The following is a 72,089-nucleotide window of genomic DNA, read 5'->3' as shown; positions in this document are numbered from 1 at the left end:
AGCTAATGTGGTCGGAGAGATGCACTCAAACATGGGAAGAGGATGTAACAGATGTAGTGGCATCTGCTTGCACTTTCAGAACCTTAACTAAAAATGTTCTGAGGAACAATTTCCCGCATCCTTCTCAGTGAGCGCTGACTTAGCTACCCATTGATAATGCTTTAAATGTCAACACTCTTCTATCACTGCTTATCAGAGACAAAAGAGGAATGACTGCAATATATCATCAAATTTCCCCAACCCGCAGTCCAAAAAGAACCTTAAAATACTTACCAATGATATTCCACCTTTGCAAGCTGAGGTTGAGCCAAGGACACATGAAGCTCAAACAGGACTGGGCTCACAAACCTCAACATTAATTTGGAGGGTGGGAGACATATTCATGAGACCATACATGTATCATTCACATCATCTGATCATATCACACTACTGTGTCTTGGGAAATACTTTTTATGAAAGGTTTTTTTATGTCATAAATAACAAATGCTATCAATTATTAACATAGCTACTTCTCACATAAGGACAAATTCTCTTAAGCAGAGCTGTGGAATCAAATATTTAGCAACTATTGTTATGGGTGGAAGAAAAAATACTGAAGTTTGAGTTGTTATTTTTATTATTATTATTTTTTAATTCAGGGGTATTTTCTACTTTCCTTCCTTTTTTCTTCCTTCTTTCTTTCTCTCTCAGAACCTGGAATCCAATAAATTTGCAACCTCAGGATTTGTATGAAATACAAACAGAAGTCCTTTATTTCTATTCTACATGTCTGTTAACAGCTAAAGTACTGCCAGAAGTGTACTTCAAAGACTCTCTTGCAATAGTTTCTTTCAGAGCTTTTCCTTCCTACTCCAAGGACATTATCTAAATCAAGAAACTATGTTAGACAGGGGAGTTGTGGTGGTTAACCTAGTGATGAATTAGTTCTGTAAATCTTCCCTTGTGATGGCTTCAGGACTAAATACCTAACTTCTGGAAATCTATTTGGGAACATCATAAAGTGGCTCTTTTTTATTATCTTTATTATCTGTTTATTATCTGCAGAGAAAACTTGATGGTCACCAAGTCCTCACAATGCTTCCAGAAACCCCTAGATACATTCTGAAAGTGTAGTCTCCTCCAGAAAGGGCTCAGATTCACTATTATACATCTCACAAGGCACTGTAATATGGTCACTGCATCTTCACACTGAGCTCCACTGAAAGCATGAGATATTGTTCTTAAAAAACCCCACAGCTCACTTGGTATTGAGCCACATGTGCAGGAAGCCTTCAGCCTGCTACTCAGACTAAAATGCTCTAACAAGAGCCTCTTTCTAGAGGAGATTTTTGTAAGGCCCTAGCTTTGCCAAGGTAGACCTGAGTTGGTTCATTCCTAAGTTTATTGATGCATACCTGTTTTGCTGATTAGGGATACCAATTAAACTCAGACACCAGAGTGAAAAGAGTAGGCATATTTTACTAGAAATAACTAAATAATGTAACAGAATAATACAGAAAACATACAGTAAGAAAAGACAGAATAGTGCACTTAAACAAATAGGAAAATACAGGGTAATGCATCAAATCATTACTACCTGAGAGAGAGAATAGTGGTTAAGAAAGATACATCACCACTTGCATACTTTACCATCATCCAGATCCGCAGTCGCTGGGGAGCCCCGGTTACAGCGAGGATTTGGAGAGCCTGTCCCGGCAAGTGGGAAATCCTACGTGGTGCGTCCACCCATAGGTGAGGCACCCAAAGTTGCTGTGAGTGGGTCCAGCCTTATATACCACAAAATCAGCAAGCCAGAATAGCTGGCACCTTTGTTTTAAGCAGAAATATCTGGTTTCAATCTCACATTAGATTCCCCCAGAGCCTGGCCAGGGCTCAGGGGAGAAGCTAAGGGAGTTCCTCTGCTTATCTAATTGGATTAGGCGCAAGGTCTCGCATCAGGCCACAGTGCCAGACTACGGTCTCCATGACCCTGTTATTTTATCCACACGCAAAGAAAGATAAATATACACTCAAGATAGCTACATCTTCTATACATATTTCACTAATGATTACATACTGAGTTAGCAGCTTCGACTCAGGGCCTGTTGCTCAGGCTTCAATACTTCCACTTTTTACATCAGAATAGGTGGTTTGTTATAACTTAGTATAATACCTATTAGCACAATGGCTATCAGTTATAAAATATACAGGATTCATCTATAGGTCAACTCTGGCTTGGGCCTATGGTCCAAGCCTTAGCACTTCAATACCCAGTCAGGTATACTGTAGTAGTGCTCACAGAACAATAAAAAGTCTGTAATGAGACTAAGGACAAAAATAACTGCTCAGGGTAAGGGGGCTTCCCTACTTTAGATGAAGTGTTTCAAGAGATCCACAGCAGAGGGCAATTTGTGCAGCCTCTGTGCGAGCATGGGAGCAGGGAAGAAAAAAAACCAAGTCAGTTATAAACTCTGGGCTGGGTGGCAGAGAAAATAATTTAGAGTATCCACAAAGCAGTTATCATCCTCTTTAAACTTGTGCAGCAGAGACCTTCTGTAGCCATGGCCTTGACCACAGAAACCCTAAGATGACAACAGGGAGGAAGCAGTGAGATCCCTTTCCCCAGAGAGTCCAATCCTCCAAGCTCTTCTCCATGAGAGTCAGCAGGCAACACTGCCTCCTGCCACCAGCTGTCCTCCACCATCTCCTCTCACTTACCAGCCAGGCTCCATCACTTAGCAGTGAGTCACGGGCCATCTGGAAATTAACTCTTGTTGGTCATCACACAACATGTACTTCCAGGAGTGTCAAAGATGGTGAACCAAGTCTTCACAGCAAGGACTTGATTATACTCTTGTTATGTCAAAGCAGTTGACCTGAGATTATGACTGGCACCTGACAGGGTGACATGGACCTTGAAATGAGCTTAAGTAGTTTTGGTGTGAGTATACTGTTCCCTCCTTTGAGGTTTTTGAAATATTTTGTTCCTTTCTCACCTTTCCCACCATCATGTGCTACCACATATCATATTGGTGTGTTTGCTAGAAGATATTGATGCATTGAGATTGGAGTAGGTGCTGAGGAGCTGCATGAGAGGGTGGCATTGAATAGAGGGGTTACAGAGTGTGCATGGTAAAAGAAAAAAAGGGCTGAGGAAAGTCTTTCCAGACACATTGATAGAGCTCCTCTCTCAGGATACCCTGTACACTAAGTTACCTACTCATAAATTGTTTTATATCATCCCTTGGAGCTAGAGCAGGGACACAAGCAAGGTATTATGGCCTGTAGCCCCCTCATTTGGACACACCCCAGGAGCAATTTAGCAAAGCAGTCCAAATGTGTCAGCATTTTATCTGCTCATGATGTTATGGTATTAAGTAAAAGGAAACATAATTTGTAACGACCATATCACAACTACCCCTTTTTAATCATCAGCACAGTAAGGTAGGGATTTGAAAAAATGAATTAGTTCACATGGTTCCTTGGGCAAATTCTAACACAAAATATAATTTTCCAAATCTCCCGAAATAGAGAGAGGGAGGTTAGTGGAGTGGATAATCTTCATTAAACTTACTGGCTTTTCATCCTATCTTCTGACTCTGAGAAACTATAATAGTTTCTACCAGTAGTTCCCTTCTCTGTGATTTTTCAGCTGCAGACTTGGGGGGGGAACATCTATCGAATCTGGTTAGTAGCATCCAACTGGTGACTGCATTTTCTCTTTTTCTGGAATATTACTCAGCTACTTGTCTGTACTGTTTCAAGAATCGGCAGGGACAGAACAGTAGTTCTTCCTGTACTCCAGAATGCACACTGAACACTGAAACAGACTTCACCATGGCTAAAACCAGCACAATAATTAAAAAACCCAAGACTTCCCACTGAAAAAGCTTCAATCATATCTATCCACTTGCTGTGAAATATAGTCCCCTGAGAAAGTCACTTCAAAGCTTAGAGTAACAGCTTAAAATGAGACTGGACTTGTCTTCAGATGCAATGGAAGTCAATATTTTCTTCTCAAAAAGCACTGAGAAATGCGACTTGATGTTTTTCTTCTCTTGAAAAATGTCAGATTTTGGCATAAGTCTTTACCAATCTTTGGAAACTCCTTGAACATTAGACAATGTAGAGAATCTGCCAGTTGTCCAAAACACAGCAAGTGCATTGGGTGGATTCTCCTAACTGGTAAATTCACTAACTTCTCTTTTAAGTGCTGAATCTGAAAACACTTTTTTCCTTAGTTTTTTGCTAAACAAATCTGTAGCTACTTCTTTCCCACTCCTGGAATAGAAGGTAGGGAGATATAGCTTCATATGTTTACACTATGGTTCAAAAATATGGTACACAACATTGTGAAGGCTGCATATCAACACCTCAGGATATTTAATCATTGCCACTTAAAAATCTAAATTAAGGGACAGTATTAAATCCTGCTCTACTTCAGAACTCCATAAAGAGTAAAGTAGTGGAGAATTAGGCCATCAGGTTATGACAGAGTAACCTCAAGTTTTCATATGGTCCATGACAGATTATTAAATTCCTGAGCTGAAAAAAGATGTGAGATTTAGTTCTGTTATTTGCTTTTCATGTCAGAACTAGAGCTTTTGGGTTTTGCTATATTTTGCTTTTAAAACCTAGGCTCTTGGGATACTGAAGATATATTTAGAACTGTTAAAACTTTTGACATAAATACAGTAGTGGAAATAAGTACTCTGCTCTCAAAATAGGCTCGGCTATTTAAGTAAACTGCAGTGAAAGTAAGTAGTTTGGGAGTCACTCAGAATGTGTCCAGATTCTCAGTTGGTATAATTAGCTTAGGTGCTAAACCAGCTGTTTGCGTAGGCATTTTAGGCTTAAGTAAATCACAGTTGAAGAAAAGAAGAAAAAAGATGCTTGATAGAAGCTAGCTAAAGCTTAGAGTTTAAGAATTTTCATTCTCAGGCCCTGAACCAGCTTTCTCTGCATCTCTCATCAAATCAATGCATCTTTTTGACTTGCCTCATTTCTTCAGGCAGGAAGTATCATGGAAAACCTAAAATACAGAAGTAACTGCCTACCAGGAGACTTCGGAATTTGTGATGCTGGGAAGAGTGAGAGACCCCACTTGGGGCTGGAGATACGAAAGAATCAGGCTAGATTTAGAGTTGGGGTATATGTCAAACACAATTAGTCACAGCGTCTCAGCTATGATCTTGCTAAAGCAGACTGCTTCCTTGTCATTCCTTCTGGTCATTTTAGAGGGCAACCCTTCTATTATACAGTCTTATGCTATTACATTTAATATTTCTCTTTTCTTATGCTATTACATTTAATATTTCTCTTTTTCTTAGCTTTCAGCCTAATGGACACTACATATCATTGTAATATCATATAAGTACTCAGCAGATCTGACTCTACCGTATTGCTCTTCCCTTTGGAGAACAATGGTCTCCACTGTCTTCTCACTGGTGAAGCTACCTGTGGCACTTCCTATGCACCTACCCATCTGATATTTGCCCAGAACTGCATTCTGATGGATGTGCCAAGGGACCCACTGACCTGCACAGAAACCGAGAAGAGACTGAGGAGATGAGGATGGTGCATGAAGGAGACACTTTTCTTGCTCCAGTTGCACAGCCAAATCTGAAAACAGGAAAGTGCTATGGGGCCAGTAAGACAGATGTGGCCATGTCAGCCCTCAGACAGGCTTGTTAGTTATTTAACCTTCATATTCAATATGTCATGGGCTAAAACTGATTAAAAAGCAAATAAAACATCATGGACAATTTAATGGCGAATAAAAATGTACAGGAACTTTCTCTCTCTTTTTTTTTTCTTCTGCAAGAACCTAAAAACTCTGCTTTAGTTTGCTCCTCGATCACTTCGGTGCCAAGAAACATGCTTCAGCCTGACTTTCAAATATTTTGATCTCCCAGCCACCACCTGCATGAATGTGATATTCCTGAAGAAAACTGCTTATCAAGTGGGGTGAGGTGAGGAAACAGGAATCTTGGCAGAGAAGTGAGTGTACAGCCAGCACATCAACATCAGTGGCTACAGGAAAAATGATGGCAGAAAGGTGTGTAGAACTTGCTTCCTTTACTAAAGTCAGTATTGCTAGTAAAAGGACAAAATATGCACAGCATATACAATGCAGTATTTTCATCTGGGTACAATGTGATACATTATTACAGACAGCTACCAATAAATCACAGGTCCTAAAATGTGAAATTAATATGGATCCTAGAATGTAATATTAAGCCAGGTCAGTGGGGTAGAATAAGTATTCTGGCATTTGGGAGAGAAAACGATTTTCTTTTCTAGTGGCCTTCCTGAAAAAATTCATAGTTGCTTAAAAACTTCTAAATGACGAACTCTTTGACTAGATTTATAAGAAGTAACAAGAAAATCTTTTTTTGGGACCCATTTTGTAAATATGTTTTTGCTCACCTTTGCTTCTGTTCTTTGATGCTGAGGTTTGCTGTGCTGCAAAGAAATGTTGTGGTACATTGCACCTGTGACATATCCACAATAAGAACAGATGAGGAGAGAAGGAACATTCATGACTTTGCAATAATGAGCTTGCTGATTCACAGCCTGCTGGTAATTCCTGCCCAGTGGAAATAAAGCCAAAGAGAATTGCCAAGGATCTCATTTTCATGCTGACAACTGCACGTCTCCTCAGACACATCCATCCTCAGGTCACCCTTTTTGTTTTTTAACCTTGCACTGGTATGCCTAACCAAGTTGTGACCAGTCTTGTCCTCCAAGCAGTGAACTGTCTACAGACTCCAGAATTCTATTTATTTTGTCTGGTTTTATTCATTGGCAATTTATTCGTTGCCAAGACTCAATCAGATAGGAAATTGAAACTGATAGGTGCCAGTTATACAAGAAGTTTGCCCCTGGTTACCTTAAATTGTTTTCTAATTGATACAAATAACTATGTGAATGCTGCTTTATATCAGATTAGTCTCCAAAGACTAGAATCAGTTTAAATTGAAGATAACCTGTCACTGTCAAATTGAAATAGTGTTTATACAGTGCCTCACTACTGTATAAATTGGTTTTAAATATGATTTAAGACGAATTGGTGCATTTTTGTTATGCAGATACAGCTTTATTTTAATAACACTTCACATGGTACACCTGATATGCAAAAACGAGCACTGACAGGGTGTTTGCATAGATGGCTAGTGGCTCACTGGTTTTTGTTTGCTTGAGATATCAAGGGTTAATCAAGGAATTGGGAGGGAGAGTGAATCATGGAAGGACCAGAATGCCTTATCAGCTGTGACCTGAATCAGAGTTGCTCAGCCCCTGAGACAGAGAATAAATAAGGAGGTGATTTATATGTTGTAGCAGTTCAGGACTTGCTCTTTGGGAGCTGCTGGAGAACAGTGGTACTCTGCACACTGCTCATCTGTGTCCTGATATGCTCCTCCTCTGGGGATTTTCTACCAGCAGACTGTCTCCCACTATCAGGGTACAAGTTTCCTACTACTTACTGAAACAAAAACTTGTCTGTGTTTGTCCATACCAATTTCTGTAAATTAGACTGCTGCTAAGAACAGAAACATTTAACCCTAGCAATTTGTAAGCATACAGAGCTCTTAAAACACCATTTATAGGTTGAGGAGATGTGTCTGCTACATTACACAAGTTTACCTTCCACCCAACTTCAGTACTTAGCTCAGAAGTAGATAAGATAAAGCAAAGTACACCAGACACCACTAAGTCACAAGTACTGTGCTTGATATGGAGGTCTGTGGCTCTGCGAAATATATGGTGATGGATGGTTACTTTTTTAAACTATATTTTTTTGAATGTCATAACTCTTTGTCAGATTTCTTTTTAAAAGTTGTCTACCTTACTTTCTTCAGGCATTACCAGATACAGAGAATATCATTCGGTCATCTCACCAGAAGCTAGCATAATTTAAACTGATCTCTCTTTGCAAACAATGAACACTGGAAGACTGTATATTCTGGGCACTCAGCAGTCACCAAGAAACAGTATTTTAACTGCAAAAGCTAGTGAAAGCCATCTAAGTTCTTACAAAGGTGAACATATACCATTTTCTTTAGGTCTGTCAAAGTTTTCAATACAAATAGGAAAGATTAATATATACTATAGCCAGCATTGCAGATTTCTTCCAATCCACCTTCCTACTCCTAACAACTTCTAAAAAATAGGTTTTTAAAAGAAAATATTTGAATATTGATGATTATGTGCTTTAAAAACATTATGTGGCCATTTTTTTTAAAGACAAGCATTACAGCTATTGCATTATATCATGCCACTTTGCATAAAAACTGCATCTGTGTTTACATGCTGCACACCAAAGACAGACTTTTCCTGACCATTGGACTGCCAGGCACAAAACTGCACAGGGAACCAGTTTCAGGCAATTACAGAAGAGATTTAATGGGTGGATACAGCTGCCCCAGGCAGAATATACTACTGATGTATTATGTTTATACACATCACATAGAGGTGAAGACACTATACAGAGAAACGACAGGCATGTAAGATAACATACTGGCCTACCACTTAAACTGAAATCATTGCCATGTTTTACTATTTACATGAGCATTCAAGAGCAGGGCAAGTTCCCTTAGCTCCCAGACCAACAGTATCAACTATTGTATAGCATTAATACAAAACCACTATGAGTCTTAGCACTTTCCAGCAATGATTAAGGAAGAATATTCAGCAGTCTACCCTCTTGAAATTCAAAAGCAATTAGTAGATAGCAATATTACCAGTGCTTACTGCACAAATAAGCAAGGGAGAAAATCTGAACCTCACAGTTAATTTTCTATTTAGTTCTCTTTATCTATTTGTTCTTTAATGACTTTGATATCCTGCATAAAGTGTTTTCATTAGCAAGGTATCTGCATGATGAAACCTGTTTCCTTTTCAGGAAAGCAGCCCCAAAGCCCTATTTACTCTTATGCTTTCTAGAACTCTTGTAAGGTCTATGAATGTCTTGAGAAAACTACTTTTTCCATGTTAACTCTCTTCTGTGCAGTCAAGAGACTGCTAGCATTACTAGACAATAAGACAAGTCAATAGCATCATCTGTGACTTTCTACTTACATTTATGTATGTGTGATTGCAAGTTTGCACCTGTGAATGCTGCTAATAGGTAGCACCTGAAAATGCTTACTTTCACAGAGAAAAAAAGGGGGGAGGCAGACAAAGGAGGAGAAGTATGAGTATGGCTAGGATTAAAAAAAGGATCTGGGGTGGGGTAGGGAATTGGTTTGTGCATAATGGTATAAGGGATAACTACTCTATGAGGAGGTAAATGAATGAATAGATTTTTTTTTTTGTGTATGTCTAGGTTAAATTAATTTGGTTCTTTTGAGTGTATGGTCTGGAGTGAGGTAGTTTAAAAGGCTTTTTCTGGCTCCTGATAATGAGGAGGCTCATTAATTGTTACATAAACAACCTCCTTTGCTCTTTAAAGGTTTTTCTGGTTGTGGTTTTCATCTTTTTTTTTTTTTTTTTTTTTGTTAACTTGATTAGTTATTGAGTTCCGCTAAAGCAAACTGAGGTGGCTGTATGTACAGGAGTGTGTATAGGGTTGCACAGTTTGGGCAAGTAATGAGCTAGGTGATGGCAAGCTTTCTAGCTGTATCTTTCTGCTTCTAATTATGCAAGGAGAGAGAAGGAAGGTAATCTGGTCATGATTTCTGTAGTATGTGAGTAATTCCACTTTTCTATTACAGCTGATAGGAGGAAAAAAATTAGGTGCTACAAAGACTTCATTTGAGTCTTCTGTTTTAAAATATCTTAAGTCTGCTTGGCTTTTACCAGTAGGGTCCTCTGGATTTGAGAACGTTATCTTGATCACTTTTTGATAAGAAAAACAAAGGTTTAAACTTTTACCTACAGAGGATCTCTCCTTCACTCTTTGTATAAGTATTCACTGAGCTTTCACAATAGCTGTGTTTTAGGAGAGATATGTAAGAGATAGTAATACTTTCCATTGCAATGCTGGCTGTGAATGCTGAAGCTGAAAGTTACTCTTCTGCTTAGAAGATCCTTATTGCTCCTTTTTTTCATGTCACTTACTAAATAAACACTACGTAAGGTACAACATAAATACTGTATGAAAGAACAAGCTAATGTTTGTATAATGATGCAGAGAAAGGGTGAAATACCGCTAAAAGTTGTCCAGTAACAGCAACAAGCAATTATAGGAAGGTATAAAAATATCATGTCTGTATGTAGCTATGTATTAAAATGGAATAGTTGCTTTTCCTACAGATGCTCTGTTACTTTTTTCTGTCTCAGAATCGGCCTGGGACTCTAGTAGCTGATGTTCACGTGTGCTTACCATGGGGAGTGACTGCTCCAGTTTCTTCCATGTCATTAGCTTTAGCACAGAACGGCTGCCACGTTGCTTTCTTAACAAGCAGGTTTGAATGTATCTGCAGAACTTGCATTTCTAGAAGTGAGACTGGGCTAGGAATTCACCCTTGTATACATACCTTTGAAACTTAATATTTAAGCTTTACCGACCTGTTATATCTAATAGTGTCCTTACTGTAATCCTGAATTCAGTGAATGAATTCTCATCTCTTGGGCTAAAGGATAACTTCATATGCTTGTTTTCACTTGCTTGATTCAGGTATGAGTTACTATTCTAAGAGTTTCTCTAAACAAGAGCTACACTTACATAAATTGAGGTGCTAGAAGAACATGTATAGTCATTTTTACCCTGAAAGCAAAGCAGCTTCTCTTGATTTAGCCAATGTCACTTCACTTTCACTTGAACCAAAATAAGCTGTTTCTATATGAGGTTGAGTACCCATCTGAAACTAATTGTGTAACTCATCAATTATTAACTTTTTTTCTTTAGATAAAGTCCTTAAGAAGAAATTTGATAATATGTCACTGCTTGTGTTGAATTCCCTTCATGATGCAAGTAAAAGTATTTCTCACACTGAGATGGCTGATTTGTGCTGTTATATTGTTTGGATGTGAATGTTTATCAGGCAACTACAAAACACTGAGTAACTTCACAAACACATTGAATTTCAATGGTCAAAGTGTATAATACTTTATCTTGTATTAGGTAGCCAATGTATGGAGTTTCTGGAGTCCGAACTAACTCTGTTCAAGCAACAGCATTAAGCAGGCTAAGACTGAAAGTTACTGGTAAGTGAATAATATCATGCCTATTATAGCTTATAATGTCATATGGGTATTTTGCTGCAGTTTGCAGCAAGAAGCACATATCAGCTGTATGATAAGCTGTAGAAAAACTTTGTAATTTCTGAGAGAAATTTCCAAATGGAATATGGCAAATGCTTTTTAAATACGCTACACCACTTGGCTACATGACAAAATAGTATCTTTTTGTTACAACATGAAGAGGAGAAAATCCAGAACCCATTTTTATTTCAGCATATCCTAGGTTTATCCTCAGGGTGTTGTGTGTATATATGTGGTTTATGTAAACTTGTTTTACAGTTGGTTCTCTCTAACAATGTAAAGACAATTTTTATCAGCTACAAAGACCCAGCTTCCTGCTAGGTATGTCTAGGAGTGAAAATAACTTAGTTCTGGGAACAAAGATTTAACCTGTGTTTGGGCATGTACTAGTTTTGATGAGTGACATTGATAATATGTAGGCACTTTAATATAAAGGTATGTCACAACATTCAGGGTTTCTAGGTACTTTTAGACTCCAATGTATCAAGGAACCTTGGTCAAGACTTCTACAATGAGTGTTAAGTCCCTAAATATTGGATTTTCATGTCAGTTGAAAAAACAGTAATCTTTTGTGTAACTGATGCACATCCCCCAACTCAGATATATCAGACTTCAAGTTCTAACAAGTGTGAACCCCTATATAAATGAAATACAAGAAAGCTGTAGTTAGTATAAATGTGATCATGTTAACTTTCTGGATTTCTTGCCTGTAGCTGAGCCAAGGCAGACAGAAGAAACTGCTGGCAGATCTCAAACTAAAACTTGATTTGGCTGTCAAGCCCTCCATATAAAGCTACAATTACTTTCATCCTGCATAGCATGCCCTAATTTTGGAAGAATTGCTATGCATCCTGTGAAGCATACTTTTAACTCCCTCTAGAAGAGGGACACTGAGCAGCAACAGGTCAGTAGGGCCCTTGCCCCATCAGGAGACTCCTATACTGCATCAGCCTTCACTGGACTCCAGCCATCTCTTGCCTCTGGTACCTGGTGGATGGGCAAGTGGGGCAGCAGTTCAGTTCTTCTCAAACAAGGCTAAAAAGGTCTTCCTTCAGGCCTTTATTAGCTAATAAAAGGGGGGGGGGGGGGGGGGGAAGTACATAACTCCAGCACTGACAAACAAAAATCCCCAACCGTTTTTCTTGTGGAAAACAGACTGTGTGACTTCTCACTCAAGAAGGCCACACGAAATGAGACCCCCAGCGCGCCGAGCATCTGCACCCGCCCCGTACTGCTGTCCCGGGGAGACGGGCCCGGGCTGAGGTACCGGCCACCGGCCCCAACGCAGCGGGAAGCGCTTCCCCGGGACCGGGCGGGGCAGCCCCACGGCCCCGGCCGGTCCCCGGGGGGCGGCTGAGGGGAGTCGCCGTGACTCTAGCACTGGGGAGGGGGAGACCCGCTGTGAAGTGTGGGGGGAGTGGCTCCTCCTCGCTGCCATGCAGAGCCGGGCCTGCAACGCGCCGGAGGGGGCAGCCACTCCGCGCATGCGCCAGAGGGCGCCGCTGAGGGGCGGGGACAGAGCCCGACGCCCGCCGGCGGACTGTACCACTGCGCGGCGTGGGGGTGGGCGAGGGAAGAGCTTCCTCCAAGAATTCGCTTACGAGGACTCCCCGCTGGCTCCTTCCCTGGTTGTGTGTGTGACTAAGTGCCAAGCCCAGGGACAAGCAGGCGAAAGACCTCGCTCGCTCGGACGCGTCCTCTCCGCCTCCTTCTCTCCCTCGCCTCCCCCGCGGCGGCGGATTGGGCGCGCCCCGGTTGCTTCCCCCCTCCCGCTGCCTATGGTCGGGCCCGCTCGCTTTGCCCGTGGCCCGGCGTCGCGAGTTCCCGCTCTCCCGCGTCCGCCTTCTCCCGCCCCCTCCCTCCCTCCCTCCCTCCGTGCCGGCTCGGCGCTCGCCTCGGCCTCCCGCTCCCTCCCCCCGGCCCCGGCTCGGCCCCGGCGCGGCGGCCTTATGGCGTACAGTCAGGGCGGCGGCAAGAAGAAAGTCTGCTACTATTATGACGGTGAGCGGGGCCGGCGCGGGAGCGCGCGCGCGTGTCTGAGAGTGGGGGGAGCCCCTCCAACGGCCGGCTGGGCGGCCTGACCCCGGCCCCCGCCATTATGGGCGCCCCCTCCCCCGCGGAACCAGCCCCCCTCCTGGCTCCTCGGCGGCCCCGGCCGGGGGTCCCCGCCGCCTCCACCTGCGCCGCCGCGCCCTGCTCCCGCCATCGGCCCTGCGCACCCACGCCCCGCCGCGGGGCTGAGCCCCGGGGGCTGCCGGGCGAGGGGGAAGGGGCGGCGGGAGACGGGGGTGCGGTGGTGGCGGGGAGTTGGAGCCGGGCGAGGTGCGGGTCGGGAAGTTGCCTGGCCTGCCGCGGAGCGGCTGCCGGGCCCGGCGGTGAATGCTGTGGCTATTGTTTCCCGCCCCCCCCATATCCCCCCCCCCCCCCCCTCAAAAAAAGAAGAAAAGTTGAGACACTCCCCTTCATCCGCTAAGCCTAGGGGCGTTGGAGTCGCTGCCGTGTCTAGCTCCTCCCCTGCAAAAAAAAGTCTAGGCCATGTGTGGCTTCGGCACCTGGTGGTTCTTGCGCTGGGGCCTTCCCCTTCCTCTGGCTTTCCTACAGAGGTCTGGTGTGGGGAGGGGGCAGGGGGGCTCGGCCCTTCCCCCAGACGGACACGCATCCCAGCGGGGGTTTGGCTTCCACGAGCCTCTCTCCTATCAAAACACGAAAGTTACGTGCGTAGGTGTTTAATAATAGTGAAATTTGAGTTGCTCGCAGGCCTTCTAAGTTTGCACGCTTGTCTGATGAGGACACGGTAACTTGTGATCTGCATTGTTGGTCACGTCGAAAAAGTACATGGAGCTAGTGCTTAGTTTCAGATATTTGTAGCAACTTGTTTGTGGTTCTCTCTGGCCATAGCAGGGAGAACTTTTCGTTTCCTTCTTGAGTTTGCGTGTGTTTTTCCTTTTTTGTACTGGGAGGATAAACTCGGCGGTCAGATTAGTTAAAGAGATTTGCTTTTTTTAAAAAAACTTGCCTCCCGTTGGAACAATCCTTTAAGTTGGCATCTGAGACTGGAATTGGTAGTATCCAGGAAACAGAGGTTGAGGCTCTTTGGCCGTAGCGCTTTGGTGTTTTCACCATTTTGGAAATGAAGATGAATGGCTAAACCCACTAAGGTATCAGAGGTGTCTGTTGCTGTAGCAAATCTGCCATTCTTTAGAAATGGCAGATCTTGTGGGGCCTGTCTTGGTTTTTTTACCACACTAAAGGAGACGGAGTGGTGGTTGCCGCCCCCTTCTCTTTGTTGCTAGCTCTGGTTCTTTGTTCAGCCTAAAGGGGAAAGGAGGCCCCTGTTAGGGATAATTTTGGTGAGGCTGGGATCTTGCTTTTCCTAGGGAAGAGGAATCACTTTTTGCCTTGTTGAAAGGAACACTGCGGTGATAGTTTAGAAGCTTTCTCTCTGCAAATGTTTGAATGGTTTGGGGTTTTTTAATCAATATGCTTTATTTTTTTTAATTAAGTCAGGTGACCATAGTTTACTAGATATTGATATCTTCAGTTTTTCTGTGATGCCTGGTTCAGTGTTAGTATCAGACTCCTTTTACAGCCAAAAAGCTATACTAGTGAAGAGGGGGGAGAAACTGGAGAAGAAAGAAGTTCGGAGGTGGCAGGATAATGGCGACTTAAAAGGAGTTATAGCTCATATCTTGCTTGAATTTGTAGACTAGGATAAATGCAGTTAACAATAATGTAGAGAAAAGACTATCCTTTGTAAAGTGATTTTAAAAAATGCTTTCTTCTGTGACAGAAATGAACAGCTTTGGAATGTTTTTGATGTCCTTTTTTTTTTTTTTTTTAATGCCAGAGCCAACAGTTATTTTATACTTCTTCTGGAAATAGAGTTATTAGAAGAAATTTTAGAGTTAATACCTGCAGTAAATATTTCTAATGCTAATTTGTGGTTCATTTGGCAATTCTGAGTATTTTGTAACTGTGTTCTACCAGCAAAGTCTTGAATCAAAGCAAGGGGAGTGTTCAAAGCCTTAAATAACCCAAAACCAAAAAATGCAAAGATATTTCATCTGAGGTGGTGGTATATCTCCAAGGATATCATAACTGAAGTAAATGACCATTTTTTGTCATAGTTGTCCCTCCACACATACTTTCACTCCGTTTCTTTAAAACTATACACTAAAAAGTGTTGAAAAGTACTAGAAGCATATATGTGTATTTTCAGAGATGCATTAAATTTCTACATGCTTTTTATGAAACTCAGTGTGATTGTCATCTAAAGTTGCTTTTTTAAATTAGCCTGTCACCAAGTTTTCTCAGAGTGTGCTGCTGTTGACGTTTTCTGATAATTAACAGTTTTAATAGCCTTCACACTATACTCAAAACCAATAAACTTTGGATAGACGAAGCTTGATTTAATTTTCTGCAGTTTGTTTGTAATAGACTGTCAGCCACATCCAGTTTGCCAAATTTACATTGCTTGTGATAGTGCTCAGATCAGGAATTTTGTTTAAATTTGAGCCAGTATACCATGGCAAGAACTAAAACCGTACAAATTAAGATACTTCAGTCGTCTTATCTGAAATATGTTTAAGAAATGCTTCTAGTCTTAATATATATATGGCCATAGCTTAATGAAAGCTGTTCCCATACTGCTATCCATTCTAGATATGGAAGGATATTGTAGCTTTTATGTTAGCCTCTTGACATGTGTCTTCAGGTAGTTGCAATGGTCTCGTGTTGCTCAGGTAGTTCGGTGGCCTCCTCCAAAATAGGTATGTGTTGTACAGTTGCCCGTAGCAATGAGGGCAGGACCCAGATGGTCTTTCAAACTCTGTGTTCCTGTACAGCAAAGCACAGTTCTAGAGAATCACACAGCAACTAGCATGGTTACAGTTAATAAGTGTACTTATTCTGTGCCGGTGCGCTAGCAGTATTGTTTAGATTGCTGCTTGTGCATAATTTAATGTGGGTGTTCAAAAGGCTCTACCTTCATGAAAAATTGGAGAGATCTGTGTCAGAATGTGGTTGGTTCCACCCATAGAGACGAGAATAAACCTGTTTTAATAAGGCAGTATGCTACTATATTCAGACATGAAGTACATTAGCACTTCTAGTTTAAGTTCATCTTATCTGCAGTTGTAAGCTTTAACTGAAGTGTTTCATGGAGATTCATCAGTGCTTTGCGCAGTGGCTTCCAAATGTGGCGGTGGTGTCCAACCACTGCTCAGGGCTCAAAAGTCATAACTTTGGTAGTTTTCTGCTGTCTGCTTAATATTTAAAATCAGAACAAAACCCCCAACCCTCCAGATGCCAGTGCAGTAATTTTAGGCCTGTTTGAATAGCTGTTTGTTGGAGTGATCAGGCATTGTTGATCTTTTTTACATTCATGTTTACATGAGTTCACCCATTAGTATTGTAGAAGTCAATCTAAATGTAACTACCACTATTAAGTTTTTTTTTTCCATGTGGTTTCCATTGTAGTGGTTAGATTTCTGCATTTACTGCAGTTCTGAAATACCCCATGATTTCATGGTAACTGTACTTAAAAGTAAGGAGAGATACAGTCAGTGTACATAAGAATTTATCTGTATCAAAGTTACAACGTAATGTAACTTCTAAGTTACAAAGTATCAAAAAATATAAGTAAATGTCATCTCTTGCAGAGCTCTGTGTTCAGGCTGTTAAGACTTTTTTAATGGATTAAGCTGTTATTTTTCTATATATCTTAGTAACTAAAGAGACTAATGTACTTTTTGGGAGACATAGCAGGTTTTGTTGGTTGTGTGTTTGTCAGACATAATTGAAGTTCCTTTAGGGCATGTAGCCTCTTATATATTTCTATATATTAGAATATTTAACATCCGTAGACCTTGCTGAAGTGTCAGATAGAGAAGTGAGTGTCTAAAACTTATGTTCATCAAAGGAATCATGGGTTTATTTTTATTTGATAGCTCTCTTCAGAATTTAGGCGAGTAACTTCTATGCATTGAGAAGTAATAGGGTTTTTTTGTATATATTTGAACCTAGAACATGACAACGTATGTAACGACTTAATTTTCAGGTAGTCTGTTTCTGGTCGTGTGTTGGTATCACATTTTGTATTGTGTGGTGAACAGCGTGGGACAGTAAACTCGTGCTAGTGGTAAATTGGTTCATCTCTTTTTAGTTAAGGACTCAACTTTTCATTGATTATGTTGTTCCTTCTCAATGAGAGCCATTTAGATGATACTTTTACTGGTATAAAACAGTAAATTTCAGTCTTTGAAGCATTGCTGTGAAAGATTAGTAATTTGCAAACTTTCTGCATATACTACTTTGCATTTTTTCTCTCCGCTTCCTCTTTCAGTTATGTTCTTTTCTTTTGCATTTTCCATGTGCACCCACGCTGGTGAGTGATATAAAATATGCTCATAACACTTCTGTATGATTTTTACCTTTGTATTGACAAGTTTAGGATCAAGTACTCATACTACTGTAATACTAGTCTTGTGCAGTTGGCCTCGCTGTACCTATTTCTCGTATATACACATACTTTAGTCAGAGTTAGTCTGGCACTATGTGCAGAGCAGTTTAGCTCCATCAGTGAGGGAGGTATCCCATCCCTGCACACACTGGCTCTTGGTACACCTTGCTTTTCTTCCCAGAGTACTCCAGTAAGACTGTGATATATGAAGAAGAGATATATAGACTTCAGAATCAGTGGATGAAGTATTTGTACCAGGAAGGGCACCTTTTCTTTCAGTGGGTAAAGGAGGAGAGACTTTTGATACCTTTGCCTTCACCACAGGATGATGGTGGGTCCCCTTTGTGATGTGATGCTGGCTGGAAATCAAGGTGCTAATGAAGAAGGAGGAACCTCTTGCTTACCTTTTCCTTCCCCACCCCTGCCAGCATACACATCGCAACAGTCCCTTGAAACTTAATGGTCTTTTTGCCCATATGTTTGAATTTATTTTTTTATGAGGCTAATGGCAAAACTTTTTTTTTAGTGGTGCTAAGATCTGAAAGATGTAAATGGTATTGCCTGTTGCTAAAGCATATTGATACCTATTGTTAGTCATTACTGTTGACCTCTAATATTGAAGGATCAATATGCTTCTGCCAGATACTCACCCACAGATTTTCTGTTTGATTAAATAAGCTCCCATTAAATTTACCAACTTGCCAATTCTTTTAAAAGTTGTCCTTTCTGGTCAAAAAGAAAATGAAAGTTAAAAGGTATGCTTAATTTATTGATTGATTTTTTTTTTTTTTTAAAGTGTACACTGCCATGTATGGTATGTAGAATATGCTTTAATTTTGAATCTGTTTAATAGATTAATTGCAATATATCAAAGGATATGTTGCAAGTATATTTGGGAAGATTGTTAATGTTTTGTTTTGGTTTTTTTTTTCTTTTACATAAGGGAAAATAACAGATCTTACATTTTACATGAGATAGAAAGTCATTATTAATTGTCTGCTTCCTCATCCATCAGTTTTCTGAGTAAAATGTCAGTGATGACTATACAAGCTGAAGTAGTTAAAATTGAAATGACCTGTTTAAAAAAAAAAAAAAAAGATGTATGAATTACATACATGTTCTTTAAGCCACAAATGCATTTGGAATGAAGTTTCCTCAAAAGCTATTGAAAGTCACTACTGTCTTAATATAAAAATTTGAAGTTCTTACTAGCTTCAAGCTTTGTAAATCTGGGACTTAAGTTCACAAAACAAAGTAGGTAGTAAATGGTTGGTTTCCATCTTCTAGTCATTAGTTTCAAAGACCAGTGATAGATCTTTCCTAAACACCAAATTTTTAAGGTGATGCTTTGTAAAACACTTGGAAATGGTTTTGCTGTGGGGAAGGAGTCTGGTTATACTCTCTTAATGCCTTTTGCTCTTGATCTGCACGTGACCAGAACTGCAGGCTTGTAATAAGTATCTGCAAGACTCCAGGTCTCAGTAACTGACAAGAAGTGCTAATCTTCCATTTAAACACCTAAATTAGGAGTAGATCCAAGTTCTTCAAAGTATTTAATGCTAAAACTTGGTATTTCCATAGTTACGGGATGACTAAGAGCTAGGTGTTGAGCAATTGTTTTTCTAGATAACTTCATCTTGCATTGCATCAGGTCATATCTGTTTTCCTAAGTGTCCTTACGCTCCTTGTCACTTCGAAAACTGAGAGCTGGATTTTAGAATGCTTTGAGATTTAGAATCTTACTGTAATGCTTGCTTTTCTTGGTAGTTGGTGTTGCTACTGCAATCTGAAATTTTCCCTTCGTCCTGAGCTGAAGCTCATGTTGAAAAGGTGAAACTGTTTTGAAGTGCTGCTGCTTCTTGCCTCTGACTAACAAAATTTGTAAAATAGTATGACATTGTGAAAATAGTGTTTCTTTCGTTCCCAGTGGACAAGGCAGAGCATATTGGAGGATGTGAAAGAAAAGTAAAAATTTCAAGAAGGTAAATCCTACCAGGAAATTTGGTCAAAAAGAAAAGAGTTGCTATTGCGAAGAGTTGTTATGGAATTCTCCAGCTGAAAGCCATTGACAACTGGACATACCTTTTAGGCTTGTCTACATTTCCGGAAACATATGGACTGCTAGTTCTTTTAAAATGGTTTGTGTCTTGGGAATGTCAGTATTCAAAGTGGAGGCGTGTATGTTCTAACAGTACCCAAGCTGCGGAGAAAACTTACTAGCCCATGAGAGCAGCCATTCTTTTCTTGGAAATGAGTGTCAAATTTGTTGTTTTAATCATGTGTTTAGTTGCTCTCCAATTTGACAGAGCTGGGCTAATCTGTATTACAAGGTTCTGTTGAAGTACTGTGGATCTCTAGCAGCAGGTGTCCGGGGAATGTTTGCACATGTGGTTGCAGCAATGAATCTGAAGCTAACTTCTGGAATGTAACTGCTAGGGTTAGTAGTTAAGGACAGGTTGAGGACAGTATCTTAAAATCAGCTCCTGCAAAATGGTAGGTTTTACTGCAGCCTCCGTTGTGGTATAATGTGGCTATGTCATCAGTAGTTTCTACTCCCCTCTTAATTCCAGTTCTGTTTCCCATTATTTTTTCTTCAGTTCCAGCCCACAATTTTCTTGACTGTTGATTTGAAACCACATCTTGTAGGCATCTTTGCTCCCCCACTACTGTTGTTTGTAGTAAAGGTGTTCCATTTGGCCTTCTTTTTGCCCCCTGCTTCTGACTTACAATCTTTTATGGGCAGTTTTTCTGATATAGAGAAATGACCACTTTCCTTGCAAATTATTTACTTATAGCAACATATGATGATTTCTGAACGTTGCCTAAGAATCCTGCTTGCCCAGACTGTTTTGTGGATTAGTGTAGCTTACCCCAGATAGTTTGGGGATTGGCTATGATAAGAAAGTAGCAGGTAGCCCTGGGGTATGAATTAAAAGGATAACTCACTGATAGCAGACTCAAAGCCCTCAGTGGGCACTTAGGCAAACTTAAACTTGAACAAAAGGACTCAGAGATGTTATCTAGGGAGGGTGATCTCGCCGATTTAGGAAGAAGACACCTGGACTTTGCTTCACAGCGCATGCTCTGAAAAGAGGGGCACCGTCAAGAAGACCATGTACTTCTCCCCTTGACCACCAAAGACCCTCACCCTATTTCTACTACGCATGCTCGGACTGTGCAAAGAGTTCCGAGAAATAATTATAATAACCACACCTATTCCCCAAACTAATTGTAATAACCTGGCCTTTCCTAATGAATATGTCTGCTTTGGTGTTATAAATATTTGGCTACTTGCCAGAGACGGTGTGCAAGCTTTGTGGAGAAATCCCCTTGCACCCCTGCTGGAATAAACATACCTGCTTTATAACGCTGTCCGAGTTGTGCGTCATTTCCTCGTGGCCTTTTTGAAATAGACAGTAGGCCCTTTATCGGGTTTTTTGGTTTTGTTTTTTTTTTTTTTCTGGAATCGTATCAGCTTGCTTGTCTGAGAATGATTCTTTTAAGTAGCAATAAAAAGTTGGTTTGTATTATGAATAGCTGTTCATTTGTGTAATATTGACAGGTGATATCGGAAACTATTACTATGGACAAGGGCATCCAATGAAACCTCATAGGATCCGAATGACCCACAACTTGCTGCTAAATTATGGCTTATACAGAAAAATGGAAATTTATGTGAGTATAAGCAATAGAATGTCCACTGAAGCATTTTAAGGTATTTTTAAAGGGCTTCAAGTTTTCTCACACAAATAAATGGAGAGAAGTGGAAATAGAAAATACTTAAATAGTGTTTTCAGAGCTCTCTTAGAAGTGAAGCAGTATTTTGTGACTGGTGAGGATTGCAGTGTTGTCCATGTTTGAAAGAAGTGAGGTAGAACCCCAGTAGAGAATTTTCACCAGTATTTTTTACGATTGGGGGTGTGGGGTGTTGGGGGGACATTGGGGTAACTGCAAAGAATTAATCGAGTTGTGTACTAACAACAGAATAGCCCTTGCTTTATGTAAAACAGCTCTACTATCAGTTTAACTGTTCTCCCTTCAAAGTAGATTAGATTTCGAGTTGTCTTAGCAAACTGTTAGCTGATTTTGCAGAGCACTCTTGATTATTTCTATAATTTGTTTTTGTTATCAGCGACCCCACAAAGCTACTGCAGAGGAAATGACCAAGTACCATAGTGATGAATACATCAAATTTCTCCGATCAATAAGGCCTGACAATATGTCCGAGTACAGCAAGCAAATGCAGAGATGTAAGTGTCAACATTAGGCTAAATCTGTGTGTATGTGCTTTGATGGTTAGCATCAGAGGTATGAACATGGCTTAATGATGTGGGTGGGTTAGAGAAATACTGTTAACAAGAGTAACATATGCCTGCCTTTAGCTACACTAATTTTGAGACTTTTCTATTAAAAGCAGCCATCTTGGCAAAAATGTTCTTTAAGTTTATGGAAGGATTTTTGCCTCCCATTTCACAGGGTGTGTTCTCGATGTGAAATAATGCTTTCTGTAGGCTTAATGCACAGATTAAACTTTACTTGTGAGCTATTTGCAAAAATGTCTTAAAATCCGTTCTAATGCAAAATCTTTCTGACAAAGAATGGCTTTTAGAAGAAGAGAAGTAAAAATCAATATGTGAAAATGTGTTTAAGTCAAGAAAGGGAGTTACTCATTCCTGTTGGAGGGAGATATTAAAAATTGTACATTATTCACTGTTCATCCTTTCTGTTAATTTTTTTTCTTTAATTATAAGAATAGGTTCAAACTACTATTATATCAATTTAAAAGGCAGTATTGTAGCCTCTTTGTGATGCCTCATTCTCAGCAAATTATTTTTCCAAGTAATTGTGCATTTCTTAACATGACCTATGTTAATCAGCCCTTCTTCAAAAATCTATAAGTTATCTAACTTCTTGTTAATGAGGAGGCAAAGCTTCCTGTGGAAACTAAAAGGAAAAAAAAAAGATAGTTGGAGTCAGCTTGGTTTGTAAAGACTTTACATTGTTTTCAGTGTTTAAAGTTTAGCCTGACTAAAATGAGGTGGGGGGGAGTAGTTAAAATGCTGAATGAACTATGCATTGCATCTATGTTATCCATGCATGTACCAATGCTGTTGGAATGATGTTTTTGAAAAGTAATACATTTCTTACACAGTTAATGTTGGAGAAGATTGTCCTGTATTTGATGGCCTGTTTGAGTTTTGTCAGCTGTCAACTGGAGGCTCTGTTGGTAAGTATAGGTTGTTTGCCAGCTATTTTGTAGCTTCATTATGTTTCTGTCAGCAACTTAAAACTTTGATAGTATGTTTAAAACTGAAGCAAATGTAAGTTGTTTTTTTATAAAGAAATAATCATATCTCAATTACTTGCTATATCTCATATTTGACAGCCATATTTCTCAGTATTGGTAAGAGATCAGATATAGGATCAACTTATTTAAAAAATAGTATCCTATTGCATGTAACAGATTTAAAAGGCCTTGAGAAGTTTCTGACTGCACTTCCTTTAATTTTTGTGTGTGTCTTTTTACAGCTGGGGCAGTAAAATTGAACAGACAGCAAACAGACATGGCTGTTAATTGGGCTGGAGGACTTCACCATGCCAAGAAATCGGAGGCATCTGGTTTCTGTTATGTCAATGATATTGTGCTTGCCATCCTTGAGTTACTGAAGTAAGTTTATGATGGGAACAAGATAAAATTATAGAAAGTGTCAAGCTCAAGTATTTAAATGTTTGAAGATATGGATTGCAATTATTATTTTGGTGACTTGTACAGTTTCAATTAAGAAAACTCCAAGCTCTGACCAGTTTGACTTCAGCAAGAAATTTAAACTAAAATACAGGCAAGCTAGTAAGTTAACTAATTGGAGATAGGTTTAAAACAGGTATTTAGAAGTACTTCTTTACATAGAGGATAGTTAACTTTTGGAACTTGCTGCTACAGAAGGCTGAAGGAAGCAGAGGGCAACAGCAGATTCCAAAAAGAGATTAGACATAATCACGGACAAGAGATCTGTGAATGGATGTTAAAGATCCTAGCAACGATGGGCCCTGTAAAATGCCTTATGCTGTAATTCTAGATGGTGGGGAAGTACTAGGGTAGTAGACTTCAGAAAATGCACAGGCTTACATACTTTCTGTAAATGTTAATCTCCTGTTGCTACTCATGGGGACAGAATAGTGGGCTAGATGGATCACTGCCCTGACCCCCTTAGGGCAGTCATTATGCTCACAATCATACACCCATTTGGTTTCTCAATATGCCTGCTTGTTTCCTATCATTTGAGTCTTTACTAAACTGAACAGGCATATTCAGGGGAGATCATGCACTGAGCTTTCTTGGATTGTTACATGAATTACTGTGGCTGTTATGAATAAATAATGAAATGACAGCTGTGCTGCTGTGACTGCCAAATAAAAAATGAGGGCTGCTGAAAAAGTGGTCATATAATTAACTTCAAGCAGTAATGCTTCACTAAAATTTCAAATCCTAAGTGTTACTTGTACTGCTTTAGGGGACTCCGTCCCTTTTAATAACACACAAATCTCATTTTTTACAAAAAATATTCTAGGTATTTGACTCTTGTGAATGGAGCAGCTGAGTCTGCTGGTGAGGGATGGGGAAGGCAGCTGTAATCTAGAAGTGTTTTTTAAAGATGGAAAAAGTTTCTAAAGACACTAACAAATAGTTAATATTAACTTTAATTAAGACATTCATTTTAATGTACAGCATGTATTCAGGATCTGTCTCTGCAGTCTAAGAAAAGTGATACGAATTTCTGTGGTCCAGTCTTTATGCATGTGAAGGAAGGCAACTTTCAAAATAGTTACGGGTTACGTAACCATAGGAAACTGTTCCATTCAGTGTCTTGTTAAGCTAAAAGTCTTAGCCCACCTGAAATTATGGCTGCTCAGACTCATATTCTATAGCACTATGCAAAGCGTGATGAAAATGCATCTTCTGGTGTTGATAGACTTTGTTCTTTACTGAACAACATAGAATTTAAGGGATACTTACTGTTGTTTCTAATGCTCTGAGGCTTCAAACAACTGGTTTCTTTATCCATCTCAAATATAGTGATCTAAAACTTACAGTATTTAAGGAAATGCTAACCAGTAGTATAATAATTTCATGCTAATAGTAAGTGTGATACACTTGGAAACAAGAGCGTGCCTATCTTTACAAGTTGCAGAGGTGAAGAAGAAAAGTTGATGGAAAATAAGTATTTAAACTTATTTTTTGTGGGCTTATGGAACACGGATTATTCCTGCTCCTGGCACTGCTGTTTGAAGTGTGCACTAAGAGATGTTTTAGTGCAGACTGTGTTGGTAATTACTGAGAAGGCAGAAAGAAAGGCCCTGTGAAAGGAGCAAATTCAGCAGATGTGAACAACAGAAAGTGTGAACAGAAACACAAGGTATAGCTTCGACAAAGTGATACAACTTGGGGTAAATACTAAATATGCTACATACTTAAGTTACTTATTTTGATGAAGATAAACTTATTTTCATTATTATCCAAACTGTACTGAGAACTAAGAGAGTATGGTCATTTCAACCAAAATCATCAAAATGATCATAATACTGGATGTGGTTTGGGTTTTTTAGTCAGGTGTTTAGTTTGTTTAGTGGTTAGGGGTTTTTTGTTAGGTTTTTCCTTGTTAGGTATCGGTATATTATGAACATAACGTATAATGATGATTTCTCATACATTATTTTCTTTCTAGGTATCACCAAAGAGTGTTGTATATTGATATTGATATCCATCATGGTGATGGTGTTGAAGAAGCATTTTATACCACAGATCGTGTCATGACAGTATCATTCCATAAATATGGTGAATATTTTCCGGGCACAGGGGACCTTAGGGTAAGGTCGAACATGAAATTTCATTAGGTGATAAATTCCCTTTTGCTCTCTTCCTTGTAGATATTGTTTTAGTACTAGGTTACAGTAACTACATCTATAGTTATATGTCTATAACTGAGCAGTAAGTTTTCGGAAAATATGTTATCTAGACTGATTTGTTGAACCACCTTAGGAAAAAAAATGCAGGATAGTGAGGAAGTAAATTCTTCACTTCTACACAAAATCAATACCTTCACCTCTCGATAAATTGTCTGAATTTTAGGTCAAATATATGATTAGTTCACTCAGATTTTGGAAATGTCTCTAGGAAGATAGTGTGGTCTATTTATTGTGGCATATGGTTATCTGTACGTTTCAATTCTGCTCATACAGTGAAAAGTAGCTGTTTGGAGATCACATGGCTTCAAAACTTACTTCAGATCTTAGGATAACTTCGTGCCAGAGCTTTAATGGTCACAAAGCTTCAGTTGCAACTTAAATTTACTGTGTTCTGTTTGCCTAGTAATACAGTTGGCTCAGTTTTAGAATATTTCTTATGTCATAAAGTGTGTTTTCGAGTTCTCATAATGCTCACTGCAAGAACTTTAGCATGCCCCACAGGCAATTGTGTACTAAGCCTTATAGCTAGCTTGAGGGAGGGAGCATTGGCCTGTGAAGAATTATCATTTCAGCTGTTGTAGACTCTGGCAAAGCTGAGAATGGAAACCAGTTTTCCTGGCCCTTCATATTAAGTTAGCCATTCCTCATGTTAGCACAGGACATTGTTTCACTTCACAATTTGGAAGAGTATTTCCAGTATTAGGATTAACATATTCCTAGCTTCAAACTCTTAAACATCTTTTTATTAGAGGCATTTCTAGCTTAAGTCACTCCTCTGGTATTAGCAACTTTGTACTTTAGTTTGTACATACGGTTAGTAATTTTTTAAAAAATTGTAAACACTTCTAAGAAGTTGACCTACAAAAATGCTGCGTTGAGAAAGAATTCAGTATTATCCTACTATCTTTAAATTGGTTCAAGATGTGCAGGTATTTGTGTTTCTGCTAATATTCCCGGAATTTGTGCTCCCTGGTGTGCTGATGATACCCAGAGGACACAGAAGTAGATGAAAGTTGAGCTTTAAATCAGTAGAGTGCTAAGTGTTCATTTCAGTGTTGTTGGAGTGAATGCTATTACGGTTGATAAACTGTGTTCTAAGTTGATTTAGGTAGAAATCAAATTAGGCATTGTTTTTTATCCATGTGGTTTAACTCGACTGGCCACAAGGTGGTAGTGGTGCTTCAAACAAAAAGCAAGTCAGACCAGAATGTTTTATCATGACAAGCTGTTGTTGCTGAATTTGGCTAGAAATTTTTTTTGATGGGTTAGATATCTTGGCTTTTTAGAAACAGCACTTCCTATTGACAGAGAAGTTTATGGACTCTTCACCTCACCACACCCAGGACAAAGAATTTAAAGATAACGCAGTTGAAATAAATAGCAGAATATTGTATGTTACTGTTTGTGGGGGGGTTTTTTAGCAGTGTTGGTGACAAACTACCTCAGGCATGGTAACTTTTATTCTGTGCTGTTAGCTAGTATTTTGAAATGAGCATTGTCTGCGTACAGACTTCAGTAGACTTTATGGCAATTTTTACATCCCCATAGGAAATAAACCACTAGCTTTTTCCTATCTCCAGAGCTTGCAAAGCTAATTGAGCTAATGGGAGAACTAATTCTCCAAAACATCAGTGTTCCTTCTGGAGGCCAGTATTATGCTGCTTGCTTCTGCTCAACTTGATCTGCCATTGCTGGTTGTTTACATCAACTTTAACAGCCAAATCTTATCTTGTTTTTTGTCAGTGGGCTCCATTCAAGCTTTGTTTCTGTAATTCTTTAGTTAGTTGTCTGGTTTGCTGATCAGGTTACGCTTATTTCATGCAGGAACAAATCATGCATCAGCTGATGATTTTGTGGTTGCAGCTCCATCTGTGTAGCTGAATCTCATGGAGGTTATGTAGTTCAGCTGCATTCATCCATTTTCTGCTTGAAGCTATTAGGCAGTCTGAACTTCCAGTGTCCTTAGTAAGTTATTTCACTTTCTACACATCTTAGATGATAGCACTCATCTTACATATACATCGATAGGTCAGTTGAGACTGCAGTGCTACTTTGAGGCCCAGGTTCTGTGAGGAAATTTAATCTGTTGAGGAATGGGCAACTACCAGAATGCTATATTGTTTCTTTAGTGTTTATAACCAATGCAAGTATCAGTTTCAAAAAACATCCATTGAGTAGCTCAGGCTGAAAGTAATTACCCTGTTTAGTGGGAAATAGTGTAACATTTGGCATTGCTATGTTTTAGGATGAAATCGATTTAATGATTGATTTCTTTTTGTTTTTTTTTTCTTTTAAATCTGGAAAGGAAGGCATTGTCACCTCAGAAAAATCAGCATCTGAAAGCCAAGGTGGTTCACTTTGGGAGATTTTGGATAACTGTCATGCTCCAAATCAGCCAGAGTTGATTTCAGCAGGGGACTTCAGTGTCACTAATCTTGCAAAACTATGAGATGTTGTTAATGTGCTGAAAGGGGGGAAGAAAAGTCAACTTTTAACACTGTGCCAATGCTGCATTGGCCATTCATCCCTGTCCCCATGTCCCTCTGTTCCCTCTCCTCCCCCAAAAAAAGATAGTTACTGGAAGTGACACATTACTGTTGCATTCACTGCTAAGGAGGCTTTGTTCGGGAAGAGGAAAAAGTCCATGACTCTTTCAGTAGCTGGTGTCCAGAAGTTTAGTGTTTGTATTGCTGAGCCATCCTACTGGTGACTTGCAGTTTTTCAAGTGTGCTGGATCTGAAGTGTGCTCTTTCAGCAGAGCTGCTGCTTGATAATAGTTTACAGCCAAACTGAACAGGTTAAATATTCCTGTCTTCCCCACTTCACCTTTATTAGTGTCAGAGAACTGCTCTGTAAACTGGATCAGTTTCTGTGTGTCTTGGTGATGAGCTAATGGGAGGAAATTGGAATGTGTGGCAAGTAGGGATCTTCAGGTTTTAAGCTGATCATCAAAAAAGAAGTGGATGGATTCAGGGTTTATTCACTCAATTTTCTTACAAAGAGGTTTTTTCTTTTAATACATACGTTGTCTAGGAAAGCTGGTAAGATAGACTACTACAGTTCCTGCCTTGTCACCTGATGGAACTGAGAATAATGTGCAATGTTTTTTCTTTAAAAAGTAAATTTCTTCAAGGGCACCTATAAATAGCCTCTGTTTGATTTTCTTCTCTCCCTTGTTCTGCAGCTAGTTCTTCATCCTATGTTTGGAGCAAAGAATACACTTTTAAAAACATTCTTAAGTCCACATCTTCTATACAGCAATGAAAACATGCATTCTTGCTCTTTTTGGTTTTCTTGCTTATTTTTGCTCAACTATTTTTACTGGGGTAAACTGATCAGTTATGTTTTGTCTTTTTGCCTTAAATCTTCGAATTAAAAAGTCAAGTGTGCTTACTGCAAATTTATTCTTGGTGTGCAACTCTTACACTCCAAAATTATTTTATGGGAGAATGGGAACCAACTAAGGTACTTCACCTCTTTTCTCTCACATACATGAATAATGGTACAAAATAGCTCAGCAGACTTGTGTAGACTTTTTTCCATGATACTGTCATGTGTTTCTGTGTTTGTAATAAAACATTTGTCATCTCTGCTTGCAGGACATTGGTGCTGGAAAAGGCAAATACTATGCTGTCAACTTCCCAATGAGGGATGGTATAGACGATGAATCGTATGGACAGATATTCAAACCAGTGAGTACTTTTTTTTTTTTAAGCTCTCTGGAAAGATGCTAGTTTCATTATGTAAATTTTGTTTCATAACATGAATTAATGACTTGCTGTTTTATATTGATTATAGATTATATCCAAAGTAATGGAGATGTACCAGCCCAGTGCTGTGGTATTACAGTGTGGAGCAGATTCACTGTCTGGTGACAGGCTGGGATGCTTTAATCTTACTGTTAAAGGTAAACAGAAAAGTGTGTGTTTGTTGTCTGTAACTTTTTATTTAGTAGAAAGCTCTACCCTTCATACTATTTTTCAAGACACTTGAATGATGAGGACTGGAGTCAGAAAGGTTTTGTTCATTACTACGATTAATCGCGTCTTTCTTTGCTGTACAGGGAAGGCTAAAAGAAACCCAGAAGTTGCCTCTTTCTTTCCATCTAAAAAAGTTGAGAAGCTTGGTTTTCCATGTTCCTCCTAGCCACTCAAGTCATTCCCTTTCTTCTATGCACAGACTTTCCATAGCTTTAAAGCAACATCTGGAATGACAGGATGACAGCAGTTGTCCTACTGCAATGCTTACTATCATGGGCAAATAACAAAACTAGTGATTCACTTAGTAGGACTACAGATACCAAACATCAAACACCTTGTTGGGTGTAAAATAGGTATTACTGAAATGAGAATACTTACTGCATCATTAAATTTATAGTGTTGTTTGTTATACTGAACCTTATGTTAACATTTATTTTTATTAACATTATAGAATTAATTTATTTTACTAATACATTTCTACCCAAAAGCATGATTCTCAAAATTGGAATGAGATGTTAAGTTAGCAAACAGAAATATGACTATTATTAATAATAATAAAAATAAATAATAACAATTTAAAATTAATAATTATTATTTAAGTGATAGAATGTCAAATGTATGTTGAACTTTTGCTAAACCTTGAATCCAGCCTGTTTGAATCATTCACTTTCTGGGTTTTCTTGGCTTTGTGTTTTCTTAATGAGGAAATTAGAGTTTTGTAGGCAACAAAATGCAGTATAGCATCTGTCGGGTCTGCAGTGTTTCAGGGTTCTTTTCTTGATTTGCACCAGGTGGCAAAGCTACTTCAGTTGCCCATACAGCTCAGATTTTTTTCCATCTTACATATCTTGGAAACCAAGAGAGCTGCTGCCTCCTACAGATGCCTTTCAGTATGCTGTATCTCCCTGGAATGTGTACTGTCTGGGCACCAGTTCACTCTGTAAGCAAGACTTAGCAACCTCTAATACAGGTTCAAATTTAGAAATAGAAAGGACCAAGTACTGATTAGCTGTTTTCCCTTCTTCCCCCATTGCGTTGACTGAGAAATTGTCCCTAGATTTGTCACTGTATATTGACATTGGTTATAAAAAGTCAAAACGCTAAGCATTCTAAGAGAATTTCAGAACAGCAGCAATAGACCATCATGCAAAGTCTCTGAAGACTGGGGGTGGATAATGTATTTTGTATATGTCTTATCTGTAGGTCTTGACTTCTTGGGAGGTTGTGCTTAACTCTAAGGGGAGGCAGTTCTGTTTTGCTTGAATCAATTCAGTTCTTACTTGATAAGTGCGACTGCTTATGTCTGATTAAATAATTCATTATATATGTTTTTGTTTAATAGATATTTTGCATATATTGTCAACTCATTTTGTGTTTGACAGGTCATGCTAAATGTGTGGAAGTTGTAAAGACTTTTAACTTGCCATTGCTGATGTTAGGAGGAGGAGGATATACAATTCGTAATGTTGCTCGATGCTGGACGTATGAAACTGCTGTTGCCTTAGATTGTGAAATCCCTAATGGTAAATATTAATACCCAAAGTAATATTTTATTAAGAAATAATCATTAAGTGAACAGATAGCAAATATTTCTATAGCTAACTGTAATGCATCAGTTTAGAATAAACTGCGTAGAAAGTTATTGTTAGGATGTAGCCAATAAATTTTCAGTAGCTTATGGACTAAACAAATTTAAGCTTTTGTGCCTTAGCAAAAGCTTCAAATGCTTGAATCATTTTTGGAAAATTCAAAACGTGTAAAACTTACAGAACCTTACTTGTAATGATTTGTAATATGGACGTCATCTGTATGATAGAATATATGCTGTGTTTCGATTGTAACAGTGTAGACCTGTGTAAGTTGGGCACCATGGACATGGTATTCACAAGAAATTAATGAGTATGCAAGTGTCTGTTTTACATAGTAAACTGTTTCTTCGTTGTATCTATGACTTAAAAGTAACTGTGAAAGTATATCGAGTTCCACACTTCCATTTGACTCAATTGTGGCTATACAAGCTATCTTAAAAATTTTAAAATCAAAAAAGCAATAATAGACTTCTTTCAAATAATTGAATAGTGAAATAATTTCTCTGAGGAAGATCCCCAAAGATCCTGCACTCCCTTTACTTCTGGCCAAATATGCTTCTGGACATGTTTTTGGAATGCCTTTTTATGAAATTGTTATTTGGACTGTTTTGTTGCAGATTGGTCACTGGCAGTTTTCATGTTGGACTGCACTTTTGCTGATAATCTTTTGCTATTGTATCCCATGCCAGATCCATAGTGTTTCTGTCTGACTTCAGTGGAATGCTGCGGTCAGTGAGAAAAGAATATTTGGACAGTACCTTTCAAGATGTATATTTTCAATTTTGCACGTCAATATATTCTTTGTCAGACAAAGATTTTGAAGAGACAGTAGTATTTCCTTATCTTGGGACTCTTCTGCCATCAGCGTGTCCCGTTCAGTGGATATATATGTATATGAAGGTCTTTTGGATTTTTTTTTTTTTTTAATATTCCTCATAACTTTGTGGGTCCCTGTCATCTTTAATCTGTTCTGAGAAATAACAGTGCATTTCTAAATGTTGCAATAGCAACTTAATCTTCCTGTCTCCTTTCTGTCCACCTAACAAGATTGGTCATCTTGTAGTCATCATAAAAAGACAAAGGGTTCAATTAGAAGTGGATTTCAATGACTTATTTCTTCAGGGTTCTATGTTTTTTAGATTTCTGTTATTTTATCTGGGAAGATACAGTCCTATTCAATATAAAATGCTACCATTTTCCTGGATATGAAGTCTTCATCAACTTCATTTTGGTGATGAGATGTTCCAGTCGGGGAACCACTATTTATGCAAATACAAAAAGCAGGGGAAAGGGAAGGGGAAACGAACAGACACTGGCATCACCAAACCACTGTACAGCGATTACCATGGATATTGAACTTGCTGTGACCTTCAGCCTAGTAATATGTATTATATGTTTTACTGAAGGAATATTTTGAATGGCTCACTTAAACCTTTCAAACTGGACTAACTTTGAAAACAGCTATAAGAAATAATCAGCTGATCTTCTCTTTTCTGCAGAAGTAGCATTTTTTATTATTATATCAGATTTGTTACTTATGTTGTTCCAGTGTATGTTCTAACATGATTACAGTAGAACTTGCTCTTGCTCTTTGTATTTTGCTAACAAATTTAAGTTTATCTACTGAATAATTTAGAGGAAAAACACTGAAAAGTTCAGGCAGTACTTAAGTATTGCTTACCTGAATGCTTAGCTAAAATCTTGTCAAAGCTAGTGATGTATTTAAAATGTTTAAAATCTTTTTGGGTCGCAAAGTTGTCTTTTGTGTTTTGGTTTATAGAGTTGCCGTACAATGACTACTTTGAGTATTTTGGACCAGACTTCAAGCTTCATATTAGTCCTTCGAATATGACTAATCAGAATACACCAGAATATATGGAGAAGATCAAGTAAGTAGTGATTAACTTTCTATCAGGTAGGTCATGTGGATGGCATTTCTCCAGAGGCTTAATTGTTAGGCAGTTCTGAAAACTGTATGCCTTTCTGTTACACGCTAAAAATAAGTACTGGATAGATTTGACATATTTTTCATTTCTGTCAGAAGAGGGACTTTTTAGAAGTCTGTTCCTACAACAGTATGTATGTTTATGAAGTCCTGTGACTATAAATATGAAAATTTAAGACTTGAGTTTGGATTTTTACTTTTTCCAGCAACTAAAGAGATTACTGTTTTACTTGGCTTCCCATTCTAATTTTGTAGAAAGTTTATCCTGCCAGGAAAGAAGCTGGTATGCTGTGATGATTAGGATTTCTAATTCTCAGTTCCACGTCTAAACATGAACTGAGATTGTCATTCTTTGTAGCTGTCAGCTGTAAAAATAAAAAGTCACATGTGAGCTTGGACATCCAAAACTGTGGAAAGATAGCGATATGTGTGCAGGCAATTGACTGTGGTTAAGTGCTCGTTGCCAAGCTGTAGCAGGTACGTGTTTTTAGCCTGTGCCTCTTTTGATACTTAGTTTATTCCTCCTCACATCCTGAAGCTTTGATTGTAAACAAATATTTTACTTCAGGGATGGAGTAATGCATACATACAATTAATTCTGTACCCGACTGATAAGACATAATTGGTTAACCAGAAGTACTCTGTGCTGAAGTGACTCTTGTCCCTTCTCTGGGTTTAAAAGAATAAGTCCCCACCCCTGCCCCGAGTTTCACGGTCTGTTAACAGTGCACAGGAATTCGTTTGGTTACTAAAAATAGCTTCACAATGAAGATGTGAAACTAGCTGTATACGTTTGCCTGTACTGCTATAACCTGTAAAACTGTCAAATTGCAAAATTCACCAAAGCAGTTAAAATACTAATTTTTGCAGTAGTTGGTGTATAGACAGTAATTGGTGTTCGTAACACAAGTATATAAATCACCATCAAATGAAAGGGGTTTAATTTTTAATAATGGGGGGGGGGGATAAAACACCTATTTTTCATTGATGCAATTCTACCAAATTTCTTGTAGCAATATAGTGCTCCAGGAGGTGATCTGCTAGGGTGCTTGCTGTATATTGTGTATTGCTGAGTTGTGATGGTTCAAGTAGGCTGCAAAACTTGCTTGCTCGCTCTTTAACACATCCCTGGGCACAGATTGTGTGTTTTCTGTTGACAGACATACAATCTCATATCCTCATATTGGCACCCACAAGAAGAGCAATGACCCCTCATTTCAGAGACTCCTCCTTCAGTTAGTTGTATACTTTCACAGAGACCTGGCTTTAGGGGACTCCCTGAATTGGCAAAACTGCTTTGCCATGTGATTTGAACAGAGGCAAAGACTGTAAGGATTCCAAAAAAGCACCGGTTGCCCTTTAGCTCTTCAGACTGTGCAGAAGGATGCTAAGTTAGTTGTTTCAAATGCTGATATTTGATGCTTGTCAAACCTTTCTCTCTACTTGTACTACTTCGGAATGATGGTTTTGAGTCCCAAGGGAAGCCTAGTGTCCTTCCTGTTCCTGCACTTGGTGCTTTGGAGTGTGGGGTTCATCACATCACGTTGCTTAGACAGGGGAGAACTTACCTCTGTTCTCCTTGAAACAGCCAATAAGGAGTTTCATCCAGATGGGTCGCTTTTGACCCTGACTTCATTGCTGCGTGAAGTTGGGAGGGCTTCATGCTTTAAGTGTCTGACTTTCTTTCTAAGAAACTAGAGGATAGTTTATTATCTAACTTGATACTCTAGCTTATTACAGAGTAATACTCTCACTCGGAAGTACACTGTGGGTACTGATGATCTGTTAGAGATGGAAAACTTTCTGAACTTGGGATGCCTTTTTTTTTCAGTTTTGTTTTTTAAAAATAAAACAATGACTCTAAAGGAAAGCAGGTTAACTTTGAGTGCAGAGTTTGCAGAATTTAATACAAAATCCAAGGAAACGATACTTCTGCGTAGTAATAACTTTCCTTGTCTTGCAGGCAGCGCTTATTTGAAAACTTGCGCATGTTACCTCATGCACCTGGTGTACAGATGCAGGCCATTCCTGAAGATGCTGTTCATGAAGACAGTGGAGATGAGGATGGAGAAGATCCAGACAAACGCATTTCTAGTAAGAAATATCTTTTCATGATGGAGCACGAGTAGAGTCTTTTTGGATTTTAATTGTTCAGAAACTTAGTCCTAGTAGTGCAGTATTGGAAGACTGGCAGTTTTGTTTCCCGAGTGCAACATTTTGCCACTGGTCTGCCAGTTTTGCTGTTCTTAAGGTGGAATCTTTGCCCAAATCTGAATCTGTTAAAGAGACCTAAAGAAGTGCTGAAAGAACTTGGTTTTTTGTGTCTTATGAATCATTCTGGCTATTTCAAATCTAAAATAGATAGTCCAGAAGTCTCAGATGAATTTTAACTAAAGGAATACAGGACTTAGCTTCTGGTTTTTGCTATATACAAAAAAGTAATGTTCCTCCTTGATGTAAAGTGAGATACTGTGTTTTCAAAAAGATTATTTTATTTGCTTTTTTTTGTTATGAGAGAGGTTTTCCACACTTGCAACACTACCCTTCACTTTATTACCATTAGCCTTTGTATGCACAATGAGTTGTTCTTCAGCTATAGCTAAGTTTCCTGCTACATTTAACCTTTTTGATGGTGATTGGAGTAATTCTATAACCTCCTGTTGGTGCCCTGTCCATTTTCTCAACTGTTGAAACCATAATGTTTTCTCCCATGATTAGTTTTCAATATTTGAAATTCATTTGATACATGTTAAAATACTCCCACCCTCTCCCTGTGTCTCTGTAAAGCCATTTTGGAAGCCACTGTGAGAGTCCCAGAGTATCTTGAAAGATAGTATTTTTATCCATAATTTAGTTCATCAACATTAATTTATTATATTGTTACTTATTCTTAACTTGATAGTTCTTTTTTATTAGACTTATTGTAGTTGGTCTTTCAGCTCAGTTAATTTCATAACTCTGAATCCTAGTTCGAGCATCTGATAAGCGCATAGCCTGTGATGAAGAATTTTCAGATTCTGAAGATGAAGGGGAAGGTGGACGACGAAATGTTGCAGATCATAAGAAAGGAGCAAAGAAAGCCAGGATAGAGGAAGACAAAAAAGAGACGGAGGACAAAAAAGCAGGTAGGACTCTGGTGTGATTTCATCCTATATTTTAGAACTGCAAATGTCAGTTCTGACAGGAGAAAGATGTGTTTTTCTGTTAACAGTTAATTAGCTGTTGAGATGATGATTTATTTTTTCCATCATATTTTAAGCATCTATTTTAAATTAATCTGTTTCAAGATAGAGCTATTCACACTAGAATAGTATTTTCAGCCAAGGGTTATTGTTGCTTCCCCACAAGCTTGAAATCTTAGAGTCAGGGATTTGTATAGCTTAATGAAAGTAAGGATAAAAAAGGTTCGTGCTTTAAATATGTTAAATGAAGAGTTTGTTCCTGTTTGCTTTTGTGGGGTAAGCCACCTAGTTTTCTCTGAAACAGAAGCTGAGTAGGGTTCTGCAGATAGTGTAATTCCAAGGACTTAACTTTTTCAAGAACAGGCTACATTTTAGGGCTACAAGACTACCACGAGGAGCTCAGGGGAAATCCAGGTCTCTTTACTACATGCCGTCATTATGGCCAGTCGAGAGAGGCTTGCCTTGAGGTATTTTGAATCACCTGGCATTGTGCTCAGATCACTCCTTTGAATGGATGTATTTAACACTGTATGTTAATATATAACCAATGACTTCTTTTAAAAGAAGCTCCTTCCCCCTGGCTAGAAGTGTATACAAAAAAATACAACTTGGGCATGCCTTTTTCTTCTGAAGGATTTTAAGGGTTTCTTGCATCTTTTGGTATATTTAAAACCTTGTTATTTTTCAGATGTTAAGGAGGAGGATAAATCCAAGGACAGCAGTGGTGAAAAGACAGATGCCAAAGGGTAAACACTAACTAATTAATAATTAATGTCACCTTTTTGAAGAGTTTATTAAATCAATACTTTATAATATTTTAAATTCTGTAGAGATCACTTTCAATTCCTCATAATACTAAAAATATTTTATACTCATGATAGTAGTAATTCAAAATTACATTTCTAAAACAGTTAATAGAAAAAATGAAATAACTTTATTTTTGCCTTTGTACAGAGCAAAATCAGAACAGCTCAGCAATCCTTGAACAAAAAATAGCCTCTCATCAGTTGCAGAACATAATACTAGAGTTGGAGAATACCTAAAAGAAGAAAAGTTTTCGTATTGAGAGAGACTGCTGATTTCATTTTGTACTATTTGGCATGGACCGTATTTATTTTCAAACGGCTTTGTTCTGGTTTTTGGCAAGTTGTATTGTGAGTTTTCTAAATATGAGGCAGAAACTCCTTTCTTCACCATGCTCTATGTAATAGTATTTAAAAATGGATGTGAGTTATTATGTTAAATGTCTAAACTGATCTATTAAAGTAATTTGCCTTTCCTGAGCTGATTTTACCTTTTTTGTAATTTTATCTTTATTAAAAAAAAAAGAATCGTACTTGGTTGTCTTTTGTCCATCATTGAACTAGAAAGAAGAACAACTCCATATAAATTAAGCAGACTTATCTATGAGTAGCTAGTGGATTTAAATGGATAGCTGGCAAATGCACAAGTTGAACTGTGTTGCTTTCATTGACTGCACACATTTCAGTGGCTTCTGCATGGCACCATGCACCACGTGGGGTGCAAACAAATGCACAGGAATATGAGCGCATGAGATTTGAACAGATTGAATTAATGGGCAAAGAGATTTTGGAATAAAGTGGTTGTATGAACTCATATTTTAATGTAAAGATTTAAAACTCTGCAGTCACATACCTTGTACTGTCCAAGAACCTTTCCCACCATTAGAATCTACCCAAAAGACTTCATCATTTGCTGTTCATGAAATTTGTATATGGTCAAAGCTTGGAAGTGAGTTTGGGATTAATTTAGAACCCATTCTGATTTTTTACAACTGAGCAACGTAAAACTTTGTTCCCCTTAAAAAGTTTTATTGCCTGCCTTGTTCTTTGATTCATTTAGTTAGTTCTGGTGCCTGAATTGAAACAGAAACCTGAGTGTACACATTCCGTTTTTTTCTTTATCAGTCTACAACAGTTGTCTTATAGGTTGACATTCTATAAAATGCACAAGCTTTTGTATCAAGATTTCAGAGAGTGGGCACAGAAGTTTGCCAAACTTCTTTGCTAACCAATCTTTTCTTTCCTTTTTTTTTTTTAGTAAAAATTAATCTTACTACTTTTTAACATATTCTTTCTCCTTTCCATAAAATTCTGGGATTGTGGTCTGTGGCCTAATTGATTCATTTGTGTTAAAATTCCAATCCACTGCTTTGAATTATTTGTGCATTTGTTCTGTCCAAAGGGTATTGCACTGAAGGCTCTTCTGAAGGCATATCATGTGTTGACTAATCTGACTTTTTTTTTCCCAATGAGAATAGCTTTCACTAGTACTATTTGAGTACATAGGAGGGGAAAAGTTCTGTTTTCTTAATGCCTTTTTAGTATATGGTTGGTGTTCGGGGTTTGTTTTTTTTTTTTAAAATCTTACTTTAATCTTCCTGAACATTTCATCTTGGAGCCTTCTCTTCCATTTGGACTCTTGGGTAAACTTAATAAGGGTTAGATTCTTAAACGTGCAGGGAGAGATACAGTGGGATTTTTCAACACCTGTGTAGAAGTGCTGCGTTCCTCATTCCAGGAAAGTACCCATAAGACTCCCATTAGGGTTTGTATTGAAGAATCAGATTTAATTTTTTTGCTGCAGTTCAGTCGAGCTGACCAGTGCTTCCCTGATATTTGCCTAACAATTATTTTAATAGTCAATTTGCCCAGTGATTAAAATACTATGCTAACTTGTTCCTGTATATGACTGCAGAAAAGCCTTACGATTCAGTTTTACAGAGATTAGTATGAACTCTTAATTGCCTGCTTTCAAGGCTTTGTTACCTTTTAGACTGAAGTTTAGCAAGAATATGGTAATTGTAGTTTAAGATGCTGTTAATTTTAAATAGCTTGTAGATTGATTGCTGATTCTGTTGGGAATGAATACTAAGTATGCGAATAGAATTGGTGGACTGAAATACAGTATTTAAGGGGATAAAATAGTGAAGTTTTTTTTATATGAATTAGACTGTTGCTGTCAGTACACTCTTTGACATGTAAGTGTGATTTTGCTAGACTGAGAACCTCCTCACTCCAGTAGTACCTGTGTCGTGAAGTATTGCTTTTGTGTTTTAACTGAGTGGAGATAGTTCAGGTACAAATGCTCTGGGACCGTGCTCTGGCCAAATGGTCTGTTTGCCTTTCTCTAGTCTCATGTGACCTCTCCCTGAATTGGAGCAGCTCACTTTTTTTTTCAAAAAAAACCCAGAAAAACAAGGAGAAAGCTGTTTCACTTAATATTTCTAATGAGCAGGTGGCCCCTCTGCAGCCTTTGTGTGCTGTAAAAGGATCTTGGTCTGCAGCTGACTCTTGTGAGGATGGGGGAAGAGTATTTGTGGGGGAAGATATGATTGCTGTGACAACTAGCTTGTTCAATCTTTCAGTGGATCATGTGTGCTCTCCGGAGCACACCATAGAGCACCTGGAACATCGGAGATGCTTTTTGTGACCTGAACAGGCATTTTCTTTTCTTGATTGAACCATGGATTTGGAGACAAGATCTGGGAGCAGGTGTGCAGTCTCCCGTGTGAATCTAATACCTGCCAGCTCTCTGGGGCAAAGAAGTTAAAAGTTGGATTTGGGGAAGTGTTAGAAAAGCTGTAGGACTGTACCAAGAATGTGGAGAGAGGTCAGTGACTCCGTATGTGCACTGATATTTGTAAGGAGTTTGGCACTCTAAATTTTGTTACAGAAGTTGTCGCTTCATAGAACTGAAGGTAACATGTCTATATTTGCAGTGTATGTACTACTCAGTATCTTTTTAAAGTTATATACCTTTTTCATGTCTATTACAGGGTTCTTGTTCAAGTAACCTGTAATCTCTGTAGATCAAGAGCTATTCTTCATTAGCTGGATTTCCCAGGTAAAGGTATTGAAAAGATCATGTCACTTTGGCTCACTTCAGCACAAAGCAGCAAAATGTAGAGACCTTAATAGAGGAATAAAGTCCAGGAATATGTGTGATACTAACCCTCAACTCAAAATAAGCAAAAAGGTTATCATTTTTACCTCATCCTCAGTCATTTATTGAAAATGATAATGCTATTCATCCTGCTGAGGATTGATTAATATCTTTTATTACTAAGGGAGGTGTAATATTAAAATACATAACTATGTCTGTATGTGGCCTTGATACTTGGGCAACTTGAATTAACTATGCAAGTTCTCTGGACAAGCATTTGATTCCCTCTTCCCCCCTCCCCTCTTAAGAAAAGCTGTTGCTCACCCTTGTACAGCTTGTGCAGACTTACTCCTCAAGATTTGACAGTCTCTAGTGTCTTGTGTAAAGTTACTTTATGCTTGGTGTTTATGTCTGGAGGAGGGAACTGGTCTATATTTCAAGCATAATTTTCTTTTAGCTTTACCTATCCAAGAAAAGATTTTTTGCTTATTCCAAACACTGGTAGTCACCATCCAATTTTTAAAAACCTGAAAGCTAAGAATAACAATAGATTATTTTTTTTAATGTTCATGATAGCAATTTTTTTTTCTTGTATTTCATTTATTATTACCATCTCCATTCTTTAATGAAGGATCTTGTAAAACATTTGATAATTGTTGTCACTTCATAAGGAGCTTGTGAATGATTTGTCTTAGGAATTTGCTCAGGATACTGGTATTTCCAAAATGTAGTGTTCAGATATTTTGCAGGCTGTTTTTTGGTGTAAATAACTACTTTCTGCCCAGGTAGAAATATGCGATACTCCTATTTCATGAGCTGCAGTACCTGTACCAAGACATTCTTTGAAATTATTTTTGTCTTGTTGATTTCTTTGTACAACAGGAATATAAATATGAATGAATATCAACAGCTATTTCTTGGGGAGGGAGAAGGTTCAGGATTTTTTTCTCTAATTTGGATTCCTTCTTCGGTTCTGCTCCCCAAGTGATTATGCAATGTTTGGCTGGTCTTTCAGGGAGAAGAGAAGTAACCAGAGGGAAGTAGCCCTCTCCTTTTAGCAGAAGAGCTACTTCAAAATGGACTTTAAATTGTGACCAAAATCTTGAATTTATAAGATGGTTTACATTTATGAATTTGCAAGCCCCTCTGAAAATACATTTCATGTACTTGCAGCTTCCCATTCTTTCAGTAAGTAGCATTTTGGGAACATGCGTTTGTATGTGGGCAGAAAAAAAAAAAAAATCTGAAAGGTAATTCAGAGTCCAGAATTTCTTATGCTCAGAGCCTAGAATTGACTGCTTCAGTTCATGTATATGCTAGTGGTTTAAGATGGATGATGTGGCTCTTTTTAGCCAAATTTTAAGTGGGATTTAGAAATCTGTAAATTGAACCACATTAGAAAGGATTATTATATATGGTTAATAGATGCTGCAAACATATAGTCTGTAAGATATTGTTCAGAATGTGGCAGCAGAAGTAGTACATATTTTCAATGCAGTTACCAACCATGGGGTGTTTTTTTAAAAAATGTGATAGTTTGAAATAATTACCTATTTGTGAGGTGAAGATGTCAAAAATGGAGACTAATATGTGACTGTATTTGGTCATATTCACTCCAAATAATTGAAAACTGACTTCAATAAATATATTGTTCTTGGGTATGGTTGAAGCACAGGCAAGAATGACGGATTTGCAGAAGGAGGGGATTGGGTAAACTACTGCCATCGCCCTTTTTCCCTCTGCTGCTGTTTCCTCAGCACCACCAAATATGTTGTTTGTTCCCCCTCCCACGTCAAGAGAGTAGCTGCAATCTCTTCCCATCTATGGCTGTATCTTCATTTAACCAGTTCTCTGTTAATCTTTTTTTTTTTTTAGTGAGATAGTTTTGCACCTGAAAATAGTTCTTTAGCTGACTAAAATTATGAATGGATGCAGCCATTTGAATACATTATCTTCTAAGTGACAGGTTTGCTACTTTTTGCTAGTAAAAGAATCCTTCAAAATCTTTACCTTTTTTTTCTGGCTCATTTGTGTCATTCTGTTTAGTCATATCACCTCTGTAAGAGTACATGAAAATGGAACAGGGAATTATGTGAGGTTATTTAAAAAGAATTTATATACCACAGTCAGCAGTAAATTTAGTGAAGTGTTTAATGCTTTTCAACTTACCTTAGAGAATACCATATCTTTTTGAAATGACATTCGTTGTAAACAGACGACCTAGCAAAACTAGCTATTGAAGCTGCATAGCGTCAGGCAGAAATAAAGAATAACTTCCTAGGTTAGAAACTTGTATTAATAATAGTCTAGGCCTAATGTTTTCCATGATCATGCTGCCAGAAGTAGGGAGGGAGAAAAAAAAAAAAAAGCTGTGGGCAAGCTTTAAGTAATTCCACGTTGCAGTTGCCAAACCAGCTCCACATGGATAATGCATATGCTGAATTACTCTTTGTTTTTTAAATCTATTTTAAAAACTTTCTTTATGTGATGCTGCTTTTAACAATATTTGATTCCATAAAATGCCCCAGAGACTTAGCTGGTGGAGGAAGAAATTCTGTATCATTGCAGATTGTATCATGCTGCTGTGTTAAGCCTAGAACAAAATTGACTCAATATTTTAAAAGCAATTGCTCTTTTCTTTTTCAGGCTAGCAAGCAATTGAAGACAGACAAATCAGCATTCGGGCTTGAAGTGAAGGGAAGATCAGAGTGAGTGAGAAGGGTTATGAGTCAGAAAACCACACTGTTGTGTGGCTGACTGAGACCTCAATTGGTTGGGAAGGTTTTTAAACACAATAGCAACTTTTTTTAAAGTTTCTACTTAGTACCTTTCTGTGGGAGATTTCTGACAGCTCAGACTGGAAGAAAAAAGACTTGAACACCACAGATTTTTAAATGGAATCTTTTTCTGTGATAACAGTCTTCACATTAACCTTTTCACTATGCAAAGGAAAGGGGCATGCTTCCATACTTGCATCACTGTGCAGGGTTTTGGGGTTGTTTCCCTTCCCTCCCTTTTTTTCCTGTTGTTTGGCAGTGTTTGTTCATTCCACGATCAGTGAGTGGTAACACGCTAAAGGAATCCATGAATAAATAGTGCTGCTGTAACTGCAGATACATGTTACCAGTCTAAGAAATTACACTATGCACCTGAACATCAAAAACCTAGACACTCTCCTTTTTTTTTTAAGAAAGGAAAAAAGCTGGATATTGCTAGAATTGCCCTGCAGAATCTGACATGCTTCTTCCATATAAAGGGGAACATTAAAACCAGTTAAGGTGGCCCATTCTCATCAGACCAGGTGTTGGTCTAAACCATTAGCAACATGGGAATCATATGTAAATGCCTGTTCCCTCTACCCACAACCAGCAGGAGCCCGTGTCTGTGTGTGCACACAGAGCATGAGAAAAGCAGTGCCTTGGACATTGGTGTTGAGATCACAGATTTGTGTTTTGCAGAAGTAAGTACCTGTGCCGTGTTTGACTTGTGGGATGAGGAAGAAGCACCACTACAAGGCTGTGCTGCTCTGCAAACCCTAGTGAAGGTATCTTGTATGTGGTACCTTTAAAAGAGCTTGCTTAGCTTTCAGCAGCAGTTCAAAGGGGACAATACGGGTCTCTGTTAGCCTAATTTAAACTTTGTTTTGTTTACCCCTCACAAGCTGGTGTTTCTTAGCCTGGAATGCATGCAGGGAACAACTCTTAAGACTCCCATAAGCCCCTAAACTGATTTTGTTGAAAACCCACTTCATTCTTCATGCCTCTGCCTAAAGCTATGTTTGCCGTACCAGAGGGAAGCAGGCTTGAAGGAAGAAAAAAAATCCAACCCCTAGTATCTGTAAAGTTTGACAAAAGTGTTTTCTGTTCTGTTTACATTACTAGATGTTTCCTATTCCCAGATGGATGGTGCCTTAAAATGATGGGTTAAATTTAAGATACGAGCTATTTTGGGTGCCTAATCTGAAAGAGCCATTTGGGATTTGATGTTGAGAGGCAGATAAACAGCAGTTCTGCAAATCAGCACCTCCCTACGAAAGTTGCTGTGGAGAGCCTGAATATCTTGTAGTTTCTAAATTGATGAACTGAAGTTTTGGAACAGGAGTTAAGTCTTTCTGTGACAGCAACAATGACTACTTATTGTATACATGCATCTTCTGGTTTCTCTGTGCTACACGATGACATGAAAAATCTCTTTGCAAATTTCTATTTTTAATATTAAAAATATTTCCAGTACTGTTACAAATCCACTTTGGTATGGGTTCATTGTTTCCTTTTCTCAGATTGCTAAATTGTCTTCTGGAAGCAGACTAGGAGAATTGTAATACAGGTCTTGGCATGTCCCTATTGCGTTCATTGTTAGTGTGTGGTAAGCATGTTTAGGCATGCTACAAAAGAGCAACAGTGCATGATACCATGACTGGTTTGGCTCTTTGAAGCCCAGAGTGATACAAACCTCGACAAATGGTTGGGGTATCTCCTGCAGGGACAAGTGTTGAGAGAGATGACAACTAAAGGTGTGTCTCTTTGGCTGACTGGCTTAAAACGACTTTGCTCAGCTTTCATATCAGTTTTGCCAGCACAGAGTTCGGCTCAGGTTGATTTAAAATTAGGTCTCAGGATAGGCTGAGGTTGTGTATAAATGAAACAATGCTTTTGAGGTGCTGGCAGAATGTATCCCAGCAGTGGGGAGTTGGATCTAATGTTAAGACTGAAACTAAGATAAGTGATAGAAGATAGATAGAAGGAAAACTTGTTGTTGCTGGTCACATTAGAGGGTGCAACAAAAGGGGGGCTCTGTTAGTCCTAGAGACCTTGCTTCACCAGAGCCTCCTTCTCCCTGACAACACTTTCATCTGTCCTTGTTTAAAGACAAGGAGGTCTTGCCTGTACAGTCCAAACCATGTCATTTCCTACTTGAGCTCTCCAACAAGAGGATATGGGAGTTACCAGGAGTACTGAACCCTGCGAGAAGGGCCTTTGGGTAAGGTATTTACGGAGTTTCAGATGTTGCGAGGTTAGCTAGGGTGCACTCCTCTGTTCCCTTTCTTTCAGTGGATCACTTCTGTTTGTGGGACAGCATGCAGCTTAGTTCTTCATGCACTCCATGTGCTGTACAAGCTGGTGGGCACGACCAGTCTTCTGTGCCTGACCAGAACCTGGCATCATTTCTGGGAAGCACGAATCTGTGGTTCTGAGGGGGTGGAAGCCAGCAAAAGGGGAACTGGGGACTCCACCTCTTCCCTTCTCCCTGTGCAGGAAGCTATGTGGGAGTTGGTTAGGCTGTCACCCTGGCGGGGACGCTGCCTCCAGGACAAACAGAGGAGGTATGACCTCACTCAGCTCTGCTGCTTCGCAATGAAATGCCGTAAACAAGGGCTGCCTGCATGTGATACTTCTTGTTAATCTAAACACAGCTAGCACAAAAGATGTGCAAGGCCCTCGAGAAACCGTTCAGCAAAACATCAGAGCTGAAAGCCTCATTAGCAAGCACTTAACTAACATGCTTCTGATTTCTTTGAAAAGAAGCTCAGAAAATACCCAGTGAACTCCTGCAGCCTTTTTCCTGAACTCCTGAATGGTCATTAAAATCACTGTTGCCCAGTTTAAGGAATTTGAAGTGTGTTTCTTAAGGCTAAAATGTGTTCAGAGTATCCCCATATCACCCTCATGGAGTAAGACCAGTCCCTGAGACTGAGAGCATTGGATGAGCTTTGCACTACATAGTGCCAGCTCAAGCATTGCTTGCTTTACTTGTCCTTTTTCTCCTGCCCTCACACCTCCTCAGCCTGTGCCAGTAACCAGACAAAGGTGATATAACAGACTGGGTTGGGGAATTGATCTGGGACCTGGAATAACCCAGCAAAAAGGTTCTGAGCTCTCATTCTCTCAAGGGCTGGCACCGCTGTAAGACTCATGCAGTGGTGACAGTATGTGGGAAGAGGCTGAGGTCACTTAATGTGGTACCAGTACTGGGAGAAAGGCTTATCAGTTTTTCTTTGGTGTTCTTTCTCCTTGATACTTATAGGGCTAATTTTTCAGGGTACAAATTACATCAATTTAAAAGCAGTATTATTGAAGTATTCCATATTGAAGGTGCCCAGTCTTTTCAGTATTAATGTTCACGTAGTGAGTAAACTAGTACTTGCTTAATAAGACAACTGGAAAACATTACCTGTTTTTTAAAAGGAGAACAGTTCCCAATTTAAAGCAGCCTTGAGCGTTTGATGCTTAACTCCTGTTGAATTCCTAGGCTGCTGCTCTAGCAAGGACGTCTTGTTAAGTTGCTGATAAAAAGTTGACTACTTTTTCAGGGTAAAACCTTGCATGCTACCTTAAAAAAATAAAGTGAAGTATCTGCAAAATACTTTGTCTTGTTTGATCTTTTCACTGTTTCAGCTCTCTCCTCCTGTCCAAGTTCTCCAACCCCAGGTGCTGAGGCCAGTGAAATGCTGGTGCATGTTACCTGTGTTCACTTGGTTGGTGCATGTTACCCGTGAAGCACTGAAGAGCTGTTACAAACTGCTGTTGTGGTCCTGCTACTATGCATAGTCTTATTTATTGTTTCACTTCTGCCTGAAGTTTTGTTTTGGATGGAGGGTTTGTTTGTAAATTCCTTTGGAGCTTCTCAGCTTGGTAAAGTCTGTAGGGGGTGGGGGTTCAGTGTGTTATTTCTCTGCCAAAAATACTTGGACGCGTCCTTCAAATGTTCTGTTGTCTTAGGCTTCTTGCAGCTGGCTTATGATTTTTTTTTTTTTTTTTTACTATCCCTACTTTCACTGCTGAATTTTTTTCTGATTCATCATGAAATCCCAATTTAACAGTCATGGAGACTATGCAGAATTATTTACTTACCAATGTAAAGTCCCTTCTTAAATAAGCTGTGGCTTTATAAAATTTGATGGGATGACCTGGCACTCTGTGTACTTCTGAGAGCCCTTGTGAGTTAGGTGAGTTCTATTGCTTCCTTCTGTTGATAGAAACAGGGAGGCAACCATTAGCAAGTCCTAAACCTGGGCAAATTACAGACAGTCTTTTATTGATATTCCCCCGCCACCCCCACCCCCCCCGCCCCCCTCCCATCTCTAAGTTTTCATACCACCACTGAGTCTCCTTTTTATGGTCTGAAGCAGACAATAGATAAAGATCCTAGTGAAAATAGCTGCGGACATGGCAAATGCCAGATATTGAAAGAGCATGTATAGCGCAGGGTAAAATATTAGCAACTCATACATTCATGTTGACCTTTGTCCTTTTAATGCCTGAATGCTTGTGGTACTTGAAAGCAGCATATTGAGAAACAAATCACTTATTAACCGCACCCTCACAAAACAAGGCAGTTGTAGCACACTGTCACTGTCCTGAAACGGAAGAAAAAGCCCTTGTTGTACGCATGGGTAGGAATGCATTTTGGAGATTTTAAAAGGCCTGGTTTAGACAGTCTGAACCCCTCTCCCCAAGCCCCTAAAATCACTAGTCTTCTGGAAAAGTCCTATTGCAATAGGAGGCCATATGGCCTGAAACGGAATGGCGATCTATTTATGTGGTTTGGATCCGTCATTTTAGAATGCTCTAGTGAAGAAGTAATTGCCTTAAAGTCGCATGGATGCTATAAAAAAAGCATTGCAATGTTTTTAAGCCACCTCTCAAGCACCCCTTAGCAGATGCACACTGAGAGGTGCTCCATTTCCCTCCAATTTCTCTATTCTGGACCTCCTGAAAGTAGGTACCTGAGTGTTGAATTTAAAAAAAAAGGTAAAAAAATGTACTTTTCTTCCCTCTCTGCAAATTGCAGTTGGTCAAAGGTTAGTGCTGCTTCTTGCACAAGTCATTTTGGCTTTAGAGCTGTGAGTAAATCATGCTTTCTTTGGGGCTACCTCTTTTGCAAGTCAGTAACTGTGTGGGGTTGAATTCTCTCATGAGGAAGATAAAGAGCTAAAGTTTTTTGCATCTTGGGCATTTCCTAACTGATCTGTAAAAGGAGAAATACTGTGTAGGTGTCCTCATGGGATGCAGAAGGCTCAAGGCTCTCGTATAAGAGAAGCACAGGAACAGCAGGCAGGCTCCTGGGTTCTTAACCTTCCCTGAATGTGTTCCAGAGATCTGAATTCTGAAACCTGGTGTGCTTCTGCACTGCAGACTAGAATATTATGTTAGCATTGACTTGGATGATTGTAGGATGCTTAAATTCCTACACTGATATGATTTTCATTCTCCATTGCATAGCATAGCAAGAGAGTATATGACATATATTTGTGTCTGTATTATTGCCTCTACCTCCCTCCCCAGCCCACTAGATGCTGTCTCATCACAGGGCTTCCCAGATGAAGCTCCTCTCGTAGTAGTGTATTGGCAATGCAGAGAATGGATAGGTGGTGGTGGTGTTCTCCAGCATCTTCAGGCATTACATATAAAGCAAACATGCTAGCTGTGCTGCATTTCAGACAATAAATCTGTCTAGAAGTTGAGAAGGGATAGGACTGGAAACATGGAAATCCTTGAAGGGTCTCTAGTTCAAGAAAAAAGTTTAGGGTATGTCAGCATCTCATCCTCAAGTGAGGACGAGGATGTTCCTGAGCTGTCTTTAGAACTAGATGCAGCATAAACACAGTGGCTGGTGTTCCCATCTGGTGTTCCCCAGATGGTGTTCTGTTGATAAAGTCCATAATCCCCTTTTCTCATCCTGGGAATGGCCATGCTAAAAAAAAAAAAAAAAATTTTTTTTTTTTGTAAGATTCTAAACATCGTGTAGGATCAAGATAGAGAAAGCAGATAATTAAATTATCTGCACCAATCTGACACTGAGGTTAAATCCACCCAAAGGGCACATGTATTTATTGTTTTAGTATACAGAATGTTCTGCATTAACTGATCACACTGTTTCCAGGTAACTATCCATAAAAAAGGGACAAATCATTCAAAATTAAGTAGCTGGGTAATACAGAAACTACAGCAAAACATCTTTTAAAAGGTCAACCACAGACAATGAGGAAGTACCTCATTCAGGAAGTGGTGGTAAAAACGCACTGAACAAAAGACATTGGGGAGAATTCTCATCTGATGCATACAAACGCAGCTATACTGACAACAGGCCTGTTGAATCCTTGCTATTACTTTTCAGCATTCACAAGACAAGAAAACATATTGACACATTTTCTCACTAAATACTTATTTACTACCTTCAAATATACAGGCCTTTGCCACTTCGATAGCAATTTGGATGCATTGTTTTCCAGAGGAGACAACAAAGCTGCATTGTTCAAGATTGTCAATAGGCAGAGAATATTCTGCCACATATATATGTTTCAAAGTTGGGTTGAATGTTTGGGGTTTTTTTTCCCCAATGCATTATGCACTAATTCTGTTCCATTAGTCAACAGGTGCATTTGATTCTAGGTATCAGTTCTGGTGTCTGTGTATTAGCTCAGGATTATTTTATTAAGACTTTTTCTTCCATTGTGAAAAGAGTGTGGGTGTCTGAGCCCACTTAATCTTTAATTCAGTCTGACTGTGCTCACTGTTTCTTTGAAAGACTACTGTAGGTCAGAGTTTTAAAGGCTTGGATAAAAGCTTTAATTATCGTATCAATCCATCCACCAATGGTCTGGTTTAGCAGAATGTACAATAAGCTGCAGTTTTTCTGGCATGCTTGAGAAATCTTTTTTTTTTTTTTTTTTTCTTTGTAAGGCCATAGCAGGCCATTAATTTTTTGAGAAAAAAATGCTTTTTCTTAACACAAGACTGCACTTGGATGAGAATATCTTTTGGGATGCTCTCATGGGACTAACGTTTTTTCCAAGAAACACTCAGTACCTGGAACGGCTTGTATGTACAGATAACATTTTCCTGCTGTCCCAAAATAAGGTCATGAGAGTGCATATGTGTGTGCTGGTCACAAAGAGTACCTCTCAGTTATCTTCATTCTGTTTTACACACAGGCTTGACATAAATAGGTCCTGAAGAAATACTCACCAATCTAGAGAACAAGTATATTCTCTGTTTTAAGGAAGACTGATCCATACGTGATTTTACCCTAATGGTTAACACGGAAACCATTGCATCTGTGGATAGCATCATTCTTTCCGTCTCTGGTGCTGGTGGGTTCCCTTCTCACTCTGGGAGTCTTTGCAAATAACTCAAGGCTTTGAAAATGCCGAAGTCATACTTCTAGCTTTCCCCTCCACTTGCAAAACTTGTTTGCCCCTCTTCAAAACCAATTTACATTAGAAACTCTTATGGTCCTGGCACAATACTGAAAAACATCACTTTCCTTCATTTTTTTTTGTCCTTTGGCTGGAGGTTGTAATTCTTTAAACCTTTGGCATTTAGTGCTTTACCAATCTGAGGTACTCTGTTGTTCTCTGCCAAACAAAACACAATATCCTTCTTTACAGCCTGGTGACTTAACACATACTGTATATTACTTTCTGCATCCTTGTATGGGATTTGTACGTTTTTGGAAAACCCAAAGTTTTCTGTAACTTTATATATATATTTTATACATATATATGTATGTCCTGGTAATCATGCTGTGGCATTACTGAAACAGCACATCCTCGACCAAGTCCATTCATTGAGCTTGAAATTAAAGAGTTAGTGGAGAAGTTACACAGTTCTCTATCAATTAATCTGTATTAGCAGGAGGAAGTTTGTTTCCATGAAATTTTCAGGTAGGGGCTTTAAAATGATCGCTTTACTTTTTGGGCCAACTTGAACACCACAATTTTTTTTTCCTTCTGTTGTTATACTGTTTGTTCTTGAAAAGCATTAGTGCTGTGAAACTGTTTGACATATTAAAACATGTGACCTGTGTGTGTTCTTTCTGTGACTCTTTCTGCTTGATATTTGATTTATTTGCAGAGATATCACATGATGCAATTGCATCTTTCCAATATCTGTGTTTATAATCTTCACTTAAGCAGCAGACCCAGAACTCTCTGTTATGAAAAGTTTTCTGTAAAATCAAAAATGCTTTGCAGTCCCTTCCTGCTTTGGAGCCAATTCTTTTCAGGCTTTCTGCAATCTCAGCAAACCTTCTGCTTGGTATTTCAAGAGGACCAGTTAGACATGCAGCAAGTTACAGATTTCAGACCTCTGTATACAACAAAGCTACTCCCTTTTTCTCACTGCAGATACCATGACCTGCTAGACTTATCCAGTCTCCCAGTCCTCACCTAAGCTCTTAGACATGTCAACTCTTTCCAGATTTTTAAATTTTTTTTTAATCCTGGTTCTAACTGTAAAGTAGGTCATTCAGAGTTAGAATAGGATTAAGTTTTTCAGATCTTATTCCCAAAATATGTCACTTAAAATTGACTGAAACTTGGCTTGAAATTGAAGCACTTCCAAAAGCTAAAACTATGCAGAATAGTCAAGTATTTCATTTAAAAATATTTCCTTTTTTTTTTAATCTTCTTCCTAGCAAGCTAACTACCTTTAAGTAAATTTTGAATTTAGAAGTAAACCTGAATTAGTGGTGTATATTGCCTTTATAATTTCCTGTTGTCAAGAAAAGGAGATTTTCTTTGGATGTTTTTTAAGGTTGGCCAAAAAAAGCCTAAAAAAAATAAAACCAAGAACACCCACACCAGCAAATATTCACTTTGATTAGCAAATGAAAAAGCAAACTCCAGCAATCTTCAGGAGAGCTCTGTTGCCAGTTCTGGTGCTGGAGGCTATAGACTTTTCTCCCCTTTCCCTACAGTGCTGGGGTCACTCCTGATTCTGTTCTCTTAGTCAAAATTTGAACATATTAGGCATATGGGGATCTATATAAGGATAAATGTAACGCAATATTATATGTAAGATGTGAGTATATGGGTAGTGAGTGTATGGGAATATCTATGCAGCTGCACCTGGGTTCCAGGTTGCTTTATTAACTGCATACAAATACACTAGTGCTCCAGATGTTGTTCAGCTGGCCTGCCTCTTGTGTGGAAGGCAGAGACATGAATAAATATTACATGGTTTCTATATACTATGTAATCTGTTGATCTGACAGCTGAAAATCTGTGCCAGTATCTATAGTAGGATCTTTCCTTGAAGAGGAAAAGGAATGTTTTTATGGACAGATACATACTTTTACAGCTACCTTGAAGAAAAAGATATCCCAGGGGAGGGGCAAAACTAATTTGAAATTAGCTATGTGGAAGAACCTGGAATAGTCTTCTGAGATCTGTTTAAAGTGTGTTCATTTATCCTAATGATAGTTTATTGGATAGATTTAATATTTCTAAGTGTAATGGGACTTTGGGTTTTATAATGCTGAGATAGATCATATTGCTTTTCTAGCAAAAGAAAGGGGAAGAGACTGAATGTAAATCTCATCCTTCTTGAACATTAAAAAGCATGTCTGGAAAACAGTAAATACAGAAGAAATATTTTGTTCATTATTGTGCTTTTCAAAGAAGTGTAATAGTAGAGTTGTACTTCTGGAAGTATGCTAACTTTTGGGAATGGGAGGGTAAATGATACTTAGAGTAAGGGATGCTTCAATAATACAAGTGTCCAAAATAGTACAGGCAAGAGTCTGAACACCCATGGTTATTGAAAACACCAGCAGAGCACCACCCTACCAAGAAATGAAAATACTTTAACTGCTTCTATGGAATAGTGAGAAAGATGGATTTGAGCAGATGCCATGAGATGTATAAATAATGACTATGATTACAGTGGCCTTCCTGCATAATTAAGGCCAAATGAAAAACATGCTCTAGCAATCTGTTCTGAGGATTTAACTCCTGAATGTGTAGTGGTGCAGCCCTGTAAATTCAGACACCTGTGATGGCCACAATCTTCTTCGTGACATGTGCTGTGAAGGTCAAGGTACTGGAGATGGCCTTCACCAGCAAACCACACATTTCTTCACGGAGTCCCAAAACATTTCATGCTGCTGCAGCAGGTCCAGAGGCAGATATGAGGCTTGACATTGTTGCAGTATGGTGCCAGCCAGCACTGTGGTGCTGGTTGGCACCTGCTTTTTGGAGATCAGATGTGATAAAAGTAGTTCTGGATCTTTCAGATTCGAGCTGACTCCTGTGGATGCCTGTGAGTTCAGTGGCTGGGTCTGTGCTTTCCTACCGCATCAATGGTTTGTTCTCTCCTTCCTGGTGTAGAGCCATCCTAGGTATATTGATTATACCACTGTCTTCGCTTGGACAGATAGATCAGTAACATTATTCTTGGAAAAGTCATAGGCATGTTATGTCCCAGTTGCTGGCATAGTGTTATTTGAAAAAGCAGTAAATTTCTGAACTTGATCTGTTTCTGACACTTGAAATAATAACAAAGTTCTACATAAGTTCTCTCTCACACACTGATGTGAGAGAACTCATGGGAAAATCACAAGGACATGTTTCTCATTAATTAAAAAATGCCCCAAACTCTACAAAACAATAAACTAATAAAAATCAAATAACAGTGTGATAGTCCTTTACAAACAAATCATGTGGGTAAAATCTGAAGATTAAAATTGAATTTCTTACAAACCATTATTATTTTCAACCTGACCTAGCCCTGCGAAAGGAGACTTAAACTAGCCATGGGCAGAATTTTGGTAAAACACTGAGTGCATTTATTTCCTCTGCTTCTTTCACTGGATCAGATCTACTGCAGAGATAACTTTGTCTACCTGATCATCAGTTGGAGTAGGATTTGTGAGACAAGAACTCCTAAGCTCAAGTATGAATCTGTGCCATAATGTTAGAGTCTGAAAGGAGTGATTTAATCAGGACTTTACTGATTACTAAGTTTCTAACCTATCTCTGATCCTTTACATCAGGTGTCATTCCACATTACTATTTCTCAAGTAGCAGAAGTGTTTCCCACTGTCCTTCAGTTCTCACTTTCCTCACAAACTCACTTCTATCCCCAAACAACCTTTTACTTGTCCCTTCATCTGTGACATGTTCCAGTGCCACACTAACAGAATGTCCTATGAAATAATCTGAGTTAGGTATTTTTTGTTTAGATAGCTGGAGGATGAAATTTCAGAAATGAATTGCAAATATGACTTACAATTTGGACTGAAATTCCATAAACACTCTGAAGTAGGAATAAGTGGTCACAGTCACGGAAACTACATTTTCACAGCTGAGTTGAGCTGATCCAATTGCTGTGGTTGAGCAGTGGTCATGCACATATCACTTCTCTGCTGCCCAGCTTGGAGATGTAGTCCTGCTCCATCATGTGCACTGGCTCTGGCACACATCTGACCCTACAGTAAGCCCACGCTTTAGGGACTGAAGCAGAGAGTAGCCTGTGTGCTCTGACACATAGGTCAGCTTTCTGTAAATTTAGGCTTCTAAACTGCCTCACTGTAGAGTCACATGAGTGATGCCAAAGCCAATGCAAGTCTTCCAGAAAGACATCCAGGCTCAACTGGGAGACATCATGAAATAGAAAGCCATCTTCTCTTTGACAGTGTCTTCTGGTGCTCAGCGGTCCCACCCAAAGAAGAGTTGTGTCATATTTCCAGTTTCCCCTATCCAGCCTACCTCATGGCTATTGATTTGCACTGTGATGATGTGGATTAGGGGGGATGCGAGATAAGCAAAATTTTATGTGTAAAAATAAATTTATGTGCCCCAAAAAGAGACATATAAAAAAAGTAGAAAAGCATGGCACCATGGCCCTTTGGAGGTCTCTCCCATTACCTTTTGTCTTCTTTCCCCAGGACAGAGTCTGGCACAGTGACTCTGAACTCTTGACAGTATGTTCTGCAGGAATGCAGCTAAGTACCTAGACATGAGTAGCCTCATTTTTGAGACTGAGCAAGGAACATTTCTGGGTGTGCATTAACACTGCTGCATGTATTTCCACAAGACAGGAAGCTGAGGTGTGCATTTGCATTCTGCTTCTTTATATATAGTTATTTTAAGTCTCTTAATTCCTAAATTTCTTCCAGAAAAAATCCTAGCTGCCCCATTTCTGCTGGAGGCAAAATTGCCCAGCATTCAGCAGTGTTGAGAGGCTTAATGATAACCATAAACCTATACCTTAGGGGGTGCTCAGAGTAAAGCTATTACCATGTAAAGGAGTGAGAAATGCATCTTGCATTCATCCTGCCAATATTTAGATGTTTCAGACCTTTAAATTGGGCATTGTGGAGATTGAAGTCAGCTCTTCTATTAGAACTGGAGTATATTTATTTTCTCCTTTTGATGCTAGTCTACTAAACACGGAGTACTAAGTAGTTTTTGGAATAAGGCTGAAATCTAAATTGCCCTGGTGAATTCAGTAACCATGAGATTCTCTGTGAGCTACTGAAGTTCACCTATGCATCTGGCCACATGGATTGCAGCTATCTCATCTGCTGAACAGGGCCTGTAATGGGTAGACACATGCAATGAGAAGGCTACATCTGTTGAATTTAAAAGAGGGCTTTCACACCTCATAATTGCTAAAGCAGCAATCAAATTATCTATAAAGTTCTTTAAGCATAAAACAAGAGTATATATATGACACTGAAGGGGGAGTTACAGGTAAATTGGTATTAAAATTAACAAGCCCAATTTGTGTTTTATACTGATTAAAATCTGGAAAAACAACTTCAAAATCCAGTGACTATTATTTGACATTATAATGTGCCAGGGTACATAACTTCAAAGAAACTGAACAATTACCTTTGACTGGCTGTCAAACTGACCCAAAAGTGTGATGGAATTGATTCATTATTTTCTTTTCAAAAGCATAAAATATAACAGATTATCACAGTTCCCCTGCTTGGGGACCAGAATGCCATCCTCAGTCTTCATGGACTAACACTGAGCTTGGAGAAAAGCTTACAGCTTCAGTAGGTCTTTACAGCATCCCAGGAGTGTACAATATTCACACTTTAAAGAGCTTGTCACAGTTCTCCTTTTACTTATGTAAACAGAAACAAACATTTAAACTGTAGGCACAAACTCTGTTGTAGGCAGATCCCAACAGATGATTTATTTTTATTGTTTCTTTTATTTTTTTCCCCACATAAAGCCTGTCTACATGTAGGTGACAGGAAATGTTCCCTATCTCTACAAAGACATGAGAGGAGGATTTCAAAGATTTCAGTAACTATGAAGTTTTACTTATTTTGGCCTTTCAAACTCTGTGTGCCCCTAATTTAGCTGAAAATGAAGAAGTCTGAGGCAGGATACAGTTTCCTCCATTAAAGAGTCCTCATTCCATTTTTCATGTGGAAATAGAGGAAGGTCATGTTACCCTAAAATATGCCCTTCTGGATCAAAGCCCTGTTGCTTTTGAGCTCCAGGAACTGCGTATTGCAGTTGACCAGCCTCCAAGGCTTCTTCCTTTAATCCCAGCCATACCCACACAGCAGGCAAAGCCTGCCCTATAAATTGAAGATACTCCCTTTTTCAAGAATCACCATTAGCACAAGAGGCTTGGAAAATGACTACTACGAAAAACTGCAGTTACGTAAATTGCAGCCTATTTTTAGAGCTTCCTGCTTTTAATTTCATGAAGGGGTGAATATTACCCATGGCAGTAACGTCTGCAGAAGGTCCCCCAGCATGCCCCTGCCAGGCAGCAAACCCTTCTGCAAAGTAACATGAGTTTGTTGTGCTGGATTTCTCCCAACAGAGTGCCAGGAGCTCAAAGAGAGAACTCAAGGCGACTAAATAAGTGTCAGCTTTCTAAAGTGCTCTCCTTACTGAAACAAAAAACCTGAGTGACTATGTTTCCATTTCACCCCAAGATCTCTACTGTGGGTCAGCTTGGTCCCATGCATCCCCTGGTGCAGGCGGGACCCCATGCGTCAGGACCCTCCTGCACCCTGCCAGGCGCCTGCGGGTGCTCTCAGACACACTCGGGCAGCCCAGTTGAAGGCAGATTTTAGGCTGCCAGGTGGTTGTGTGGCCTCAGGGCACACTGGGCTCAGTCCTGCTTGTGCTCTCGCCCTTAGCTGCAGCCATGCTATAACCTGAGTGCTGGGGTAGAGAGATTAATTTTTAAAGCGTGCAGCAGAGCTTTTGACTTTTACAGGAGTGTTTCAATGTGGTTTGACTACACTGGTAGATTCTGGTTCAGTTTAGCAGAGCAGTATGGAGAAGCTAACCATAAATGGGTTAAAAGCAAACAACCTGCCCCTTCATAACTCTTGTATTGTCCCAGGTTCCTCCAGTGCTGTATCTACAGGAGAAAAAAACCCAAACATTACAACCAGCCTTGCAAGCTTGTGGCATTCTCGTGATAGGACCCAAGTGTCCCCAAGGCCATTACAGGAGCCTTTGTTCAGAGGACGGTGCACTATCACCACGTCCTGCATCAGAGCACTCTGGGCAGTAGCCCAAAGCTGCTGCTTGTGCATCACCACACATATGCCCAGTGGCCTCGGGAACTGCTCTGTGCTGTTCACAATTTGAGACTAGCTTTGATTTGAGATAATCAAGATCACCAGGTGGGCAGCCCCAGTGCATGGATACTCCAGTGAAGAAAATCTATGGAAACACGGTCACTATGGTGGATCCTTTGGATGCATCATTTTCCAAAGTGGTTCAGTTAATGAGATTCTCTCATGTACCCACAGCTATTAGAATAAATGAGTTCCTATACTGTGTAGTGACAAGGCCTTGAGCTAACAAACCTCAATCCTATGAAATACAATTTTGTTCCATTCAGTTCTGCTATAGGAGCATTTAGTGACCCAGTAGACTTGTAAACCCTAGAAACATTCTTTTTAGTCTGAGGTAATACAGTTTCTTTGCAACGCATAAGTTGAAAGCCTCATAGTGACAGAGACCTAAATTATGAGCACCAGGAATTGCTAGAGAGAATCACAAATTAATGTACATAGAAACACAAAAGTATAAGTAATGATCATTCAGTCACAAGAGCTTGGGTTTCAGGGTGAAAATGTCCATGTCAGTGCTGTAGAAGGGATGGAAACCCACGCAGCTGAGGTGGACAGAGGTAGAAGAAATTAATTTAGTCAAACCTAGTTTTGTTGGAAGGCGAGGTACTTCCCTATGACGATGTTCATCTTTGTTGTGGTTTAACCCCAGCCAGCAACTAAGCACCACGCAGCCACTCATTCACTCCTCTCTGCTCCCAGTGGGATGGGGAAGAGAATCAGAAAAAAAGTAAAATTTGTGGGTTGAGATAAGAACAGTTTAATAACTAAAATAAAATATAATAGTAATGACAATAATTACTATTAATAATAATAGTAATAAGTAATGAAAAGGAATATAATAAAAAGAGAGAGAAATAAAACCCAAGAAAAGACAAGTGATGCACAATGCAATTGCTCACCACCCGCTGGTGCCCATGCAGCAATCTGTGCCTCCTGGCCAACTCCCCCCAGTTTACATACTGAGCATGACGTTCTATGGCGTGGAATATCTCTTTGGCTAATTTGGGTGAACTGTCCTGGCTGTGCTCCCTCCCAGCTTCTTGTGCACCTGCTTGCTGGCAGAGCATGGGAAACTGAAAAATCCTTAACTTAGGATAAGTGCTACTTAGCAACAACTAAAACATCAGTGTGTTATCAACATTATTCTCACACTGAATCCAAAACACACTGCACCAGCTACTAGGGAGAAAATTAACTCTATCCCTGCCAAAACCAGGACAATCTTCCTGAGAAAAACAGCTCCAAAACTTCTAGAGCTTTAAATTCCATCCACCCTGAGAGAATGTGGTAGGTGTTTCACTGCTGAGGACAAAACCCATTTGCAGGCAAGGGTGGAGAGGCTGAAGGAAATTACCACGTTGCTACATTTACCTTATTTAATGGTCTAGAGGGAAGTTGAAGATTTTTACTCTTCCCATCACATCAATAGATAAACCACAGCATTATGGATGAGATTTTAGTCATCCACATATGTGTGCATGTCTGTGCATGCACGAACACGTATGTTGCTCTCCCAACATAATCAAATTGGACATGGTTATTTCAGCAAGGACTGCATTGTTATAAGAAAGCCTTTTAGGGGAACAAGTTTACAGTTTGATTTCCTATAAACCCAGTAAAAGAACTGAGAAAGTACAAAACAGAAAAAAGAAAGCTGAAATGGAATAAGCCTGTTGATCTCGTTCTTTTCAGCAGCACCCAAATTGACAAGAAAATCACTTACTGATTGACAGTTTAACAGGTATGAACCTTCCCAACATTGTCGGCACTGGCATTTTATCCAGTAATCACAATAGAGAAGCTGGAACTCAGGAAATACAATTTTTCTTGCAAATGGTGTGAAACTGTATTTATACATGGTGTGAGGCTAGTATGTCTGTGCTACTAGGATTTATATTTGTGCCTGCATTTCCCATTTAAATGAACACTGTGGTTTTAATATTTATGCAATGACAGTTTCTGTTCTCCACCAAGAGCACTAGGAGGTATTTGAAAGAAAACAATAGATACAAATCCATACTGTGCCATCAGTATACTCGTGTTCTGCTTTGAACAGACGGTGCTCAACACCAGCTATTTTGAGCTGCTTCAGCTTATTTCAAAAAGCTGCTACTCCTCTCCATGGGTTTGCATGTGAGCAACCAGCCCCTAGGCAGCCCGAGAGCAGGATCACCCACCCATCAAATCCCCGTACAGAGATCACAGCTGGAAGTAAAACCTTACAGCCCCCTGTCCCAGCAAGCTGCCTGTCTGTGTTGACAGAGAGAGTGAAAAGGAGCATGTGTTTCTCAGACAGGCGTATTTCCCCTGGGAGTTAGGCTGAGCACATCCCACATATTTCACATAAGCTACTGAAGAGCCCTCACTTAGTTAAGAGCTCTGAGTGGTTTTCTGGAGGGGTAGGATCTAACTAGCTAGCCTGAGTGAAGGAAGGCATCATACCCTGTTCTCCTCTCTGATCTTCCCCAGTCATCCAGACACTCACTTTTTAATGTGTGTAAAGCAGTATGCTAAACTGGATTCAGAGGGTGTGTCTTCAGAGGATAACATATAAAGACCAAAAGCCGAAAGAAGAGAACAGGGAATCTCCTAAACCTCCCATCCAACCCGAAAAACCTCCTCCAGGCCCACCAACAGCAGCCTTCACAAAAACACAAACCCAGAACTAAACAATGGTCACAGTTATGTTTTGTGCTTGAAAAAAACAATTAGATAAGTGATACTTCTAAGAAAGTAAACTTCTATAAATGCTTGCTACAGACCTAAACATTTTCTGAAATACAGCAGTTTGCAGCTGGAGAAAGAGAATGCCACAACATTTATGTGTAATCATTAAGAATTATGTTAAACAGTTTGATGGGGAGAAAGTGCACTTTTCCTGAAGAAAAATTTCTAAAGAAAAATCTTGCAACTTCTGGAAACAAGACACGGTGTACCAGATGTCTCTGATAAGACTGAGTAATTTCAAATGTTTCTTACTATTGCTATGACTTGTTCAGCTTCATGGGGTTCAGCAAAAGCCAGCATTCTTGCACAGACAGACTTCCACACAGCCGTTAGTATCTTCATTACAAGCTTGATCACAAATCCACTGAAATCAAGAAAACCCCTTCTCATTTTCCAGTGGGACTGAGTTGGATGGAACATTTTATGTGATGTCCAAGAACGAAGCTAAGGACCATTGAGGATTTCTTATGTCAAACTTCAAGACACTATAGAAGATTGACTCTTCATCATTAAGAAGAGTCAGCATCTTTTAGAAATCCAGGATGCCTTTATTTTTAACCTGCTATAACATTAACTACTCCAAGTTTTTTTATTCCTCTAATGTTATTACCCAGCCCAGTCCTTGGAGTGATGCTATCACATTCCCTTTTAGCTTCATTTCCCTTGCAAGGGACAGGAAAGAGGACAGAGATATCAACAGAGAGTAAATAACACAAAAGGATTATATTAGTAAATATATTTTTTTTCCTGTCACTCTCAATACAAACTGGAGAGACGCGATAAGAAGAACTACTGCTCCTGTCTCCAGCCGGGCCCTTGCTTCCAGTTGAGGAAGAGAGAGGGAAAGAGCAAATGCCTCCCTGGGTATAGCAGAGACAGGGCAACTGACAGCTGCTTCTTCTTATGATGCACTTCATTGTGAACAGAAGTTATTTTCTTTTACAAAGCACATTGCCCTAACATTTATTTTCTGACATAGGAGCTTCCTGCTCAGCCATGAAGTTTGTCATTCTTCACTCTTCCCAGCTTGGTAGCTACAGCCAAACCCCCAGTTAACAGAGGTTTAAGGCAGACTGATTTCAGATCCTACAGATCCTGTCAGTGAATCCTATAAGGAACCAGAGAAAACTTCCTTTGACCAAGCCCCTGTTTGCTGACTATGAGCACCATATTCATTCCCTCTCTGTGTGAACTGACTCATTGCTCTGTGGAAAAAACACAGGACAGACAGACATTTGGACAGATGTATCTGTCCCTATGCCTTTAAGATGATTAAGTTTAGTCCTTGGATTGCTCAGCCACAACTGTCCTTTTTTTTTAAAAAAAAAAAAAAAAAACACCTTGGGAAAAGAGGTTCCTTATTCAAGAAAGGGTTTTATTCTGCATGTAGTACAGAGCAGACTCTGACATGCAGAGTATCAGTTATTAAAACAGTCAAATAAAGTGTAGCCTGGTCAAGGCAAAAATAAAAATGGGTTATGTACATACTTCAATTACATAGTCATATTACATAGCATATCCTTTCAAAGGAAAAGACTGTCAGGCTGTGATGGATAGATCAGCTGCATTAGATTTTCTGTTACTAAAATGTAGCAGTGAAATAGTTAACAAGTCTGGATTTTACATTGTCATAAGCAGACTTCATTGCTAGCATCCCACTGAGATGAATGAAGGCAGCTTATGTCTAGTGTTATTGTTTCCATGTGTTTGGCTCCAGACTCAAGCCAGCATTCCCCTCAGTTTATACTTGAAAGGTTATCTTCACAACCAGAAGAGACAGAAACTTTCTGTAAATATATGTATGTGTAAAGAGAAGGGCAAATACAGGTTAACTCCACTTATTCAGTTCCAGCTTTCCTGAATTAATGTTTTGATAGTTATAGTGAAAAGAATTTTGTTTACAGAAGCTTCTGATTATCTGAGTGGCTGAGATGTCCCTTACAGCACATTTACTGTTTTAAATATAGAGGGCAATCTGATCAACACTAATTTTAAAATTTTATCTCGTGGTTGATAATTTTTAGTTTTTTAGGCTAGGCAATAAAGTACCAACTAACAAAGAACGCAGCAAAGTATGCAACAAGGAATTGTAAATGGAAGAAACAAAGTCTGAGTGTATTTTTGAAAGGGAAAGGCAAACAATCTGCATTTAGGTAAGTGAAAATATACAGCTTGTAACAATAGTGCTCCAGAAGGAAAATGTCTGTGAAGAGTGGAAGTATTTCAGCTGGCTTGAGTTTCGTCATGTGATTCTCTCTAAAGCCTGGGTTTGTTTCCCTTTCTCCATCAGTAATCTACCACTGAAGTTTCTGGAGGGAAGAGTACACATAATTGTGCATTACCTGTGCTTCCCCAGAGACAAGAAGGATTCAGAAACAGCTTATGCAGATCATTATATTTACCCTACCTTGAAAATTATCCTTCTTCTCTGAATGACAGGATTCAGATAAAGGATAATTGTTGAAGTATTTCTCTTAGGGAACAATAAAAGTGCTAAATACAGTGTTTCCAGCAATATCTATTCTTGGTTTTTGCTGAATCCAGAATTCTTCTGATACAGAGCCTCATACGTACTCTCTAGCTATAACACTGTGTGGTTTTTATTTTCCGTAATACTAGCTAATAGCTTGGGATTTTTCCTCTTCAGAACATGAGATTTTTATTTCATTTTAAAACTGATCTATGAGGCTATCATTCCACAGACTATTTTATTAGACATCTGGCAAGAAAGGAGGTAATACATTGACAAGGGTGATGTAGGAATGTCATTGCAGTGCCTAACTTCTAGGCACCCCCCCTTCTCTTAAGGTAGTAAGAGCCTCATACAGAGAGACATCAGAATCATATTCAGGTGGCCTCAATTCCAGCCTTTTTCTGAGCCCACAGTTTCTTCTCCGCAAGAAGTCTTTGGGAGCCTAGCACTACCATGAGGAAACATGGACTTAGGTGAAATTTACCATGTGGTCCCTGGGAGCTCAGAGAATCAGACCCACAAAAGCCAGTCTGCAGACTGGGATGAAGACCTGTAAGCCCACTGGAAATGGGAAAGAGAGGGTTATGCCTTAAGCTTGGTCCTTTTTAGGAACAGATACAGAACAGGACTTTAACAGTTCCATTCTGTGGGAGGCCCTTCTTTAGGCATCTTAGTCCAAAGCTGAGGTCAAGATAGCATTATTCATGTGCCCAACAGCAAAAGCATAGGCTCCCTGAGCCACTGTATTGCCCCCCCAAATTAGTTACTTGGATAAGTTAGGGCCAGGTAGATAATTTGAGACTTACAACTCTTGCTGTAGGCACCAAATGTTCACAAAGGAAGGACTAAATCTATTAAATATCTAAAATACATTAAAATATAAAGCCCATACTATTAATTATGGGTTTTTTCCTGTAAAATTCTCTTTTTCATGGATTTCTAGTTTCCACGACTAAATTTGCTAAATAGCCAGAGACAAGGTAAATTTTTAAATGTACAAATGTTCTAATAAGCTTTTGCTAAAGGAAGCCTTTGGCCACCTCAGAATCAAAAGCAGCAGGCCCATTTCTCATCCACTCTAAAGTGACATGAGTGATACACTGATCTATACCAGAATGTAAGAACCTGTCATACAAAGAACCGTTCCTCTATTCAGCTTAATCTCATGGAATTTTACTAGCACTAACCAACATAACTACTCAGGTCCATTAGCAATGTCAGTCTTCTGGTGCTAGTATGACAGGCTTTAGCAATAGGTGTTCACTGAAACTCAAAGCTGTACATGACTCATATACAAAACTTTTTGCCATTACAGTCAGTTCAACAATGACATTTTCTGAGAGTCATTATGCAAAGATTGAAAGGTCTTGCAGAAAGCCTGCAAGGTCTGAGCAGTGAATGCAGATGAGGTGTTCCAGAGAAGACAAGCCAAAAACAATGTGGGACGGGATGACCTGGAAAGGTCCGCCCTTTCAATTGTTGTTATGGCAGAATATTGCTTCGGTAACCTTAATTGCCTTTTAATGAAGGTTTATTTTGACGTGGGAAGCAGGACTGAACATAGCTGTTGGTATTTTTAAGAGATACTGAAAGAACAGGCTACAATCAAATTCTTATCATTAGTTGATGACAAAAACAGAAATAATGAGGTTAAAGCAGCAGTAGAGAAAAATTAGACTAAATAGAGAAGTCTTCATCTGTAGAGTTACATAGAGATTGATTTTGTCATAGTAAGCTGTGTGAACAGTTTCATCAAAAAATATAGAGGCTTAGATTAGACACCTTTCCAATGAAGCTGGTTCCCAGGATAACGGGTTCAAGATGTGGGACGGACTAAATGCCCTCCGACTTTCAGCTAGGTCTCAATCCGTTCTTCTTTGTGTACATCATCCTCCTGTCCTTGAATGACTCAAGAAAAACTACAGAAATTCTTTGGGCTGTTTTATGACCCAGCTTTTACTCTTTTGTTTTCATGACCATCCCTTCTCAATCCTCTGGGACCATAAACTCTGTATCCCTTGGCTGCAGAAATTTAATAAGAACCAAATTTTGATCTTGGTTGCATCTATTCAGCTCCAGTCTAATAAATATCATTATGTGAGTGAAATGGTAATTAGAAAACACAGCTAAGGTTAAGTGTGAGGGGAATCTTTCAGTCTCTGTCATGCTCTTAGGGGTCAGGTTCTGCTTTATGGCTACATACCAAACAATATTATGTTCCCAACAAGAAGGCAGTAATCTTCTCTGGGACACAGGCTTGGAGTTCTTTTGGCTGCTGGGTGGGGAATGCAGTGGCTTGGCAGCATGGAGCCAGCGCAGCAATAGTTTCAGCTTGGATCACCCTCATGCGTTTCGCAAATATCAGCAAATTTAGCCCTTCAGCTCCCAAATTTGAAAAGATCTATTTCAGCAGAAACAAACTCACAACAGAAGTGCATGCAGGAATTAAAATAATATCTGGAGGGAAGAGAAGGGATTATGAGCAGGTAACATTGCCTGAATATATGAGTCTCTATTATGTTTTTGCTTGTATTTGCATCTCATATTGGCATTTAATACCATAATTATTTTGAGCCGGCACAGGGCTCACCTGAGAGGTGAGGCACAGTCACTGAAATCAAGGGAATGTCCCTCCTGAGGGACATCCACATCTACAAAGTAAACTATAACAAAAGGCAGAAAATCAGGTCGCCTAGTCTCCACGGGGTGAGGAAGTGTAAATCTCCCATAGTGGCTTACACAGACTTGTGCAAAGGACAACTGCAAAGGCAGGATCTGTTCTGTCTTGAGGTGTTAGTTAGGCAGTGGAAACCAGTGAAAACATCATTTCCATCATGCTAACATTGCACAGCAAACACTGCGGAGGGCTCTCCTCTCTTTTCTTCAGCTTTGTGTTAAAGCCATCGGTGTAACAGCTGCAGGGAACACACACGAAAGACAACTTCAAGCCATTGCTGCAGGCAGACACTCACCCCAGCCAACGTGCTGCATTCATAAAGCTACCAGTGGAAACTGGCCCAGCAAATGCTCCACCATGGGGAAGGGAAAGCCATTCCAGCTTCTAGGGAGGGGGTATGCAACAGGGAGGTCATGTTGCACCTGTGTGTGACAATAGGCTGTTCAAAAATGCCCCCAAACCAGTTCCAGATCCCCTTGAGCCTGGAAAACTGTTATAAGAAAGTTAAATCTGTGTTTTCATCTTCAGCCATACAAATTGTAGGTTATTATTACACCTGGTCTTTAAAAACTCTCTCAGACACACCTCCATGTGAGAAGGCTTGCCCAGGGACCACAGGCACTTTGTTCTGACTGTACTACAGACCCACCAGTTCTTATATTACAGATGAACACCCATACAGAACCTTATTTTTTAGGTCTTATCTCTTATGAAGACTTTGAGCAGTTGTAAAAGTCTAGTCTTCTTCCTCCTGGAAAATTGTGGCTGTTTCCCTTCAGTTTGGAGCACAAAGATAAGATCGTCTCAACAGCTGGGATGAAATACTTCAAGATTTAATTACCTTCTCTGTCTCTGACCAAATGGCTACTTAAAAAACAGCTGCAATGAAGGCAGTCCTGTGATAGTACACTGCTTTGAGGAGTCTTCAGGTCAAGCAAGATTGTGTAAACTAATAAAGAGAAAACTGTTAACAAGCTGGGAGATCAGAAAATAGGAATATATGGTCCTTTTTCTACTTTTCTCTGAGCTCCTCGTTTGGAACCTGTAGTGGAGCTACAGTACTTTCAGAAAGACCTAGAGAGTTTGTTTAGGCAGAATTTAAGATGTCTAGTTTACTATTTGGGATTTACAAATATTTGTGTCCAGTTTTCCTGAACAGATCACAGCTATGAAGAGCAGTGTTCCTGACACACAGGATTCAGAAAGGTAACGTGTGGGGTGTCTCTGTGGACTGAAGTCCCAGTGTTTGTGCTATATGGAGAAAATATGTGTGGTTTTGTATGCAGAATTCTGGCTAAAAATGCAGGGGTGCCTACCCAACAGGGAGAATGTGCCTGGGTTATTCTAATTCTCCTTTCTGGATGTTGGCAGCCAGGGCAGATGGCGATGCTATTGGCATCTTTTGTTACTTTATGTGCTTGAAGGAAGGAACAGGAGGGAGCCAAATGATTGGGAGAACTGGGCCCTTCTCTCCATCCAACCTCGCCATGCAAGTCCTTGATAGTTCTGCAAAGAAGGAGGGAAGATAAATCTTCAGGGACGAAAGATGAGCTTGATCCCATGGGACTTTGGAGGAGGCCAAAGAGCAGTGGGGACTTTGTATGTGATGCATATGGTGAGGCAGGAAGAACGACCCTACAGGAATGTCTTTTCATTAGGAAAATAAAGATTATAGAGCTCTAGCATGGTCATTAAGAAGAGGTCAAGCTTAAAGCCTGTTGTGTTATTAATGTAACAGGTAGGCTAAACATTAAAAGGAGAGAGCCTTGGAAGGAAGGAGAGGACTCTGTGTGTCCCACAAACTGCACATGTACACTACTAACAAGATACTACTATGAACCAAAATGTTTCCAGTTGTTACACTTCAGCCCCCATTTTTAAAAGCCATTTTCCCTTACAAGGAAAACAGTCTGAGAGAGGATTTTTTGACTGCCTGATGAATTTTCTACAGTGTTTTGGAGAACAAAAAAAATAATCTGCAAGTCAATTATTTGTATGGAGAAAAACTTTTAGCATTGAAAACTCTCAGAGTCTTCTTCTGTTGAAAACCACTGGAGATTTTTTTTCCTGTAGGCTGAACTGGAAGGGACCCACTAATGTGACTTGGACAAAATGGGGCAGTTAAGGAAGAAAGGTAAAACGGATGTCTTTAGGCTCTCCCTTGTTTTGGGACACTAGAGCCAAGTTCTGAGTGATGTTGGCTGCTTTGAAGTGGCTGGCTGCAGCTCCCGGCCGCCTTCGCCATGCTGCCTGCGTGAGGGTGTGGTGTGGAAGGAGCAAGAGGAACCCTCCCTGACCCGAAGATGTGTTTGCTGAGGGCCAAGACAGCTTGATGCTGGGCAGTGACAGAAATCTTCTATAATGCACCCTAACATCTGGACCATGTCATCTTTTTCTGGTTCAGCTGATGCCTTTTATCATGTGAAAATACTAAAAACAGATCCAAAGCCACCATGCATAATTGAGGCTGTAGCTGTTGTTTCTTTTTTTTTATTATTTGAGAAAACCTTTATAGCTCCCTTTAGATTTTGCTGTTCATGAATTATAAGTCTGCTCTTCAACGTAGAGGAATGCAGCTTTCTGGCTCTGGGAGCTGTCACATCTGTAGGAAGCTAGACAGTCTGACTGCTCCAAGCTGTATAATTGCAAGAGCCAATGAAAGGATTCCTTTCTTTTTCCTTTCTAGGGCACACAATATGAAGAGACGGACAAGCTATTGTTATACTGTCCCTCAAAAATATATTTCCACACTGTCCTTTCTAGCTAGTCCCATTTCTGTTGAATGAACAGACCAAAGGTAGGAGCAGTGCAGACCTTGCCTTGTTCGCTTTCTTTCCCGCAGAGCACTTCACATGTTGCCTCCAGGAAATCCAGGTTCTTGTAGATGTTACATGGGTCTACAATCACTTTCTCCAGACCACTTGGAAGGACAGAAAAAGTGAGAATAGTGTGACCTTGGTCTCTAGCAATCACAGGGAGCAAGAAGAGGGGTGATAACAGTGGTATTTTGAGGGTAGAGCACCATAGCTTTGCTATGAGGAGGGATTATCCCACTGGAGCCTCCCAGCATGTCCCCTCTGTAGCTGGCAGGCGGCTGCAGTGGTGGGACTGCCCGTAGCTCTGCAGGCACTGGTGGGAGAGGCTGCAACTTCCTGAACGCTGGCAGTGTGCAACCCTGCCCAGAGGATGGTGAATCAGTAGCTGTAGGGAGCAAAGGAGCTCATGGGTATGGAGGTCAGAAGAAGGGTGTTAGAGGATCACTGCGGGATGTAAAGTTCTCTTCCTGGGCTTCTTGGTTTTGGCTGCTTTCATCTCTAGGGGCAGAGTGCCCTGTCTATGTTTTCATAGCCTGTAATAACAGATGCTTTTTAATGAGTTCGCGGACAGACAGCCTATTGTCTGGGTTTGTGCCTCAGAACTGCATGGTGGGAAGGGCTATTGGCACTTGCTTTTGTTTACTCTGTTTCTAAGGATGTGTGGTCCTTAGAAGGATGGGAGCCTTTCTGTCTTTCAGGTGTTTTTATGGGCCAGGCCAGAACATAGCCTGTTTGTGTTAATGCTTGTTTTTCTCAGAATAACCAACTCATGCCACCGCCTGAGAAGGACCTATACATACATTTAATCTTCACGAACTCTGAGGGTATCCAGATAGCCCCAATAAACAAGGGTGGCCTATCTGAAAATATTTTCTGGTTGTGAACGTTACAATGTAGGCTGAGCCTAGTTAGAAAGCCTGGATTGGTGTACATATTTTCTCTTCTTTTAGTGTCCCAGCGGGGCAGAGAGTCCCTGGAAGGCTATCAAGCATGGACTGGCTTTCAGAGTTTACTCCTTGCCAGCAGCCTCTCTGTGTGAGGCCAATAAAATTTGTTTGCACTTGACAACAATAGAGTATTTTTGCGCTTCACAGTGTGTTTCCTCAGGACTAACTGCTGTTTGGGAAGGCCCTTAGGTCTATCTTTCCCCTTTATCCCATGCAGGATGAAGACAGCACCCTTTCATGACCTGTGTCTAGAAGATGGTGACTGCTACGAACACTGGGATGGGCTTACAGACTGTCTGGAGAGGAATTGCTTCCAAGCACAGACCTAGGAGGGGTCAAAGGAGGAGTAAAAGCTGGGGAAGTGAAACTTGGCTCTGAAGTCAAATAACTCATGGGTGAAGGGTGTTCTTTGAAGAGGCATTGAGATGTGGTAGGAGTGTGGGGCAGCTAGATGTTCTCCCTGTGGAGCTAGAGTCAGATCATTTGATGTAATCCCCTCTTGTTTACCCTTTTTCTCACCCAGGCTCTGTCACCCACACCGAGGCTGATCACTTATGGGGGAGGAAGGGCATAGGGGAAGTTCCAAGAGAATGTGAAGGCCAACTCAAAAGTACGGTTACTTGTTCCACGCATCCTGCTAAATGATGCTTGGGAACCTGTTTTTTTGAGTGGTGGGGTGGGAAGATGACATGTGCCCCTGCAGCATGAGTCTTCTCTTCTACTCCCTTCCCTGCTAGAGATTTTAAATAGAAAGACAAGCAGAGGGCAAGTGCTTTTAGTTTAGCCAGTGTCTCTCTTTGAAACACACTGGTGTGGGACATAAGCATATGACGAACCTGCATCACAGCATGGGGATGGTCCATGGTGATCAGAGAGGCATTTGAACACACCATGCAGCCTTGCTGAGTCAGAAAGTAATGACCTGCAGGGTCAGAGAGGACTCCTGCAGGGCTGGAGCTCACTTTGGCACTGGGCCACGCAGAGACTTTTTTTCTGGAATTGTCAACCCCAGGTTGATCACCTCACATCTGGAGGGCAGTGTGGTCCCAGGAGCAGTGCGAACAGCCATGCCCAGGAGGCTGCGTGGCCTCATGCTCCAGGAGCTTTGCCCTGTTCTTAGTACAGCCAAGGGTGTTTCACCAGTCTAGTGTAACACTGAGAGGGGTCAGGCACTAAGCATTGCACAAGTTTCTCCTCTCCCTCTCTGTGGCCATCAGGGAAGCTTTTGGATCCTTCTTCTTTCTTACTAGACTTATGAGACAACTGTGGATGCTAAAAGAATCAGGATAGATTGAAAAGGAGGTCATGGGGTCGTGCATAGGACTGATAGCATACAGCAAATGTAAAGGGCAAAGCCTTCCTAAAGGGTGCTGTAATGAGCTATGAGACAGATGTTTTGTCTGGGACAACACTAGTTCTATGCAGCTTGTGGCAGTCTAAGGTGCCCTATGAATTTGTGAGAAAAGCTCCTTCACCGAGATGTGACACCCTTGCTGGCATAGCAATCCATGGAGCAGCTATTCAGACCCCACAGTGAGGGAGAGACTAGCGTTATGCTCCCGAGATTGCTAACCTGATATTTTGCTGACCATAGCTCTTCTCTTGCTCACAGCGTCTTCAAAACCTCATACAGACGCCTTTTGTTGTGCTGTGCGCATTGGTTCTAAAACCCTTATAAAATAAAATACTCTTCCTGAGAAGGATAATTATTACAGGTCTTGCGATCCAAAAAAGTTTTCTAATAAACCAGATCTAAATTGCCTAAATTATGTTGTAATGCTAAGAAATTGACAGCATCTCTATTTCAAAAATGGTCAGAGAGGGTTATATTTAATACAGTTGTCTAAAATACTACATAGTATATTTTACTACCATGCAATAAAAAAAAAAAAAAATAATGTGAATAGCTATATCTTCGTCAAGTTTAGCAGCTGGATCTTTTTTTAAAATTTTAAGAGCTTGATTTGTCCAGTTCTTGTAAGGGACAATTAAACTTAATGATCTACACTTCAAAAAATGACCTGTGATTATGATATTTTTAATTTAATGGTTTCCCTACTTGAAATACGTCAGAAGTGCTTTGTTGTTCAAACTGATAGTGTTTGGTGGTTCTTGAAAAGTGAAATGGAAACATCTCAAGGAGACAGAGTCAGCTTTTCCCATATAAAGGGCTGACATACCATATTACGGTAAAGCTAGTCTTACAGATGCCTTTGCCTTTTGATTTGAATACATATAACTAATTGCAAAAGGTGCTTCATTGAGTTTTTAAACAAGAGAACATTAATTTTGGATTAGAAATAAGTATTTTAGTTAAAATGGAACTAAAAATTAGTTTCTGATGACACTTCCTAATTTTTACAATAGCATGACACAACATTTCCATTGTAGCTACTTCACTTCCATACTAGATAATTTCTATAGTTAAAGCTTTAATGACATTTTATGGATCATTTATAATCTGTTTTTTTTTAAGATTTAAAATTGCTGACAACATAGAAAACCTGAAGGGGTAAAGGAGAAAAAGCAGTAGAAACCATCTTGTGACTCGTGTTTTTCATTGCACAGACACATTTCTTTCAGGAAGTAGTTCATACACTTACCTAGTTTTGGAAAGGATTATTTGTTTGAAAGGGATACAGAACAGCTTTGGCTGCCTGTTACTGATAAATCAACTTTTCTGGACGTTGACTGACTCCTTCAGAGCTTTGAAATGTGTTTGCTTAGCTGAACAAGATAATAAAAAGCAACCAGTCTTGCCATTAATTATATCATTAGTTGTACTTAAGTCAGTATTTACCACACCACAGTGCTGTACATGAGAATTAGCTCTTGCTCCTGTCACATGCAGGGGCTCTGTACACTGGCACTTAGTCATTTAGAAGT

General features: G+C 39.5%; 1 protein-coding gene across 1 annotated transcript; it reads left to right on the top strand.

Annotated features, from left to right (window-relative positions):
* Positions 1-12,974: 12,974 nt before the first annotated feature.
* Positions 12,975-37,644, top strand: HDAC2 (histone deacetylase 2). Its single transcript, XM_074862328.1, has 14 exons — positions 12,975-13,188; positions 21,210-21,322; positions 21,780-21,897; positions 22,800-22,874; positions 23,177-23,315; positions 25,372-25,513; positions 29,212-29,304; positions 29,411-29,519; positions 30,975-31,115; positions 32,962-33,070; positions 35,090-35,220; positions 36,096-36,251; positions 36,997-37,054; positions 37,263-37,644. The coding sequence occupies exons 1-14, from the start codon at positions 13,137-13,139 to the stop codon at positions 37,291-37,293; spliced, it is 1,467 nt and encodes a 488-aa protein (XP_074718429.1). The 5' UTR covers positions 12,975-13,136; the 3' UTR covers positions 37,294-37,644.
* Positions 37,645-72,089: the final 34,445 nt, after the last annotated feature.

This window comes from Strix uralensis, chromosome 3 (genome assembly GCF_047716275.1).
Source record: "Strix uralensis isolate ZFMK-TIS-50842 chromosome 3, bStrUra1, whole genome shotgun sequence".
NCBI classification, from domain to species: domain Eukaryota; kingdom Metazoa; phylum Chordata; class Aves; order Strigiformes; family Strigidae; genus Strix; species Strix uralensis.
This window is presented reverse-complemented; position numbering and strand designations above follow the sequence as displayed.

What these genes read in the sequence shown, in the direction of transcription:
- HDAC2 (XM_074862328.1), top strand. Translation starts at nt 13,137, where the DNA reads ATGGCGTACAGTCAGGGCGGCGGCAAGAAGAAAGTCTGCTACTATTAT. An exon ending in ATGGACAGATATTCAAACCA is followed by an intron (nt 29,305 to 29,410) that starts GTGAGTACTTTT and finishes TATTGATTATAG; the next exon opens with ATTATATCCAAAGTAATGGA. An exon ending in GAAAAGACAGATGCCAAAGG is followed by an intron (nt 37,055 to 37,262) that starts GTAAACACTAAC and finishes GCCTTTGTACAG; the next exon opens with AGCAAAATCAGAACAGCTCA.